Source organism: Paroedura picta, chromosome 4, assembly GCF_049243985.1.
Source record: "Paroedura picta isolate Pp20150507F chromosome 4, Ppicta_v3.0, whole genome shotgun sequence".
NCBI classification, from domain to species: Eukaryota; Metazoa; Chordata; class Lepidosauria; order Squamata; family Gekkonidae; genus Paroedura; species Paroedura picta.
In genome coordinates this window covers 101518593-101590681 of record NC_135372.1, presented here as the reverse complement: position 1 = coordinate 101590681, position 72089 = coordinate 101518593, and the positions used below count along the sequence as shown (strand labels likewise).

The 72089-nt window shown below is 43.9% G+C and overlaps 1 protein-coding gene across 4 annotated transcripts; it reads left to right on the top strand.

The window, feature by feature from the left end:
• The first annotated feature begins 31847 nt into the window (after positions 1–31847).
• On the top strand, positions 31848–71031 carry SLC45A3 (solute carrier family 45 member 3). Of its 4 annotated transcripts, none has more exons than XM_077334747.1 (5): positions 31848–32042; positions 57013–57419; positions 58058–58882; positions 60966–61231; positions 66568–71031. In XM_077334747.1, the coding sequence occupies exons 2-5, from the start codon at positions 57200–57202 to the stop codon at positions 66997–66999; spliced, it is 1743 nt and encodes a 580-aa protein (XP_077190862.1). In that variant the 5' UTR covers positions 31848–32042; positions 57013–57199; the 3' UTR covers positions 67000–71031. The 4 variants fall into 4 exon arrangements, with proteins under 4 accessions (XP_077190862.1, XP_077190864.1, XP_077190865.1 ...); XM_077334749.1 differs by lacking the exon at positions 31848–32042 and adding an exon at positions 32206–32375; XM_077334750.1 differs by lacking the exon at positions 31848–32042 and adding an exon at positions 51830–51982.
• The last annotated feature ends 1058 nt before the right edge of the window (positions 71032–72089 follow it).

The window sequence follows — 72089 nt, the reverse complement described above, 5'->3', positions numbered from 1 at the left end:
AAAAGGGCCAGTTGGTTATGCATTGTAGATTCTTCACAGGGTGAATTTTATCACTAAGATGTTCATAACCCCTTTATCCTCATGGAGAAGATGAATATATTTAAATATTTAAATGCGTATTTAAACTTTAAATGTGTCTTAAACTTTTCAATCCTCCTGGACTCCGTCTTCTTGGGGTCTGCTGTTCCATTGTAGTTACTTAGCGTGAAATGGATCAATACCCTTTAAACCTACTGGCTGCTGGATTGAAAACTAAATTCTGTGCTCTGTGTATGTCCTTGCTTGCTTCCTGCTGGGGGTAATTTGTTCCTCTGTCTGCATATGATTCCCAGAGCCTTTAACTGGAAGGACACCCAGGACTGTATGGCTTCTCACACCAAGAAGGGAACACTGTTTTGTTTTGTTTTTACTTAAATGCAAAGCTTTATCTAAAAGCCACTTTCAAACAGCTATCTTTATTTCAAATAATCCCCTTGTATTTCAGGTTGAATAACATCATTTGTGTTTACAGTAGATAATATGCCTTTCCCAGCAGTGATTGATTTCTTTTGTCATGCTAGCAAGCTTTTGCCTCAAAGCAGTTTGGACTGGCCTTGGTTGGAGACTTATAGTTACTGAGTTTTTTGGGGTTTTTTTTGTTTTTTAGGGATTCTGCCAGCACTATGTATTGTGTACAACTCATCTCTCTCCCCCCCCCCAATATTTTTGATGAATGAGAACATTGTTGGGTCGTGAGAACTGCTCTGATGAATTTTTGTGGGTTAGTATTGAACGTGTTGGCTTGTCCTTTCTGTTTCTGCAATCCAAGATCCCAAATACTTGGTTGCCTTTGTCCTAGTACTGGGAGAGAACGTCACTTTACAGATGAAAGCAACAAAGCTGCATCTGAAATGAGATGTTTGTTCTATAATGTGGATACTTGTATGGCTATGTACATATGTATCTTATATTCTTGAAGGTAATAATACTTGAAATGCTATAGTATGCATGTGAGCAATAGCCTGAGGTGGGAACAAAGATGTGTTGCTGGAAAAATACTGCAGGAAAAGCCAAGAGAGATGAAAAATCTTTTTTTTTAATGTAGTGAGTTTGATCCTGTATCTGCCAAGAAGCTGGACTCCTAGTGGTTCTTGTGATTTCAATATGGATTTCTTTAAAATATTGGTATATTGAGAAATGAGTACAAATTCTTTGGAAAGCTCAGTCTAAAGTGCAAATGTAATTAATGATTATTTTATGTGGGGTTTTATTCTGTAACCCACTGCAAGATGGCTTGTTGATAGTAGTGGGTAACAAAAAAAAACCAACAGAAAAGCTTGCATGCACATCTTCACAAAATGCCAAATTAGATCCTCCCTGTCGTATGCAAACCTTTACAAAACCCACTCCTTACTGGCAAGATGGCAAGATGCTATTTGTTCTGACATGTATTGAAGTAGTCAGTTTTAGACTTGGGAGGGTTTTTTTTCCAAATTGTTCATCCTGATAGGAATCAGCACTGAAACTTAAGGCAGCCATTTTCTGCTTGATTGGTTTCCTAGGACTGACTTCATATGGACACAGTCCAATTGCCTTAGGTATCTCCACAATATTAACATGCACTTTTTGTTCACTTTATATACAAAAGTACATCTGCTCCAATTTTATCCATCACAAAGAACATAATGTTCAATAGTTCATGCGAGTGTGCCCAGAGTGCTGAGCTCTGCTTTCTAGAGGACTAACATTTCTATAGGATGAACACCAGCACCTTAAGAGTAGGACTGGAATTGATTTGAAAAAAATATATATAATTTTCTTTGGGCAAAACATCCCAGTTCTGTGATGGGAAATAAAAACACTTTAATAGTTAGGCTTAAGTAAATGCATGAACATAACCATGCATAAAAAGGGAATCTTTGTTAGAGAGGATTGCAGCATCATTGTGTTTCCAGGTTAGCACCCTTCGTGAACAATTTCCTGAAGTTCCACAGGTGTAAGACACTGGGTGATCAAAGTCACTGTGGTGGGTGATTGTTGGGATATTGTTTCTGGCTTTACTACACTCTTACACAACAAGTTGCTTCATATCCCGGTGCTTCAGATCCAAAGATAATATATTGATTTATTTTATGAAACACAGCAAAAATTGCTACTAAAAAGTACCGTAGAGGAGCTAGGTCTGCACTTAAGAGGCTTATGAAATTGCATACATGTTGGTGCTCCCTACCTGTTCTCACCATCTGACTTGCTGAACGTTATATCTGACTCACGCTGTTTTACATCTGGCAATTAGTTTTCTGTTCAAGGTTTAAGATGCGTTCTTACATAATGAATCAACTCCAAGCTAACCAAGGACTGAGTAAATGCTCTGGCACATGATAGCACCCTGGGGGTAGGTTATAGTATTTGCTTGGCAATCCACGCAGATCTACTGACGGTATATAAAATGCAAACCTAAAGTATGGCTCACAGCACCAACCTGACAACTGAGTATTTTCACCTGGGACCAAGTGTCAGGTGCATCAGGAGCAGTCAAGGAAAAAGATGTCTAATGAGCACTTGCTGTTATAGCACCTTGTGGTCTGTCACTTACTGAAGGGGGCCAGCCCATTATTCCCAGGCAAAACCCTGAGTGACCAGCTGTGCCTTCCCCTCATCAGGTGCTCTCTTCATATAAAGCCATACACCACTCCTTAAGGAGCAAGATCTTGACCTTCCTCTTACCTCATTGCTGCCTCTGCTACAAGCCAAGCAGATGGGAGATGACAGCCCAGAATCAAGTTAGTGGAGGTGGATAGGAAAAACTTATAAGAGGAGGCAGAGGCTATGTCCCTGTGAAAAGAGGCTGTCCTGTGATCCATACTAAGGTCTGAGTGGAATTTTGGAAAATCATGACAAATGTTGCATCAGGGAAACACTTACAGGAGTAATCTTATTTCTGAAAAATGTAATGTCAACTCTGAATATCACCCTGTAGACAAAATAGCTCATACATGTGACCAAGACCTCCCCCGTCGCAGCTCTTAGAGGCCTTTACCAGCTGCTTGACTTATTCCATTATACTGAAGCATTCTTTTATCTACAAATTCCCATCCTGTCCAAGAGACACAAGGGTGGTCATAATGACATCCATGGGGGGGGGGGGCAACTTTTAAAAGTTGTTCATTGCCAAACATTAAGAAATGGCCTTGAATTCCATGTGTAATTAAAGGAAGGAAAAATTGGAAACAATTCTAGTAGGTTCTGATATAACGGTATAGCCAACCAATTGCCCATGGAAAGTGCTTGCAGATTGTGATTCCCTCTTTGCTCTCTTTCCTCCAATAGTCCTTTTTGGCATCTGGAAAGTTGATGTCTAGAGTTGCAAGACCCACATGGGCAGGATAGCATAGCCTGAGCAGGAAGGCAGAAAGAATTCCTCTTGTGAGACTGGGTAATGATTTCAGGGTAATCTATAGAAAGTAAGGACTGATATTGCAATTCCCGATGAAAATATGTCTAGGATGAGAATGCATGTTAGTACTGTTAGAAGATTCAGGCACAATCCTGTGTCTTGTAAAGTTCTCTGAGCCCCCTCCATGGTATTTTCCAGTCACTTCTTGTACACATTAGTAATGCAAGCAGGGGAATGAAAGGTTGGGAGTGGCTTGGCTAATCTTGGCTAACCTTAATAGCCCCTGCATAGTGCAGGATCAGCCCGTTCTTACTCATGTTCTAAGACCTAAATCAGAGAATACAGACATACTATTTTGGTTTTGTTCAGTTTGTGGCTATCCAGCTTCCAGCTGTGATCAGTGAGATTTAAAGTTCAGAGTTGGCCTAGCCCATAGGACTCCAGGGCAGCTGCTGAGCTCCAGGCAAGGCAGGGCCCTGATTGCTCATGGCCCCAGTGGAGGGGGATAGAGCACAGAGAGCAGTCTCCTGACACCACACATGCACCCAAATCACCATCAGCTGACAAAGGCCATCCTTTGCTTGTACTTGAGGTAGTCCTAGTATAGGAGGCCAACAGGAGGTGAGCTAGGGTGGGGATTCTGAGGTCCCATCCCGGATTTTTGCCCTGGGCCTCAGAGTCACTAAGACCACCCCTCCTAAGATCCAAATGACTTTAAGAAGGCCTTGGAGACTGGCTAGCCTGATGTTGTCAGGCCTTGGAGGCTTTGGCTACAATTAGTCCTCGGATGGAAGACAATCAAGGAAGTCTGGGATTGCTGTGGAGAGGAAGGTAAAGGCAAGCCTCCTCCAATCATCTCTTGCCTTGGAAACCCCATGTTCCTGTTGTCATGGTGAGTAGATTGCAGCTTGACAGCACACAGTTATTGGATGAGTACTTCTGCAGGTGAAACTCATCTTTAGTGGCTCTCCCTACTAAAAACAGCCCTGGAGACTCCCAGGAACAGGTTTTCAGGTCATTTCAGACTGCCAACGTGAAAGTCCTCGCCCCTGCAGAAGAACTGTGCAGTGTTGGATCACACCCTTTTATAGTTAGTGAATTTGGATTTGGATTATAGACCCGTTATGGGTTATTGCATTATTTAAATTTAACTGTTTAATTGGTTGTGATATGGGTTTGTGGGAGGGGTTTTTTTTACAATTAATTGTTCAGTGGTCTGAAGGTACATTTTCATTTGAAAGCAAATAATAAATGGCTCCATAAAACAAACCAGCTTTAAATGGAAAATCAATCTTTTTTTCTGAAATAACCCAGCAATGAGTCTGTGAACAGTCCATCTATCTATGTCAGATTTGAAATAGTGCTGGACAGCTTCATTTTTGGCTCATTCTGTTCCTGTTGTAGCCCATGTATATTGCTTACTTCTTAAGCCATTGATGATTGTGGTGTGACAGGGCCAGTGCCATCCCTGAGCAGAGTTATGCCCTTCCAAGCCCACTGACCTCAATGGGCTTTGACAAATGTAACTCTACTTAGGATGGCACTGTGGGATTTCAGCAGGTTGATGGAATCTTCATGGGTTTGTCAAGTGATGGGTGTGATTCTGCCCCAGGCAGTCTTCTCTGTTCTCTGATAAACTAGAGATATGCACTCAGAAGGTGTGACTTCTGTGATAAGGCAAGAGTATTTTCAGCCTGTTTAGATATGTTAACAATGTCATTAAATGCTGCAGTATACGTTTCAGCATGCTGTGACAGGGATTAATTTGAATGAAGATTCAGCCTTGGAAATCCATTTTGGCTGCCACTATTTAACTCTGGGATATATGAATTAAGAGGAGAGCTGCTGAGATTCCCTCTCCAGGGAGTAACCAACTAGATTCTGTACAGCTGGGATTGAGGTCCTTGATTCCTGGATCCAGAGGTATGATGCTTTGGTGCTTAATTGATTAGAACACTTCTGAATAGCTTTGCATAAATATTTCACAGTGGTATACATAAAATCATTAATACCTAAAATGAATTTTCATAACCAGAACAAAACAAAACAAAAGAACAAGCACCTAAAACCAGCAATTCAAGGAGCTACCTCAGCAGCAGAAATCTTGATGTCTAATTTATTCAGATATGTTATTTTTACATACATGCAGGAGACTCATATATTGTCATGCTGACTGAAGTATATATATAAATTTATATATTTAATTTATAATATTAAATTTATAAATCATCAATAACTAACAAAGCCCCCCTTCCTCCGGCCATCCTCCACCTGGCCCCCAGGACTGATAATATATGCTAGCAGAGGGGTGAAAGGAGGAAAAGAGAGAAGAGTAAACCAGAATGAGATTAGCCTATTTTATTTTTCACATAGCCCTAAGAACTCCTCTGTCTTTGGAAAGTGTTAAATCTTATTAATGTCACAGCTGGAATTACTAATGAAGTTCTGGATTTGTCATTTAGGGTGCATCTAACTGAAAAGGAAGAGACAGGCAAGTTTTATTAAGTCAGCGTAACAGTGAGTTTTGCAGTAGGAAGTTAGCTAATGCTAGATCAATATTTTCTTAGCATTTGTCAAAGACAGCTGTCTTGACACGCTATAAAGCTCTTAAACATCCCCCAGCACCTGGCTCCCACCCACACCGTTCCAGCAGTGATGCAAGTAATGATTGTATGAGCTCCTAAAGTTAATTTTGCCACATAGTCTGGTTTGGGCTTCACACTGCCCACTGTGAAATAGGGCAGAGGTGTAATTTCCTCACAGGGAAAGTGCAGGCAATTATCTGAAATATTGCCTGAAAATCTTTTTCAGGATTGTCAAATCACATGGTATGCACAGTTACTATAGAACTACTATGCCCCAAGCCTGTGTTTGCTTCTTAACTCTACTGTGTGCTTCTGTGGATGGGGGATTATGTGCATGAGAAAATAAGTCAGGGATATGTGTTCACATCTCCAGCCAGTTTCTTCCATGAAAATGTCCTTATCTGGTTTCTGAATCCTCCCATCACTGGGCTCCAATCATATCAATGCAACTAATTATCAATGTGGCCTCATCTGAGGACACTTAAATCCGAAGACTGGAGTCAAGAACAGACAGGACAGATTTTTCTATAGACTCGAGAAAAGTCCCAGGTTTGCAGAAAAATTGGATACCTAGGAAAAAATACATTAGGTTTAAAAAAAACCCACCAACATAATAAATACAGTGCTTGTACCTTTAAGAAAGATGATCTCAGTGGCCACTGTGGGAATTGCAAGTCAATCACAACAATATTGCCAGTCTTCAAATCTTGGTTTCTGTCAGTAAAAAGGCAGGGGGGAGGAGCAGGATCATTTCCAGGGCTATTTTGACCTCCTAGTACATCCTTGCTGCCTGCATCTGGAGGGAGGATTTATTAGGGCTAGGCCCAACAACAACCACTGGGCAATTTGATTCCATATAATTTGTGCTACTTACCTAGAGTGAATTGTGCCTATGACTTCATGACACACAATTTGCCTGGGCCCAACAGCAGCTTCCATGCAACTTGACCAGGCCCATTACTGGCTGCCACATGACTCATCTGAGCACCTTGCAGCTTAGCTAGTCTAGGGTTGCCAGCCTCCAGGTAGGATCAGACAATTCCCTGTAATTAGAACTGATCTCCAGACAACAGAGCTCAGTTCCCCTGGAGAAAATGGCTGCTTTGGAGGGTGGACTCTATGGTCTTATATGTCACTGAGGTCCCTTCCCTCCCCAAACCCCATATTCTCCAGGATGTACCCCCAGATCTCCAGGAATTTACCAACCCTAGGCCAGTCTTTTCTCAGGGTGACGCTGCCAGGAGGAAGAAATGAGGGAAAGGTAAAAGCTGACTAGAGAGCCTAGGATCTGAGAGATCCAGGTTACAACCTCATTCTGCCATGGTAACTTGTCAGGTGATCTTGAGCCAGTCATTCTCTCAGCCTAATCTTCCTCACAAGTTTTTATGAGGATAAAATAGAGAAAAGGAGAATGATGTAAACTAATTTGAGTCCCTATTGGGGACAAAGGTGGGGAATAAATGAAGTAAATATACAGCAAATAAAGCTGAAGACATGGGGAGGGTAGTTGTTTGGTGAATGGGAAGGTTAAAAGGAAGCAGGAAAAGGGGAAGAGGCATGGGGGCTACCAGGAAGAGAAAGAGATGAAAATAGCATGGAGAAGGGGATACAGGGAGGAATGAAGTTATTCACAATTCCTTGTCCATATCTAATCCTCAACATGACTCCATCTATGGATACTTAATTCAAAGATTGCGGCTCTTTCTAGGACTGGTAAGGTCTCTGAGGGTTGACTCACCAAGGCCAGAACTGGCAGCAGCCACTGGACAACTAATGGTCATCTGACTTGCATGCCTCATCCAAGCCCAGCTACTCGCTGCTGTTCAACAGGAAGTACAGAACCTGTGTGGTGCAGTGAGTACTTACAGTTTCAGACTAGACTCTTGGACAATCCAGGTTCAAATCCCCACTCTGCCATGGAAGCTTGCTGGGTGTCCTTGAGCCAGTCACACACTCTAAACTACCTCACAGGGTTGTTGTAAGGATAACAGAGAAGATGTGAATGATATAAGCTGTTTTGGATCCCCTTTGTAGAGAAAGGGGGGATAGAAATTAAGGATATAGCTGAAGATAGGGGAGTAGATAAAAGGTAAATTGTTCAATGAGTTGAAAGAAGAGAATAAATCAAAGATGAAGACGGGGGCTTCTAGTAGGAGAGAAAGAGGAAATAGTATGAGAAGGGAGATACAGGAGAAAGTGAGATGCCCCCTCACGTCCTTGCAGGTTCCCCATAGCATAACTGGTCTCAGCCTAAGCTGGCAGCCTACACCATTCAACTCATCCAGAGTTTTCCCTGGGATAGTATGGGAGAGAGTGGGAAGGAAGGAAAGCTGAAGGCAAAAGAGATGATAATAGTAGGTTGGCTAGAACCTGGGAAAGAGAGAAGGAAACATGAGTAAAGAGAGAGGTTGTGGGGCTTTCAGAGAAGGAAGAGAAGAAATAGTGGCAGAAGGAAAATTCTCCCCCCACAAGTCCTTGCAAGTCTTTGTATTCCTCCAAGACTAAATATAACCCTAATTTGAGGGAAAATCAAAGAGGGGCATTTACAGCACATTTCCAGCACAAAGCTGGCTGGTATGTTAAGGACTGCATTCCTTCTGCCATCATTTCTCACTTGAAAATGTCCCCTTGGCCTGCATTCCTTTTTTCTTAGCAAGCAGTAATTTAAGTCCCTTCATTTGTTGATGTCATATATAATTTGTCCTTTGTATGATAAAGAAAGTGGCTCAACACTGATAGTTGTATGAGGGAGGAAGGGATCTGTGCTGCATCCATGGTTTGTTACTCTTGAGAGCCAACATGGTTGTAGTGGTTAACAGTGGCGGACTATAAACTGGAGAACGGGGTTTGATTCCCCACTCCTCCATGTGCAGCCAGCTGGGTGACCATAGGCCAGTCCCAGTTCTCTTAGCCCCACCAACCTCACAAGATGCCTTTGTGCCTCTTTCTGTACCTGATCAGGATTGCCAGTTCTGGAGATTTGGAGGTGGAGCCCTGGGCAGGGGAGGATTTGGTGAGGAGAGAGACCTCAACAAGGTATAGTGGTGCTTTTTCTGGAGGTAGGAAGAAAAGGTTAAAAGATGGTACCTCTGTACTCTAAACTCATGTAGTTTGCATATATCAATATAAACATTTTAATCATTTCTCCCTGGTGATATTATTCTAGTACTCTAAACTGTAGTCACTCCTAGTCTTGCTTGGGATCTCAGGTAATTGCTATTGGGTCACTAAGTAATAACTGTTGGGTGGAGGGAGGGGTGTTGAACCTTTACCAGTCGTCTTTGCATTCTTAATCACTAAACCTGAGAGCAATGTTAGTGATGACCAGTGTTAACTCAGAGGCCTCTGCTTCTTGTGAAACTCGACAGTTTCTCTTTGGCCTCAGAAAGAAACGCTTGATTCCTTTTCAGTTAAGGCTTGAGTCAAATGTTGATAAAGAGCTGTGCCAATCTGCTTTCCCTTCTGCAGTCACTTCCTGCTTATGTGGTGGAACCATTTCAGAATAAACATGCTGGGAACTATTTGCACTATAGTCAACAAACAGTCCTGTGGTGTTTACCTAAAGCAAACATCTTATCTTTGCCTCAGAGCCATTGGTAACCAAGGTAATGGAATAGGTGGGTCCACGTCACAATACAGATCCAATCACCTGGTCTATCCATAAGATTTTGTTTGTGAGATGTTGGCAATTTTGTTTGAGTTGCTTCATCTTGTGCTTCTGGCCCCAGAATAGTGTAACTGTTGCCCCCAGGGGCAATTGTTATATCATGGCTTCTTAACAGGATGTGATGTATTTATTTGCTAAATGGCTAGATTTATGTTCCACTTTTCAGACAACTGTCCCTCACTTAATTCACATCACCAGGAAGCTCTGTCCTCAGGCTTACACACTTTCCCTTTTGCCTGAGGGGGAAAGCAGATTACAAAAAGATTTATAAATCAGGACAAGATAAAATATGTGAGAAAAGAAATTATCTGCCTCCCTGGTCTTTAACCTTCCCTCTTTCTCTGCTGCTCCTTCGAACTTGTTGTTGTTGTTACTTCTTTTTGAAGATTTCAGATTTTTCTCCAAACTTGAAGCTTCTTGCTTGCATGGATGTTGTACAGCTATCCTGTGGTCCTTAGTACTCTGGCTGGTGACAAGAGCTAGAGGAGCTTTCTCCTTGTTTTCAGAAGTTTGAGGCAACTAGCAGGTTGAGTGGAGTGGTATGGATTGAAGAGACAAATTTCCTGTGGCTGTGCATTCTCTAGCTCAGTGGTTCTCAACCTGGGGGTCGGGATCCCTTTGTGGGTTGAACGACCCTTTCATAGGGGTCATGGCAGGGCAAGGAGCTTTGCGGGGGAGGGGGGGCGCTGCCACTGTTGCCACTCCTCCTGAAGGCGCCTGCCCATTTATATACATCTTATATACAATCATGAAGAATGGATCTTCACGCCATTGATCAGTTTCGGTTTAATTTCTGTGGAAGAACACCTGCATAATTTTATGGCTGGGGTCACCACAACATGAGGAACTGTATTAAAGGGCTGCAGCATTAGGAAGGTTGAGAACCACGGCTCTAGCTAATGGCTGGAACTAGGTTGGTCTTGATGGTGGCAAAGAAATGCTGCTCCCCTGCCAACATTGCACCAGTCAGATAGCATTTATCTCACTTTTTAAGGTAGTTTAACATCAGTCCAATAGAACCTTAGGCACCAACAAGATTTTCAGATTATAAGCTTTTAAGAGTTAAAGCTTGCTTCATCAAATACAAAATGAGTATTGATATTTGATGACTCCAGAGTTCCCAAATTCACAGGGATTAGTTGTGATATTTTTGTGCTGTTTTCTGCTCTCTCTTAGATCTGCTCTGTCTTGGACTCTGGTTATGGATAAGATCAGACTATGGGTGAATTGGTCCATTTTGCAGGTAGCTTTGGCTTGGTTTTCCTGAGCAATGTTTACAGGATTTTAGTTGTGAAGGCCGCCACTTGTAGTCTTGATCCTTGCCTGTCCTGGCTGGTAAAATCTTGCTAGGAAGCAGTGAAAGCTGATATGTTTCATTAACATCCCATTGGTACATGTTATTTTTCCTTCACAGGAGCATTAAGGGAGGCAGCCATCCATCATCTATTAATAAAGAAACCTTTTTTGGATAAAAGATGTGGCTATACCTGTCCCAAATCTCCCCTTTCTAGGTAAGATGATTGAAAGAGTGTCAATAGAGTAATTCCAGAGTTTTATGGATGACTCATCTGCCCTTGACCAATTTTTAATCAGGTACAGACCTGGTGTATGATCTCCATTTGTACATGAATAAAGTGTGTGTTACTTTCTATTGACAGCTCTTGCTAAACTGACCTCCAAATACTATTAAATTGTTTGAAGCTGGGAGTAGGGATTAGAGGGAACCTTTGGAAAGACTTAATTTTTTAAAAACTATGTCTAGAAGGTTGCCTTTGAGGACTCCAAATTCTCAGGAAGGGGTTTGTTCTGCTGAGTTCCACAAAGGTCTGTCTTATTCTCAACGATTTTAAATCTGTGTAAAATCTTTAGGGGAGTTCCTCTGTAGTTTGGGGGTTGGGCATCCTCAACATACTGATGATGACAGCCAACTCAGCATCTCTGTCTAAGTCACAAGAGGTTGTATGAAGTACAAACATTGCAGTACAAACAAATTATTATGTTTTGTAACCAACTGGGTCTGGATTCCTCATATCTGAATCACTGTCTCTGTAGGGACCTATTTTTTAAAGTGATGTGGGGGCCCAATTTGGCTCAGGACTACAGGGCTCCTGCCCTCCCCCGTACCATTTTTCTAGGCAAAAACAGCCTGGGGAAAGAGCTTTTGCCCCATTTTTTGAACTGTCAGCCAGCTGCAGTGAAATGGAACCCAGACAAGCCAGAGGTGATGCTGATCAGGAAGGCTGAGCAAGAAGGACCCAGAGGGAGCTGTGCTTCCCACATCTGACAAAGTACAGCTGTCTCTGACTCAGTTAGGAGTCTGGGAATGCACTGCAGGTTAAGCCCAAAGAGAGAGACAATGCCATTTTAGCATAGCTGCAGCACAGACCTCATCCCCAATACATTAGACTGGATTGGTGATCTGTGTTGAGCCAGGACTCAGGTAAAAGGACGGTGGCAGGCAAGAATTTTGGCCTGAGTCTCTCTGCTACAGCCAGGCTCACAGGTCTTCCTGTTCCTATCTGTAGAGAGTCCCCCACCCCCATTCTTCCTGAGCATTCAGAAGGATAGGCTCTCGTGCCTCCAAATACCAGAATATGTTTAAAGCTGGAGGGAGGCTTTAATTTAGTCAACGTTACCCTCTCTGGTGGTCCTGCATGTAGTAGCTGCTGTTTTTGCCACACTCTCAGCCTCTTAGCTGTTCGCTTGTGGGGGAGACAAGAAGCACTCTGCTGAGTAATCCACAGGCTCTGCTCTGCGTGTGTGTCTTCCCCCTCAGAGCCTCCCCATTTGTCCCCTGCTGTGCACAGCTGCTATAGGGAGGGGGCAGAACTGTCCAAGACAAAACCCTCTGTGAAATAGGATTGGCCCCAAGCCCAGGCTGGTGTAAAGGAGCTAGAGGCCACCATGACCTCCTCTCTACAGTCCCATGAGGACTCCCAGAAAACATAGCAGGAGGATGGATAGGCACGGAGCTGTAAATCTTCAGGGAAAGATATCTGTCTTTGCTGCCTTGCCCTTTTCTCATAGCTACCGTAATATGCAACTGGTTTGCCAGTGGGAAAACTATTTGTTTTTTTTTCTCCTTTCTAAACTTTGAGAGAGACTGAATGGACAGTTATGTTTTTGGAATCTTTGCTTCCCTCAGCCATTTTTGTCCTTTGCTTTCTGAAAGCAGCACAGGGCAGCATAAAAGTTCTCCCCTTCTCCACTACTTCACAACAAACCGGTAAAGTAACTTAGGCCAAGAAAGGGTAACTGTATTCAAGGTCACCTCGTGAAATCTGTGGCTGAGTGGGGACTTAAACCCAGATCCCGCCTACTTTTAGCACAACACTCAGTGATACCCACTCTGCAGTTTGCAGAGAGCAGGGGTAGTCAAACTGCGGCCCTCCAGATGTCCATGGACTACAATTCCCATGAGCCCCTGCCAGTGAACATTGGCAGGGGCTCATGGGAATTGTAGTCCATGGGCATCTGGAAGGCCGCAGTTTGACTACCCCTGGCAGAGAGCCACACCTGCAATTACCATCAGCCCAAACAGTCATATTTATTTCCACCCCTGTGGTGAGAATTGAACCTACAGGGTCACAATGGACTTGTTCCTCTGGCGGCTCTTATAGAATTATAGAATCATAGAGTTGGAAGGGGCCATACAGGCCATCTAGTCCAACCCCCTGCTCAATGCAGGATCAGCCGTAAGCATCCTAAAGCATCCAAGAAAAGTGTGTATCCAACCTTTGCTTGAAGACTGCCAGTGAGGGGGAGCTCACCACCTCCTTAGGCAGCCTATTCCACTGCTGAACTACTCTGACTGTGAAAAATGTGTTCCTGATATCTAGCCTATATCGTTGTACTTGAAGTTTAAACCCATTACTGCATGTCCTCTCCTCTGCAGCCAACAGAAACAGCATCCTGCCCTCCTCCAAGTGACAACCTTTCAAATACTTAGAGGGCTATCATGTCCCCTCTCAACCTCCTTTTCTCCAGGCTGAACATTCCCAAGTCCCTCAACCTATCTTCATAGGGCTTGGTCCCTTGGCCCCAGATCACCAGTCTTCTCTGTCACCAGTCTTATGTCACCAGTCTTCTCTGCCCCGTGTTTCAGGAGCCATGTGGGGGGGGGGAGTGCTCAGAAGAGCGACAGGTGGCCCCATGCTCCTGTCTGTCACTGCTCTTACTGCTGTCACTGGTTACTTCTCGTGGTTTCAACAAGTTAAGGATTTACAGAAATTCACTCAGAAGTTAGATACCACAAAATATCCTGGCTGAAGAGGGCTGCCCACTCCAAGGAGAGCAGGGCTTGGGGAGAGAAAGGACCACAGCAGGGCGTAATGCCTCCAACGTGGCCATTTGCTCCCGGGAAACTGATCTCTGTTTCAGAAGATCAGCTTCAGTTCCAGAAGATCTCTGGGCCCCAGTAACTAGTGTTGCAGATGTTAAAAGGGGAGAATAAAAAGCACCTCTGCTTTGAGTCTTTTCTCTGGAAGGTCATGGGCCTGTGGGTGAAAGTGGCGACAGGGATACTTAGCTGCACAGAAATCAATGAACATCAGCTACAGTTTTCTGCATGTTTTTAAAAAAAAATACATGTCATCACTTTGCACTCTGTAAAATACGCAGGAGAAATGATGAGGCCTCCCCTGTTTATTTTTAAATGAGATATGGTGATCTTATACTTGTATAGCCTTTGTATCTGGCTGGGTATTAAGATTCTTTGTACTTGAGCATCAGTAACCCCATTAAATATGTAGTGTTAGAAGCTGTCTTAAGAAGAGACCTAATTGGGCAATTCCCATGCTTTACTGATTTTTCTTATCAGTTGGGTGCTCTGTTGCTTTCTAGTCAAAACATTCTTTTATTGATACTGGGATGCCTCCTTGCATACAAGTTGTCTGTTCCTGGCAAGAGAACTTTGCATTCTTGGCCATCTCCTTGAACTTTGAACCTTGAATCTCCTTGAGCCTTTTGTTTTACTTAGTTGGTGGAAAATTCAGAAATATCCCAGCAGTAGAAACTTCTCTGCATATACTCTTTTGTATACAGCCAGAACATTTTCTCTTTAGTCCAGCTTCTGATCTCTGCTGGTTAAAAATCCAGCGGTAGAAAGATTGTGAAATCTTAACATTCTGGAAGAGTGCAGAATAGTTATTGAAGGTGAAGAATGTAGAGCAGGCTTTTTCAACCAGAGTTTCATGAAACCCTGGGATTTCTTGATGACCCTGGAAAGGTTTCCCAAATGGGTGGAATTTAATTAATATTTAATGTATTTTTTTGAATTTATTAAATATTTATCAGGTGATATGATGATATATGGTCATGTCAACCAACCCACACTTACTAAAATGGCCAATGAGGGGCTCCAGGTGGGTATGTATGTTTCCCAACCATATTCTGCATGATCATGCTATGCCACTTCTGGGGTTTCTCGAAGCCTAAGGAATGTTTCAGGGGTTTCTCAATGGTAAAAATGTTGAGAAAGGCTGGTGTAGAGCAAAGGACATTTTAGACAAAAGTAAGGTCTCTGGATGGAAGCTCTTGAAATCTTTGGCTGGAGAATACATTTGTTAAACCCTCTATCAGAAGAGAATTAATTTGTGGCTTGAACTTGGGTCTGGACAGGTTTGTCTCTTGTACCATATTATGTTGATCATTGTGATGGGCTTACTTAGTGATTCATCCACATTACTAACCAGAGCTGACTTTGCTTAGCTTCTGACATCTGATGAGGTCAGACAAGCCTAGGCCATCCAGGTCTGTTTAGAAGTGCATCCAGGCCAAATCTGATATGAAGGCTGAAGGTTAATTGCGGATCCTGCCAGTGAAATGAGAAGAAGAAGAGTTGGTTCTTATATGTCGCTTTTCCCTACTCAAAGGAGTCTCAAAGTGGCTTACAGTCGCCTTTCCTTTCCCCACAACAGACACCCTGTGGGGTGGGTGAGGCTGAGAGAGCCCTGATATCACTGCTCAATCAGAACAGCTTTATCAGTGCCATGGCGAGCCCAAGGTCACCCAGCTGGCTGCATGTGGGGGAGTGCAGAATTGAACCCAGCATTCCAGATTAGAAGTCCACACTCCTAACCACTGCACCAAACTGGCAAGAGAAAGATGGCATTCCAAGACACATACACAACTGCTTAAATGCATATACATGCAGCAAACCCTATTTGTTCATTCATGGTCTGTGAAGTGAATCTGCTGCTTTTTGCATCCATGTATAAACAGTGTAATATCTGATGCTGGTTTCCTGGCATCATTACCAACTTGGAACAGGCATTAGCCAGTTAACCAGACAATTTCTAGCATCCTTTAGGAAATTAGCAAGTATGAACAAATCATCATCAGAATAGAATAGACCTAGAAAGAAACACTGTCAGCCCCAGAGCTGGAATGCCATATCTATAAATACCTTATTTATAAATGCAAAATGCAAAGACAAGACAGAAGACTTGAAATGTATTATTAAAAAGCAAACTATTCCAGTATACCTGGCAAGGTTTCTATCATTCATTGCCAGCTTCTACCTTTTAAATTTGTTTTGTACACTGCACACACACAAAAGCTCAGTAAGAGCATGTGAGTTAAAAACCAAGAACTCTTGCCACTGTACTCAAAGAGTTCATGTGGCGACTTCATTGCACAAGGCTGGAGGAAACCAGTTTGCTGATTAAGAGGAGGAAGAAACCACAGCCTGGGCTTCCCCAGCCATTTAGGCATTACACGGTTTATATTCACAGTTTATTCTAACAATCTTATCAACTCCAGTTTTTCATTCATAAGCTGAGAGCCACAAATTGCTGCCTTATATATGGGAAGCCACAAATTAGCTCCACTTTAGACCTCCCACATTGTACAAACAAAGCATAGCACACTGTTAAAATATGCTCTCTTTGTTCCAGGCTGGTGTGCTTTTCATACAATTAATTTACAGTTCTTATCCCACTTAAATCATAGAATCATAGAATAACAGAGTTGGAAGGGATCTGCTGGGTCATGTAGTCCAACCCCCTGCACTTTGCAGAACACTCACAACCCTATTGTTCATCCAGTGTAACCTGCCATCCCCTGGAACCTTTACAGAATCAGCCTCTCTGTCAGATGGCTATCCAGCCTCTGTTTAAACATTTCCAAAGATGGAGAACCCACCACCTCCTGAAGAAGCCTGTTCCACTGAGAAACCACTCTAACTGTCAGGAACTTCTTCCTGATGTTTAGACGGAATTTCTTTAGAATTACTTTCATCCCATTGGTTCTGGTCTGTCCCTCCAGAGCAAGAGAGGACAACTCTGCTCCATCCTCCATATGGCAGTCTTTTAAATACTTGAAGATGATTATCAGATCTCCTCTTAGTTGTCTCCTCTCAAGGCTAAACAGACCAAGCTTTCCTCATACGTCTTACCATCTTTGTTGCCCTCCTCTGGACATGTTCTAGTTTGTCAACATCCCTCTTCAAATGGGGTGCCCCAAACTGAGCACAGTACTCTGAGTGAGGCCGAACCAGAGCAGAGTAAAGCGGTACCATCACCTCCCATGATCTGGACACGATACTCTGTTTGATACAGCCCAAAATCCCATTTGCCTTTTTAGCCACTGAGTCACACTGCTGACTCATGTTCAATGTATGGTCTATTAAGACTCATAGATTAGCGGTCCCCAACTTTTTTAAGGTTGAGGACCGCCTCCGGGGATGATGAAGAGCCAGTGGCCCAGGCACTGTGCATGCGTGTTAGCGCCCCCTGGTGGTGAAAACGTGAATGCGCGGGGGCTCCGCACATGTGCACTTGTGCCCGCCGGCATGCCGGCAGCCATGCCTGAATCTTCCCCCCCCCCCTCTGCTCTCACAGCAGAAAACGAGCCGGGCCGTGAGTGAAGCAGCTGCTTTGGTGGCCACTTCTCTCGTGGCCTGGTGAGCTTCTCTCTGCGGGGGGGGGGGGAGAGGCAGGCGTGGCGGCCCGTCACGGAGGTCTTCGCGGCTCACTAGAGGGGTGCGGACCGGGGGGTTGACGACCCCCATCCTAGATCCTTTTCGCACATACTACTGCCAAGACAAGTCTCCCTCATCCTATATTGGTGTATATGGTTTTTCCTACCTAAATGCAGAACTTTACATTTGTCCCTACTGAATTTCATTTTATTCAGTTTAGCCCACTTCTTGAGCCTATCAAGATCTGATTCTGTCTTCTGTTGTGTTTGCTACCCCTCCCAGTTTAGTATCATTGGCAAATTTAATAAGTACCCCCTCTATTCCCTTATCCAAATCATTTATAAATATGTTGAACCACACAGGACCCAGGACAGATCCCTGGGGTACTCCACTGGTCACTCTTCTGAAAGAGGATGCTGAACCATTAACAAGTACCCTTAGTACTTAGTTGTTGGAGTTAGTTCTTTGTGTGTGTGTGTGGGGGGGGTGGTTATAGAAAGATACCCCTTTCCCGAAATAGTATGCAATGATGCTCCATTGTAAAAACTGTAAATCATGCCACTGAATCTGTGAATTCAAAGGAAGCCAGGACCACTGGGAGATCAATCAGCTCTTTATTGTGATCTCAGCATGGTGTTACAAGAGGCAAAACTGAACTGAGAAACCCTTGAAAAACTCCCAACTTATATACAGTAGCAAATAATGGATCTTCCTGCCAGTGTGCGCTATTGGCCAGTTTTAGTTTATATTGAATTGATCCTGCAGATGGTATCTAGCCGCACGTTGGCCAGTTACATTGCCTACTTCGATCCTGCCTCAGATCACAACCTTGGTCCTTGGCAGAACCACAAACACAACACATGCCAGCACCAGAGAAGCACAGATGTTATTATGCAGAAAATCAGGGCTTTTGAATTTGCCACTCAGATCATCAGTTTCAGTCTACCTTTTCTCCTTTTTGGGGTGAGACACACCTGCATTTAAATTAGGAGCCTTGTTGACATTGGTTCCCCATGCTGCTGATCACTGGGGAAAATACAGATTATTATGCCTAGAGCATTTATATCACAGCCTATACTCTCCCTGACCACTGGTGAAACCTGATTTACCTGTCTAATCAGATACTTTTAACAAGGACAAATTCTTAAATAAAAATAAACAGTACAGTATGAGAATAGAAATGCTTCTTCCTTACTGATGTGAAAGAACTGTTCACTTGCAAGAAACATGCAGAGAAGTGTTCTCCATTTTGAAAGATCAAGTATGACCTCTAGCTCATTAGATACAGAATCAGGGCACCACCACTTGCATTCTTAAAAACCATCTGGATAAATCTCTGCTTGGAATGTTTTTGGGAACTAATTCATGCTGCCTGCCTAAATGCAGATGATAGATTACTTTTCAAACTCCCCTACACACACACACACACACACTTACAATTTAAAACTCTGGTTTTCATCTGTGTTTTTAATCCATCCACTGAGTAAAACAAGATCAGGCAGTATATGGTGGACACTGTTTCCTGCAGCACCAAATAAGGGGCTGTACATTATGCAAAATGTGTGGTAGTTCTCTGTTTCCTACTAATAAAAAGGTAGAGGGATACCCTGGGGCTGAAAACTAAAGTCTTGATCTCTTGTGAGGCGAATAAGTCCCACAGGCAGCTTGTCATTCTTCAAAAAAGTACTGGGCACCTTTCCAAAATCAATAAGGTGCTAGACAGGGGAACAGGTTTATTTGGTTGATTGACAAAGACCTGGTAATCTCATAAGCATTATGCAACAATCTCATTTCCATTCAAAAGCAATTCTTTGTTTGAGGCAGGAGTTGTAGGAGATGTAGTTCTGAGACAACTGAGGCTGGTGTCTGATCTTTTTCCCAAAGGGCCATTCTTTTTAGTACTCTTGAACATAACTCCTTCCTGGATTATGGCCATCTTTGTTACATGCTGGTGCCAAGTTGCTGAATCTTGTGGGAGAATGGTGTTTGGCCATTCTCAAGGGAACTTTCCTCTCTGTCATGCTTGTTGGCAGTCCTTATCTTCAAAGCCTGCGTTGTGTCTTCCACCCACTGGATGCCAGGTGCAAGATGGCCTGGTTCACCTCAGTGTTTGGGATAGCTTGATTAATGACTATTTGACCAGTAGTCAGCATTTAGGGTATGCCTTGTTTTAGCTATGAACATGGTCTTGGAGTCTGCCAAGCTTCACTGCATATTTGTGCACTTGAAGTCCAGGTAATGGAAGCTTAGCCTGCAGCTTGATGCTTTATGAAAAAGCTAATTGTAAGCAAACCCTGATCATGCATATTGGGGTTTTTTTGTTTGCTTGTTTTTTGGATTTCTGAAAACCTGGAACATCTGGCTGAAGTGCAATCTGCTGAGTTCTAGGCAATTGGTGTTCAGTATTTTGTGAAAAGCTATTGGAAGTTTAACATACTCCTTCACATGACCGCTGCCACTTGATTAGTCCTAGGTGAGATTAAAAACACACCTCCTGTTTTTCTGTCTCTATTTTCTGGAGCTGCATGCTAAGTCTGGGCAGATCTTTAAAAAAAAAAGTGTGCACTGACCAAGAAGTAATACAAATGGTGCCCATACACTCATTAATTGGTCATACATCCCATGATAGAAACTGATGCCTCCAAAATGAAAATCCTACTGTAACAAAAATCTTGCTGCCTATCTTGAGGTTATATTTCTCAACCGAATTGTAAACTGCAGCTATATTAGTCATCTGTGATCTTGTTTATGTATTAGTAACATTGGAATAAAGGAACCTTTGATTCTTGGTAGAGCTTGTTGACTTCAGCATCTGAATCACTCTTATAATAGTGCGTTTTTAAAAGAAAATGCAATTATCCACTGTCTTCACTCCAAGCATTCCCAGTCTCACCTTGCCCAATCCACTTCCACAATGATGCTCATGTGTTGCTAAAGCTCTTCCCCCATAAAGTCTTTTGCTTCTCCATTGCTGTCATGGAGGCTGGGTCTACTCATGCAGCAGAATGAGGTTTTAGAATAGCATGTCCTCCTATCTCAAAGGTTCAAACCCTTGTTGACCCTGTGGACTAGTCAATCCAACGGAATGATTGGTTGTCACCTGCCTTGAGCCAACTGGGAAGGGGGAGGGCTATAAAAATAAAATAATTATTATTAAACACTCAGGGAGCATAATAGAATGTGGGATTGAGGGGCCCCTAAGAGCCATATGTGGCAAATGAGGGACTGGGGGAGTTGAGTGTTACTGGAAAGGGAAATACATTGTCTATATGCCAGAGCTAGAAGTTTTTGAGCCAAGATGGGGGAGCTGAAGTGTTTGGTGTTCAAAATCCATGAGATACAGTCATTTCTGGGTATAAGCTCTATAGGCAGGAGAGAAAGGGAGGGGTTGTTGTTGGTGTAGCCTTGTACAGCTAGGATGGCCCTGTCCACTTCCCACTCTCTGAGGCGAGATTTTCCCTATGTTTTTCTTTCCTTTTACTGTCTGAGCTGCCTTAGTAATGCGTTTTCTTCTTTGCCGAAGAGTTCTGGCTATCCCGCCCTGCCACAGTATGATATTTTGACTGTTGGCTCAGCCCAGGAACCAGAGGGAAGGAACAGGAATCCAATTTAACTGAAACAACTTAAACAACCCTTTTTTTAACATAGAGGGGAAAGGTCATGTAAAATAAAGGGTTGAAATTTCTGTGGTAAAACCAGTATACGTACAGACTTTAGTTATGTTTCAGGCTAATAAAGAAATCACTGGGTGGCCAGTGCAGAAATCAAATAGATTACATAACTGGAAGAAGAAGATGGAGAAGCACTTTTCTTTCTGCAAACGCAAAACTAGGAGCTGATTGCAGGACATAACATGATTTTTTAGTATCAGAATAAAGCTGGAAAAAAACAACCAAATATTTATGTGGTGCCAAAATACACTTTAAACAACTTTTTTGACGAGTTAAAAGACCGTGTAAAGAACAGATTTGCATTACTAAGTTCAAGTGAATAGGAACCAGAAAAACCCTGGGTTGAAACCAGAGATATTATCAAGGAAGAATGTGTAAAGGCTATTCTAGTAGCCAAAAGTAATGAAAAGCCTCGATTAAATTCTTTCAAATGCTCAAGACAGATGAGAAGCAAAAGTGAAAGGTGACAGAAATGGATCAGAAGTCTAAATACAGTGTTTATATAATAATTTACTATTATAATAAGACTATGCTTATTCTTTCTGTGGTTTCAGACTTCTAACATCCTAATATATTGTCCCATTTTGTTAACTGTACTGATTTACTGTATGTAATCAACTTTGAATCCCTGTGAGAAAGGCAGACTATAAATAAGATCAAAATAATAAATAATAAACCTGTGAAAAGCAATAAAAATAACAAAAATGGAAGAATAAGGTATCAATTCTATAAGATCCAAGAAATCAAAAGGAAATTTAAAGCACGGTTAGGCTAAGGTGACCATTAGTGCCACTTTTCGGGGAACTCTCCCACCTTTAGCAAAATAATCCCGCGTACCGTCAGGTACTTAGAAAGTCCCGCACCCAGCTGCAAATTGAGCACTTGGCGCGGCTCTGCCCAGCCTGGCCACCCGGCCTTCGCCAAACATGTTTTTTCCTTTGGGTTGTAAACTATGCTCTCTACCCAGCAAAGTGTATCTTTCTCATGCTGTGCCAGTCTTTGGGATGCCATCTACCCTGTCCATCACCATAACTGTCACATTATCGCTGCCATCTGCCCCTCATCTCACAAAGCACTTTTTAAGCAACAACAGTAATCTACAAAAAAAAAATCACTTGAGTGAGAACTATGCTAAAGAATAAAATAATACTATACGTTTTTTAATGTTTTAAATTTGTTAAATGTACTTAATTGTTAATTGTCCTTTTGCCTCTGCTGACTATAAACATAAAGCAATATTGTGTATGTGTAGGGATGGGCACAGATCAGAAAAATGTGGTTCAATTTGTGGTTTGTGGCAAAGATCTCCACAAACTCCTACAGGCAATGGACTATCTCCCTGTTTATGCTAGAGACACCAAACTCACTGGACATCTCTGGCTGACTCACCTCTACTGCCCTCCAAGTTTGGCAAAGATTGGATTTACAAGGTTCAAGTTACAGCCCCACACAGACTTTCTGGGGAAATGAATGCCATTCAGGAGGTTCAGGAGTGTATGGAACAGCTGTCATTTCCCCAGAAGAACTTCCCTGGGGGCACCTTTCAGGGTTGGGGAGGGGCTGTAACTCAGACTCTGTAAATCTAATCCTCGCCAAACTTTGAGAGCAGGTAGAGAAGAGTCAGCTAGAGATCCTTGGTGAGATTGGTATCTGTAGCTTGCACAGGATCAATTCTACACACTCTTAAACCTGTGCCTGTAAAAAACAAACAAACCCCAGTGTGCCTGTAAAAAACAAACAAACCCCAGTGTGGTCATTTTGAAAAATGCAGCATAAGCTACTTTGGTTCCTCACTGTTGAGAAAGGTGCGGTAAGTAAAAATGAAGTAAAAATAAATAAATAATCTAGAAAAAGGATGTTAAGGGTGCCCTGACGGAAGTGTTAAGAATTAATCACCCCTCTCATCCACTCATCCCTTTTAAATGTTTCCTGTAAATACTAACTCATTCTTCTTTCATTCATGTATCAGGTGGGCGGTCTGCAGTTTTTAATTTTGTAAAGATGTACACGTGTTGAGAGCCTCTTGTGGCACAGGGTGGTAAGGCAGCCAACATGCTGTCTGAAGCTCTAACCACAAGGGTGGGAGTTCGATCCCAGCTGCCGGCTCAAGGTTGACTCAGCCTTCCATCCTTCCGAGGTCCGTAAAATGAGTACCCAGCTTGCTGGGGGGTAAAACGGTAATGACTGGGGAAGGGGATGGCAAACCACCCTGTTTTGAGTCTGACAAGAAAACGCTAGAGGGCATCACCCCAAGGGTCATACATGACTTGGTTCTTGCACAGGGGATACCTTTACCTTTACACATGTTGAGTCCTCATGGGACTGGGGTGGTGATGGAGTGGGAGTGCACTGGTGACACCACGAGTATAGCACACTGGCAGCCTAAGACAATCAACACTGGAACAATTCCCCATTCCAAATTTATTCTGAAACCATGTGTACAATTGCTTTCTTTTGTGCCTTTTGCACATGGCAATCAGACTGTCTCTGTATTCATTTCTGTATTCATTTCCACAATATTATTCCTTGAAATACATTGTATTGTTTATTGAAAATGTGTTTATTGTACTGTTTTTATTGGATTGTTTTTATATTTTGTAACAATTGGCTTTGAGCCTCAGCAAAAAAGGTGGACTATAAATAAGGTAAAGAAAGAAAGAAATACAGGGTAAATTGAAAAGGACATACAGCATCCTTCTTGCTATTAGCCTACTGTATGATCAAACAAAGAGCCCCTTGTGGCGCAGAGTGGTAAGGCAGCCGTCTGAAAGCTTTGCCCATGAGGCTGGGAGTTCGATCCCAGCAGCCGGCTCAAGGTTGACTCAGCCTTCCATCCTTCCGAGGTTGATAAAATGAGTACCCAGCTTGCTGGGGGGTAAGCGGTAATGACTGGGGAAGGCACTGGCAAACCACCCCGTATTGAGTCTGCCATGAAAACGCTGGAGGGCGTCACCCCAAGGGTCAGACATGACTCGGTGCTTGCACAGGGGATACCTTTACCTTTACCTTTATGATCAAACAAGATTTCCCTCCACCCCAGCTTTTTCTGCCCTTGTGGACAATGTTTGTGTGGCAAACTAGTACCTATAGCAGTGAGCAGTATTTAGGCGCAAAACTCCTGTGCACTTCAATTAAAATTAGGGCTGACGCCCACACTAAACCTGGGTGTTTCCTAGCATCACAATATTGTAAACTTAGCAATTACCTTTAATACTGAACTTTAAATGGCTAATAATAGACTTTCAAACCTATACTTAGGCACCTCAACCAGCATGCTCAGTCTCCATAGCTCCAGAACAAACACTCAACTATTTCCATTGGCTTGATTGATAGGATCTGAGTTTTTGCTACTGACTGATAAAACAGGACTCAGTTATCAAGACCCCTTGAGTTCTGGAATATCTTCGCATCTGAGTTCTCCTTTTGAGGGGGAGAAAAAAGCACAAGTAGGATACATTTCCTGTTTAGAGAAAAGGGGAAGATAAGCTGGAAAGAACAGGCGCCTCTGCCAAATCTAGACAGCCTGGACAACAAGACTTGGCTGCCAGTGTTTGGAGACTTTTTGACAAAGTTTATATACGCACCATTCTTTAAGCCTTTACAATGAAAAGAGTTGCCATCATTCTAGAAACAAACTGGGCATCTAGGGTGGATAAAAGATAGGATTGTGCATGTCCTCAAGCATCTATATGGAGGTAGCCCAAGTAGCCACTGGCCCATGGGCATATATATGATATAATCATGGCAACTTGTTCTGGCAGGGGTTGGAATCAACTGTTCAGTATCATCTTAATTGACCCCAAATCCATACAAAGCAGCTACCTCTGGACCACACTGTCAAAATGCAGAGCACTGTTCCCAAAGATGCATGCATTTTACTAAAGTATTTCCTAGCCTGTGTAAATTTCTTCCTTTGTGTACAGAATGTAAGTGCAGCAGCATCCATTCAGGCATTATAATTACGTCAGGGCCTGAGGCTGCAAGTAAATTCAGACAACTGGGTTACACTGGAAGGTACCAAGTGCTGTTTCTCAAGTTGCAATCTATCACAAGTGACTCAGGCTTTCACCTACTCTGCTTCTTCTGTAAAATAAGCGTAGAACTCATTCACTCTACCAAGTAATAATAGAAACAGTAAAAAGATGAAGCCTTTCCCTTTCTACACCACTGCTTCATAATATTTGAACTGGATTTTTGAGATGAAAATCCAGTGCCGCTCATTGTCAAAAGAGGACCAGTGGACAATCCAGAGGCGGTAAACCTTGGGATGCCAGTAGTAGAAAGTAACATCAGGGAAGACCTTGACTTCTATGCCCATTTGTTGGCCCTTCGGGACAATTGGTTGGCTGCTGCATGAAACAGGATTCTGGATTAGATGGAACAGTGGTCTGATCCAGCAGGACTCTGTGTATGTTCTTTTGGATTCAGCAAAATCTGCTTCTTGTTGAAACCCTGGTGTGTTTACCTATAGCCTCTTTTATTTCCCAGGAGAAGGAAGATGGCATCAGATAGCAGAAGACGTGGAGTTTCACTGTTTTTCATTCTGACTACTTTCATTTCTTTCGTTCTCCTGCTATCTTCCTGAGAACTATAAGTTCGTCTGTTTACCTATAGCCAACCTGTACAAATTATCTTTGCAGGATGGAAAAGTTTGCTTGTCTCCATTCACCAAAGGCTAAGAGAATTACAGTACAATCCTACGCATAGTTACTCTAGTTTAGACTTAGGTTTGCCCAGTGGGCTTAGACTGGAGTAACTCTACATAGGATTGCACTGTAATCAACATGTTTCTCCCATCCTCAAAATAAAGCTGGTTGGGTAGCAAAATTACTTGGAGTGGTTACACCCATGTAGCATATGGTGTGTATTACTTGGTGTATATTACATGCAATATCCTACATTTATGAGTGTAAATGTTACCATGCAGGAGCTAACAGCTAGCCAGGAGGGCTATCCACCCAAGTTGCCACTTTGTCTTACTGTTTACTGTCACAGTTGGAGGGTCCAGTCACGAAACATCTTATTAGTGGTGATTGAGACTAGTTTACCACAAAGCCTGCCATGATCATGACTTTGATGGGTTTGGTGATGGGTTTGGTGTTTGCAGCTTCTCGACATGTTAAGCTTTAGATAACAGGGTAAATCTGTGAAGGTATCTAATCAGCATGAGACAGCAGACTCGGCAGTTTCCTTCCACTTCCTTGATTTTTCAGGCAATGCAAGTTATCACTGTATGAGTTCTAAGTTCCAACTACTTTCCATGCAGGTTTGCAGGACTGGGAAAGCATAACATTTTGCTGTTTGCTAAACATCTGAAAGTCAAAAGTGAGATATAACATATGACTGAAAATTAGTTACTGGATTTATTTATTCCTAGACTAGATGTAAGAATACTTTGGGTTGGCTGAGTTGGGAAATCTGGCCACAATCCACAGTATAGTGGCAGAAGAGTACATATAGTTGATTTCAATGGGGCTTGCATATATGTAACTATCTATTGGGCTGGGCCCAGGAGACCTAGGACCAATGCCTCGGATGTCTGCCATGTCTGTACAGAAGCATAGCGGCTGATTTCAATGTGCAATATCAATATCACACTCCATGCATATTTTTGCACAGGTGGGAGAAGCTAAAATGACCTCTGGATTCTTTTCAGAATCACCTTGTAACCAATTTAGTGATCAGTTCAAAGCAGCACACAATTAATCATCAATAGCCCTTTAAGTCATGCATTCCACACATTCTGATTTCTCCTCTCTTGCTGACTCTTTAACCTTTGTGAGGATGACCTTGTGTCAAGTCTGTGCTGCAGGTGGATTTGGCTCAGTGAAAAAGATGTGCTTCATCTGGAATGTGGAGCAAAATGAAAGCAGCTAACATTAGCATTTGGGCAGCTTCTTTCCAGTGCAGAATAAATGACGTGTTTCCTGTCTTGAAACCTCTCCATGCAGGTTTTTAGAAATGTAAACAGATGCCAGCTCTTTGCCTTGCAGAGTGATCTGGAAAAGCATGGTGCTTCCACAGGAAACAGCCATAGCATTTTCCACCCTTCAGTTGCCTCCAAGAGCCATGCCAATGGATTTGTTCCCACTGGTTTAAGTGACTCTAAGTGCAGGTGTTCTGTGTGCTTTTTCCCATGCAGCATGAGTTCTAGTCTGCAAGCAATTTGGAAGAAACAGCTGCCCCTCCATGGAAAACAAGGTGGCTCTTGTGCAATGGCTCCAGAATCAAAGGAGAAAAGCAAGAGATGAAATGTAATCATAGTGGATGGAGCAGCAATATTTAACATTCAGGGTGCCTGACTGCATCTAAGGAAGTAGGGGCCTGTGGCTGAAATATAAATTGGCTTAGCTCCATTGAGCTGTGTGCTTGTCTAATTGGAGAACAGATGTTTCCCTCCCCTCCTTCAGCATTTGCGCAAACATCGATTTGGTCACACAGATGTTTGGAGAATGTCCACACTCATGTATGGATGCCACGAACTCATGTACCATGAAAAGCAGAGGGTTCTAAATGGCCCGGTGTGAAATTAATTTCCATGCAATATTGTGAGAGCCGAAACAAACTCCCCATTTAACAAATGCAAACAGTACTTGGGTGTCAGGAGACACAGACCTCAAACCTGTGAGGTCTCTACAGCAGTTGCCCAGCCTACCCAACATCAGGCATGGAGACCAAACCTGAACAGAACCCCCTTCAGGCTGCAAAGAACAGAGGACAGCCAACAAAGCCCCCAGCCAGCACACAAGGCTTCTTTGAGTCCCCAGAAGAGTGCAGGAAGCGGCTGAACTGGCTGCTGCCTTGAAGGTCTCTGGTGTACCCAGTGCTAAGATCCTCAGTCCTGGCAGAACCTGACCAGTGTTAGCGTCACCAGATCTAATGAATTGCATCCTTTATTTTTTGGTACTGCTTTCCCAAGGCAGAAGTTAGGATGGCAGTTCTAGGCACATTTACTCATAAGTAAGTGCTATTGAAACTAGTGGGGGGCATCCTTCTGAGGAAAGACACATTGGCTCTCCCAGCTGCAAAGGATTTTTTTCATTCCTCTTTGCACTGATGCCACAGGTATCAAATATACAGGAAAAATCTGGTCAGCATTTGCTGGTATAACTCTTACGCAGTGCCATTTGTTGGTGCTTTCTGCCCTTTAAAGGTTGTTTCCCTGCCCCCTGAACCTTTAAGAAACAATCCCTGTGCATGAGGATCATTTTACGAAGGGACTACTTGAAGAATTGCTCCATGACACCTCTGGTCTTCTCATAAGGAACGGGGGGGGGGGCAGTGAGCCCATTCCCCATTTGCTCAAACAGGCGATCCTTTCTTGGGGCAAATCTGGATCACATAGAATACTCTACCCGGTACAAAATTGTGTAAGCAACTTGTCTCATTAATACTAAGGTCTTTAAAAACAGGCGTTGAATATTAATATTCCAGTATGGAGAATATCATGTAGGCAGCAAAGATCTGTTGAACATCTCACCTCATATGTGTTCTGTTCCTTCTGATAAGGAACAGATCAATCTGTGAACGATGTTACAGTTGGAAAGTAAAAAATAATTTTCCGGAGCCTGCTGTTGATAAGTAGCTTATGATAGTTAAAAAGAAAATGGTCATGTTAAAAGTGATAACAGCAGTGGCACAGAATAAACCCCCAAACAGATTAAAGTCATGGGAGACACCCAATGGGAGACAGGCAATATAGAATTAAATAATAAGAAGAATTAGAGAACAATATTTTGCAACAATAGATAAGAATATAAGAGAAACCAACGACCCATCCAGTCGAAGACTCTGTGTCACACGGTGGCTCAAACCCAGGTGCCATCAGGAGGTCCACCTGCAGGACCAGCACTTCAGAAGCCCTCCACTGTTGTCCCCCTCCCAAGCACCAAGAATCCAGAGCATCACTGCCCCAGACATCACTGCCCTCTCTACACCTGGTGGTGAATAGCCATTCATAGAACTCTGCTGATGGACCTCTGATCAGTCTTGCTGTGACACCTCTACAATTTTCCTTTAAAATGTTTCAATATTCTGTATATGATTTTGTACATTTGAATTTGTTAATAACATTCTGATGTGACCAACATCATTTTTCCATTACTTATCACAGTTTTAGGAGATAGCCTATGTTGCAATAAAAATAACTAGGAGACTTATGGCACCTAAAAGTTAACAATTTAAAAATTCTGACACAAACTTTTGGGGTTTATAGTCCCATCCGATGCATGTTTATTTATTATTTGTACTGAGTTTATACAATGTATATCACATGAGGAAAAAAGGAGAGTCTTTGAGAAAGTACATGTTGCTGAATTAAATTATGAAATTTCAAGTAATTAATATGGGTTCTTTTAATTCTTTTTCTGACGTCTGAGCAGTCAGGCTTCATATGTCTGAGATCACTTTATTGGTAATCTAGTCTCTGTCACTGCATTTTGGAAACACTGGCCCCCAGAAGCAGTACGTAACTACTTAAATTAGTTTTAAATTCAGTTTCTTGCTCTAGATATTAAGCAACAACGATGGCAATGTTGGGAGAAAGAGTTAGGATGGAATTAAATGCTTGTGGAACAACTCTTTCTTATCTTTCTTTTCTATCACCTGACCATCCAAAAAGACAGATTTTAGGGACAAGCAAAGAATAAATAGTGAATCACTGTTCCAATGCTGGATGCATTTGGAACTGACACTTTAATAAAGAGTTAAAGTGAACTAGCTCCAACTAAGGTGTAGGCATTTATATCCTGCCCTACTTTCATCTTTGGGCTTAAAAGAACCAAAAACTATTCTTAAAAAATAACAAAAAGAATGATTATAAACAAAAGAAAAACAAGAAAAAAACCATCCAATTCAGATAAAACATCACTATCTCCTTTGAAAGTTAAAACAAAAATTAAAGAAGGCTTTACAACATCTATAGAAACTTGTGAAAGATGTTGCTTTACTTCACTTGATGGTTCTGAGCTATAGTCCTGTGTAAGAAATTCCAAGTATAAGGGACTGCAAAAGAGAAAACAGTGAGCATATATGCCACAGTAGTGTGAGTCCAAAGATTCTGTGAGCTGTTAGGTGGTTAACAGCCCAGTCTTTTCCATATTTACTCAGAACACGATCTCATCATGAGGAATGGGATTTCTTCCAAAGGATTGCAGCCTTAGGCTCTTCCCTTAACAAGGTTCCTGTAGAAACACCCACCCCACCCTGAATCGTGTTAAATGTTCAGCCAACTCGTTCAAATGTTTTTGGGTTTGTGCTGATTCCCTTTGCAAAAGCATTCAAGGCCTTCATATAGCTCCATTCTAAAACTAGACAGAATTTTAAAATTTTTTTAAAATAAATTTGAATACATGGTGGAATTGGCTTCTTTAAGAAACATTTATTTGGCACCTTTGTTCCTGAAAAGCTGATGATGTCAAACTTACTTAACCCTGTAGAATACCTTGATTTTGCTGAGCAAAAATAGCTTTTTTGGCTAGGCATCTTGGGGCTTACTTAGACATGTTTATTTGCGGCTTACTTAGACATGTTTATTTGCCCAGTTGCGGCAAATAAGAAACATGTTGAATGAGACATACTTTTTAACATTTTGTAGTGCAAAACAGCTTTAATAGTAATATAGATCAGGGAAGAGACTTGTTCTTGCTCTGCTTTTTGTACAATATAAAATATAATATATAAAATAAATATAATATAAATATAATATAAATAATAATATAAAATAAAATATTGTACAATACAAAAGGGATGGTTTGGCAGTGACCCCATTACCACCAAGATTTCTTACTTGGAAACTGGTACTAATACAGTTCCATGCATTTGTATTTCGCTGTGTACTCTACAACTTGTGTCCATCCTTCTAGGAGAAGCCTAAGGCTGCAATTAGAAGCATGTGTTTAATTTTGTGTGTGTTTATTCAAGAACTTACTCCTATTAATTTTCATGCTGCTTTCTCCTGGGTAATTGTGCTCAGGATTGTCATTTTACATGGACATACTTGTACATGGGGGGGGGGGGTTTACCTTAATGTTCAAAGCCCTCAAACAGAATACTTCCTAAATTTAAACTGCACAGTTTAAGAAAATTTCTTCTAATAAAATTTCTTCTATTAAGCAGGATGTAATAGCAGTCGATTCAGGTTCACAGTGAACAGTTTACACACAGTTTTGGTTAGAGGCAAAGGGACATCTGTTATGTATAGATTGTGCCTTAAATATAGCATGGTACTGTTGTGTCTCTTACATTTCTTTTGGACGTTATATAAGCTGAAATATGCTCATTTATTTAAAGCCTGTTTTATCTTGCACACTTGCAACTTCTTTATCTTGCACACTTGTAAGCAAGTGCTGTAGTGCAGGGGGTTAGCATGTCACCTAAGGAAAGGGCTTACGACCTACTCTTCGTTTTGGGTACCGAGGAGACGTCTGACGCTACTCAGGCTGCACCGTGTTTGAGGTGGGTTTGTTGGGGCGGGGCGAGGTATCCGCACCTTGCTCAGCGCTTTTTCCTCGGAAAAGCCCCGCTACCTGCTTCCACCCCGGGGGGAGGGGCAGCTGGCCACACCTGGGGGCTGGGCCGCGCCTCCTTTCTGGCTGCTCCCCTCCGTCTTCTCGGGAGCAACAGAGCTTCGGAGCGGCCAGCGTCACTCCTCCCCGCACCTCCAGCGGCGCATGCGCTTTGGCGCTGGGCGATTTAAAAAGCGGCGGAGCAAGAGGCGTCTGCCCGGCCACCAACTCTCTCGCCCGCGGGGACTGCGAGGAAGCGCCTCTGGCCGAGGAAGGAGCGCGCGAGAGACCTGCGGCTGCGACGCCTCCTTCCCCAGGTATCCTGCGGGGGCGCGGCGGGCCGGCGGTCACCCTCGCACCGGCTGCTTGAGGGCTGCGCCGCTTCTAGCCCTGCAGCAGAGGTGCCGCTCCGGTGAGGTGGACGCGGGCGGAGGTGCTTGCCGGCACGAGCCCCGCCTCCGCCGCAGCTCCCATGTGGTCCGCTGGGAAGGGATGGGGACGGGCCCCCGCGCCCCCTCTTTCGGGGACGGGCTGGGCTTGGCGGGGGGCGCCCCGAAGTGCCTGGCCGGAGCAGCATCCCCTGTCAGAGGTCTCCTCGCTCTCTCTCGCTCGGAAGCTGCCCGCTGCCTCTTCGCCGCCGGCCGGGGGAGGTAAAGCGCCGGGACTTCGTCGGGGGAGCTCGCGGCAAGCGGCTCCGCGGGGCGTCCTCGCCTGGCGGCCGAGAGGCGGAGTGGGTGGGGGCGCCCGGGGGCGGGTCGCGGCAGCCGGCGGCTGGGTGGCTGCCTGGCTGCCTGGACGGCGGGCGGCTGAATCGGCGCCGGCCGACGGGTGGGCGAAAGAAGTGGCCGGGAGGGGCAAGAGGCGTGCCCGCGCTCAGCAGCCGCCCGTCGAGCGAAAGCTCCGGCGTTCATTCGGGTCCGGCTGAAACTTATGAATGGCTCTCGGAGCTGGACGTGTTGGCTCGTCCATCTGACACTAGCGAGATGGGTCTGTGACTCTGGCGGAAGGACCCCCGCTTGCTCCCGTTCCTCTTTAGCAGAGGATCTCTCTCCCCCCAAATGATGCACTTCAGGGAGTTTCGGCTCTTACAGTGTCTGGCCACCTCCAGGTGGGCCGCAGAACAGCTCCCTCTCGGAGACTGAAGCAGAGTTGGGTCTTAATATAGTGTGTTAGGACATCTGTCCAGGTAGCCAGCGTGCCAGGCAATGTGTATTTGGAGAACTGGAGACTCACCGAGTGGCTGATGAGAGAAATGACTGGATAAAGGGAAATTCAGTGAGCATCCTGCCACAAAAAGCATGCTTTGTGGCAGCAGAGTCATGTGTCCCTCTCTAGCTAGGGGCTCATCAGTCGTTCTCTAAATACGAAATCTCAGTGAGGGTTTCATAAAGTCCATAAGCAACTTGGGACACATCAGTCAACTTGCAGTCACTTGCTTGACACTCGTCAATACTACCAGCATTCTGGCCTTCTGTACAGACAACTGTTGATCACGGACACCAAGAACATCTTGATTGTCTCTGCCTTCATGAAGAAAACAAACTATTCCAAATTCCCATATGGGCAGAGCAGAAATCCATCCAATAAAGCAATTGCATTAATGCCACCCCCCCCCCCCAATAGTAGGCAGCCTTTAAAATATGAAATGCATGGCTTCTGGAAGCACTAAGCCCCTAAGATAAGGAAGTGTTTCAGTTTGGTTTATCTGTAACAAGGAGCACTTCCTTAAGCCAAGCATGTATCTGAGAGGCTTAGTGTGATGATAATGGAAGGTATAAATATTTAAGAAAGGAGCAAACTGAAGTCTTTCAAATATGTCCAGCTGTGCAGTCAGTGTGCTGATGTTGTATTTGAGCTCCCTAATAAAATTCCTTTCTCTACCGTTCTTTTGCACATACTGGGTTTAAATTCTTGGAAACCTCAACAACTTGAGTGATGACTCTGCTTCCTTCATTCCTAAAACATTCCAAAATATAAACATACGCCAGTGGCTACAATAAAAGGAAGTTTAGGGATGCCACATCAGCATCCTTTTTTGAGGGACTTGGTGCAATTCTCCAGTACTACCCAGATGACTTTTGTTTAGATTCCATGATAATACACAGAGAGTAGTTCCTCCTGGAGCAGGACCCAACAGGGTCGGAAGGGTTCTCTGAAGAAACCTGGAGCACTCTGCCTGTCAACATGGCCATATTTTGTGTCTAGTGGTGCTATACAGACCAACTGAGAATCATAGAGCTGGAAGGGGCCATACAGGCCAGCTAGTCCAACCCCCTACTCAATGCAAGATCAGCCTAAAGCATCCAGGATAAGTATCTGCCCAGCTGCTGCTTGAAGAACACCAGTGAGGGGGAACACACTACCTCCTTAGGCAGATGATTCCACTGCTGAACCACTCTGACTTTGAATTCCCCTCACAATATCTAGCCACTATCTTTCTACAAGTAGTTTAAAGCCATTACAGCAGGTCACTAGTAACTGGGCTCCACACCAAGACAATTCAGATGTCTTGATTCCATGACTACGTAGAGGTTAGAAATGGATAGTGTCATGGAGGAATGGAGAAGTCCCCATGCTGCCTCTGGAGACAGCAAAAACACTGGTGAAGAGCCTGCCTCCAATCATGCCAACATGACTAGTGCAGCTGAGGATTCTGGGTAAGCCTACAGGCCATCATTACTCTCACCAGTGTATATAAACCCCAGACATGACTGGGCAGGTATGCTAAGCCAGTGCTGGTTTACAGTGCTTTTTTTCCTGTGGTTTTTCTTGTATATATGGTTGTTTTGATAACTGGACCATTGAGGATCCCATGATCAGGGTATCCAACCTTTTTGAGTCTGTGAGCACCTGGGGAATCTAGAGAGTGTAAAATGAGCACCACCCTGAAGTGGCTTCTGCAGGAGATGGTGTCAAACCCTCCCTCCTTGCTTTGCAGAAGCATGGAAAGACTTTTAATTTGAATGAGGGCAGCCAATCATAAGCCCTGCCTTACAATGGCCCTGCCCACTTTTTGAAGTGCTCAGCTGGTGGGAACCACATTGGTGAACGCTACTTTATGGCATTTTTTTTGATTGGTTGCCCAGTTGACTATATTGCTAGAAGAAGAGTCTCCAGCCTTGTTGAGGTTGTAGGAACTTCTGGAATTCTGGAAATAAGCAGTGGATACCACCAAGAAATGAGTGACACAAAGGGCCTGGTCAACTGCAACATGGCTGCTGTAGACAGGGGGGAAATTACAAAATGTTGCAAGGTTCCACATTAACCATGGCTACCTTCCCCCCCCTATCTAATATGACAAGAAGCATATTCATCAGAACCTTGAAAACATTCACTATCACTTAATAGAATCTGCCTAAAGCATAAATGGGCAATTTGTATTTTAATTGAACAAATGGGGTGGTCACAATGCTGCTTGCAGCAGCTTAAAATAGTTTATCTTATGGGTAACCCTGTTCCCATTTATGTATCATAGATAGATGCCATTTCCCTTGAACTGGTAACTCCTGCATCCATCCCAGTGCCCTTCATGCATGCTGCCCTGTTTCCTAGACATCAGTTGCATCAGTCTGCAAGGCTATAATTCTTGCACTAGGGATGCTATCCTCCAGGTGGGTCCTGAAGATCTCCTGTTACGACAGTAGCATGCCAAACTACAGAGATCAGTTCCCCTGGAGAAAATGACAAGTTTGAAAGGTGGACTCCATAGTATCACACCGCTGCTGAGTTCCTCCCCTGCCCCCAAATCTCTTAAGAATTTCCCAAACCAGCATTGGCAACCCTGGTGTGGTGTAGTTGCAAGGTGCCATTGTGCTGCAGTGGTTTATGCCAATAAAGGTACTCTGAATCTGCTGCAGTGGTTCAGAGCTTTGCTCAGAGCTTTCTTAGCCCCATAGACCTCACAAGATGCCTGTTGTTAGGAGGAGAAGGGAAGGTGATTGTAAGCCACTTTGAGAAAACTTTGCATGATGAAAACCTTCCGTTTTCTTGCATCAAGAATAAAATAATGAATGTTGTACAGCTAAGTCATTTGTGCAGTTGACTTTCATTATAATACTTGGAGATTCCTGGTTCCTGCAGAAAGCTTTTATTTGGCATCCTAGACCCCCTAATTATAAGTGTTTATACAAGGCTGGCTTCTCATGGCGTCCTGATGTGTTTTGACACGTGAGGCTTTACTTGGTCTACAGTATGCCTAAAACTTTAGCTAGGATATATATTTGATTTGTTTGTGATCAAAACCTTCACAAGACACTAACAGCATCCAAGAGGCTGTTTCAGAGTTCTAGCAGAAGCCCTCACTTGTCTGGTTTATGCGTTACCAAAATCACTATATTTGTAAACAAACAGAAGCTCATTCTCTTTTCTGCTCTGGTACACGGACTATATTCAGGTTCACAATCCAGCTGATCCAATGCCTGGCTTCTGACCAGTATTATTAGCTAAAGACAAAACCCAGGAACTACTTTGCAAGATGAAGAGGATTAGAAGGCTTGTTTTGCCTTTCTGGATGGTATCTTCTTTAAATGCCAGTAAGATCTGCAGTTACAGAATTCAGTATTTTTCAGACAGCTGCTGTTCATTGTAGTTGAACCAAGTTTGTGATCTGAGCCAAAGGTTAGTTTGACCTTAGAGGTAAGCTTGAAGAATTTCCCCGTACTTGTGAAAGTTTGTTTTAAAACATTACTCTCTGTAGTGCCCCACCTTAACTGTGATTCATTCCGGATTGCTCTGTGTAGCATTTTTGAGGACAAATTTACCCACAAGGTTTCTTCCTTCTTCCTTGCTGGACTGGTATAATGCCTGGGTTTAGATCTTATAGAGCAAAGTAAATATTCATTTGTGCCAGGCCTTTTTGCCAGGGTATTAATGTCACTTACAACTATTTCTAAGCTGATCCAAACATAGAATAGGATATGCCCTGTAAGGCTGTAGTGCAGGCAGCAAAGAAAGGAGCAAGTGTGCCTTATTGGTGGGAAAATCCCTGACCTTTGGGAGAATATGTATTTAAGGAAGTGGAAAAATTGCTTTGCAGCTCCTGGCATTTAAAATGGAATCAGGAAAAACTAAGTAGGCTTACCCGTTAGTGGCTAACAAGCTCTGTACAGATTACAGTGAGTGGGGCATGCTTTCATTATGAGCTGCAGCATTTCCAGTTGGGACTGGGAGGGATGTCTAAATTTCAGGGCTGTGAAGTCTTGACCAACTTGAACTAGAGGCCAGGCTGCTATGTAACTACCCAATAAATCTTTCTATTTTCTCTTCTAGGAGGTCCTTCAAACTTGTGGCACCCTTATTATTTTTTTCTATCCAAATACAAGTCAGTTCCTGTTTAAAGTCTGAAAATATTTATTTTAACATTTTGCCAGTTGGAATATGAGAGGATGCAGGCCCTGGGAAAACTTTTAAAAAACTGAATAGAGGAACACAGCTCAAGTAGCATTTTTTTGTTTGGGTTTGGGAAATGGAGAGGAGAATGGAATAAATTCTGAGGCAGGCAGGTGCCAAATCTGCAGACAGTACAAAATAATCTCCTAAAAGCCCATGTTGTGGCTTTCATCTCCTCATAAAAGATACCCCTCTATGTGTCTGTTCATAGAGTTCCACATTTTGGGAGTATAACACTGACCTTCACTAGCAGCAGAACCTTTCCAGTTGTCACCCCAATGTTGTAGAAAGCCCTCACAAGGAGCTAGTTAATTTGACCTCATGATTTGCTTCTATTCAGTTTGTTCATCCGTGCCTTTTAAAACATGCTTTTACTTTTAGAAACTGACTTCTTGATTGAATTTGCTATGGTTGATAGGTTTTTACTTTATGCACAAATGAGGCAATAGAAAAGTAGTATAAATGGAGTATAAAAGTAGTATAAAATGCTGGAAAGCAATAATTCTCCAGGAAAAAAATCTAGATTGAGAAACTGGTTCTTTGAGACAGAGCATTGACTTTCCATCTCTGGCGGGGGCCGGGGAATCTGTTTCAGCTATTTACAGTCAGAATAACTTGATCTGAGTCTGAATAAACTATGGGGTGAACAGAACTATGAATAAACTATGGGATGACCAGACTTTCATGAATGACAATAGTTCTGAATGGAGAACTGTGCCGATTTCCCTAGTATGATCTAGGGATTTTAAAAGTTGCTTTTAATCTGTGTTACACAAGATTGTTTCTCCCCATTCTGGAATGTTTTAAAAATCACTGTAACAAATCTTGAGTTCTCTTTAGAAGAAGAAGGGTTGATTCTTATATGCCACATTTCTCTACCCGAAGGAGTCTCAAAGCGGCTTACTGTTGCCTTCCCTTTCCTCTCCCCACAACAGACACCCTGTGGGGTGGGTGAGGCTGAGAGAGCCCTGATATCACTGTTTGGTCAGAACAGCTTTATCAGTGCTGTGGTGAGCCCAAGGTCACCCAGCTGGCTGCATGTGGGGGAGTGCAGAATTGAACCTGGCTCACCAGATTAGAAGTCCACACTCCTAACCATGACACCAAACTGGAGAAAGGTGGGCTAAGAAGAGTCTTTTAAAGTCCCAGATATATTGAGCTTTTAGTGAAGGTACCCCCATCTTCCATTCTTTCACAAGGACTGAAGTCCAACCTGAGAATCTCTGCAATGGAAGATGAATGTGTAGAGGGCATTGTTGCAAGCTCAGCAGAACCAGAGCAATGTACAGTGCCCATCAAATCCAGTGCCATTGTGGCAGTGCCAAGTGATGTCAATCACAGAATCACAATCCAAGCAAGGGGGAAGGGGTTGGAAGCCCAGCATAACTAGTGCAGTGTAATAATACCCAGCCAACCCTCTTCTGTTCATAATATTAACAAAGGTTTGTTACTATACTACTCTTAAACACATTCTGTCACAGAATGGGATAGGGATGAGAAGGTCTTGAGACCAAGAAGTGAAAATAAAGTGTGTTGTGTGAGGTGGAGTGTGGAAAAATTAGGTGAAGGGAGGCAGCCACGAATGAAAAACATGTAGAAAAGAGGGAGAAATTAAAAGAGGTGAAGACTTTACAACTTGCTGCAACAACCTAATTACTGCTTTGCAAGAGCCGGCTAAGCTGGGTGCATGAAAAGGAAGAGAGAAATGATAGATCATTGAAGAAAATTGCCAAAAGGCTAGCAGTTACTGTAGCAGTTATCAGTATGCTGGCTTGGTTGATCGATCTGTTAAGCAGGTTTACTTCAGCCTTGTAGAAAGAGAAGTCAAGCTGATTCTAGAGTGCTTTTTGCTATGCTCAGCTTCACTGTACTCCTGGTGGCTGCAGTCAGAACTGTGTTTTTTAAAAAAGGAAAGTCTGGCTGGACACAGCATGATGCTGTCAAGGGCCTTTCTCGAGCTGCAGCCAGGGTGGAGTGTACCCCCTTTCCCAGCTTTGTAATGCCACTGATGAAGAGTGCCTCAAAGCTGCACTGAGTTTCTCTACATGGAATGTTAAGGTTCTGAAAAGTTCACTAGCGCTTCTGTATCTGAAATGTCATCAAAATACATGAGGCTTGTCTCTTCTGCTCTTGCACTGTGGCAAAATTATCTGTATCACTAACTGGTTACTGCATACCATCGAACTTGTGTTTCTTGAGTTCTGACACTTTTTCCTTCCAAAAAATTGTAAAAGTTTGAGTTAAAAATCTTGAATTCCAAATAACAACCTGGTTGAAGGTCAGCAACCACTTACTACATTTGGCATGCCAAGAACTGGATGCAGCAGTGCCCCTGAGTCTGAGTTCTACTTATGTGCAGTGTCTGGGAGCCTGAAAAAAAAGATGGACTGCCTTTCTCTGGCAGCAGTGTTCTTTGCAGTTTTATTGATGCTAGTTGTTGAGTCTTGCCCAGGATAGCTTCAGAATTTATTTCCTAAGTGGTGTTATTTGTGTGTGTGATAGCTCAGCAGTCCATTTTCTGGCAATTAAATGCTGGCTCGCCCACAAAGATGCCAACATATTGCCTCGGGGAGGCCTTGCCAGCTAATTGTGCAATGGGAGTTAGCTGGGTGTTCAGTTTTGCAGGGTGGATGGGTGATGGCTGCACCTGGTATGCAAACAGCACACAGGACTTGAGTTGCAGATCAAGATGACTAAGAGGGCGGAGCTCCTTTCTTCTCTATCAAATGTACGTGATAGAAGCAATGTGTTCTATGGGCTTCGTGCATGGTAGTTATTAAGGCTGCAGAAAGCCCAGCAAGACTGGACAAAGCAACATGGATTAACTGTGTGCCCTGAAGGGCTGATCGGGATGCAGCAGGTCCCTTTCCCCATCTTTTGAAATTCTATGAACCATGTTAATATTCCTTCCATTCAAAAGCAATTTATCACTGTCCTTGCCCCATCCCACTCTATTGACATCACTTTACTAAAGAGGATGGGCTAGTGTTTTCTTCCTGAGTCTCAACATTCTTCTGTTTATCAGGTTCCCATAAGAGTTCGTCTCATAAGCCACTATAAGGCTACTTTGTGCATGAACACCTGTCAGATGATTTCTTGGTGCTTCATCATTGATTATTGAAAACTTTGTTAGAATATGCAAGATCTGCAGGGTGTATCTTTGAGCAGAATGTAGTGTCCGGCAGGGGGTGACAGAGAAGATGTGTATTTAGCATACTTAGATCAGGAGCCTCTTGATGATTTTCAAATTATTTCCAGTGATTTGATTGCCTCAACAGGAGACTTTTTTTTAGCATACTTTCTCCCAGCTTGTTTCCAGAGCAGCAGCTGAACAGAAAAACAGCTGCAGACAAACGCTAGATAGATTCTTAGGAACTTCTCTTCCCTCCTCCCAATAAAACTTTTAAAGCAGTCTGGTGCTTTACCATCTTGCATATTTAAACTCTGCTAACAAACTGTTTTGACTTATTTGACACATCTATTCCAAATTTCTCTGCAATAAGGACTAATATTTCTATTGGTTGTATTGATTTATACTGTTTAGTCCACTTTGAGTTTCATCACGAAAAGCAGACTATGTGTGTGTATACGCACACTGCCGATAACATTATTCTCAACAATTTTGTGAGATTAGGCTAGAAGGAAATGGTTGGTCCTTCCCCAGTGAGTTTCTATGGCAGAGTTGCAGCTTGAATTCTGTTTGAACTGGGTAGGAGTTTGAACCCAGATCTGCCTAATTCTATGAACTTAGGCAGATTATGAGTGGGTTGGCAGGAAGGGATGTGCCAGTGTTTGTGTCTTGTGGCTTTTCCTTGCATACCCAAGGAATTGCTGATTGCCACTGTGGGATGGTAGGTGAATTCTCTCCAGGCCAGGCTGAATTATGGAGATTTTTGCTAGGGGAAATCACTTCAGCATGAAATTGGGGTCACTGTGGGTGGGCAGGTAGTTTTAAGTTCTGCATTGTGCAAGGGGTTGGACTAGATTACTCAGGAGATCCCTTCCAACTCTGTGATCTCTAAGGTCACACAGTGACATGCCATGGCAGAACAAGAATTCAAACCTGACAAGTCTAACCAATTTAATGTGTTGACACTCTGCAACTCTTTTCCATGTTGCTTTCTTTCTCATGGCTTCATACTTATTAAAAACCCAGTTGTGGCTCTTCCATGCAATAAGAAGTTCTCAACCTTCCTAATGCTGTGACCCTTTAATACAGTTCCTCACGTTATGGTGACCCCCAACCATAAAATTATGCAAGGGTACTTTCACAGAAATTAAACCCAAACTGACCAATGATGTGGAGATCCATTGTTCATAATTGTATATAAACTGGGGTTTCTCAGTTCAATTCAGTTCTGCCTCTTGTTGCACCATGCAGAACGAGCTGCGGGTGCTGAACTGCTGCCTGCGTGCCTACATGGGGCGGGGGGCAGGCACTGGAGGAGGAGAATGGGTATCTGGCGCAGGAGCTAGTGGAGCAGCGGGGGGCAGGAGCGGTAGCCCGTGGAGGAGGAGGTGGTGGCCGAGCAGAGCTGGGCCCGTGGGGAGGCGGTGCTGGAGAGGGATGTGCTGCACAGAGAGCGGGCATGCCTGGAGAGGCTGGGCGCACAGCTGCAGGAGCTGCGCCGCCGTCTGGAGCCTGAGGCCGCTGAGCTACATCAAGACCTGGAGAGCCTGGCAGGAGACTGTTTGCACTGCTAGCGCTGCTGGAGCAGCTGGTGGCTGAGCGCAGGCGCCTGCAGGAAGAGTGGCAACAGCGGCAGAGCCCCGGTCAACCTGCTCATGCTGCTGTGACCCCTGTGAAAGGGTTGTTCGACCCCCCAGGTTGAGAACGACTGCTCTAAGGTCAATAAAGTATAGACCAGGGGTGGCCAAACTGTGGGTTTCCAGTATGCTAGCAGAGGCTTATGGTAATTGTAGTCTATGGACCTCTGGAGAGCTACATTTTATGCCACCCCTGGCATAGACCCAACTTTTTTGGTGTTCTTTTTAAAATAATACTTTGTGAAATAATAATACTTAATATTTTAAAAATAATACTTTCCTCCTGTTCCTTTTGATGTGATCTAATTGGAAGTGGTAGGTATATACAATACTGTTTCCACTGCATACTCAATCTTTAATGCCCTCTACTAGCCTGCGATCAGTGTTTATGGATACAATCTTGGCATACACACTCAAGAGTAAACCCCACTGGACTCTGTGGAATTTGCACATAATGCCTTCACTGGTCACTTCTAATGTGATGATATTAATTTCCTGCCACAAAATTCCAGGTGGAATGGGAAAATTTTATTCATATTAAGTTATGTACACTAAATCTTACTGGGTACTGACGAAACATGGACAATGCAGCTTAAAGGATAGCTTCATGTAGCGGGGATAGCATGAATTTCAGTGAAAAGCATTTGATCGGTCTACTTTTTAAATTACTTTGCAGGCAGGTGCATCATAAAGGCTGCCAGAAAGAGGTTGTAAAGGTGATAATCAGTTACCCAGTTACTTTCCCCTGCTTTGCCTGGGTTTGCGATGAACTTTGATTTGTTAAACATAGTGAGAGGTAAGCAAACATTTGACGAAACTAAATTTCAGAGGGGCAGTGGAAAAAACAGAAGTGCCTTTCATTGAGCATAGTCAGCCTGAAAAACATTCTTCCTGATTCCCATCCTGTCCGCGTGGCACAACAGTGTGTGTGAGAGAATGCATGACTGCAAGAAGATCTCATGTTCATAACCTATTTGCTCTTGTCAAGATAACAAAGTGGAAATACACATAGGAGGATGAATACAGACAAGGAAAAAGCATGGCTCAATATATGCTGCAGGTTTCAGAAGAATTTGTATATTCTAACTAGAGGTCAATATTAAGCAAGAAGAAAAATTCTTGTCTTCAGAATTTTTAATAATCATGATCAAAACAACCAAAGACTAGTATCCTAGGTAATATCTGTTGTTAGGCTTCCTCAGTTGTGCAATAATAATTGCACGCATCCAAAAAATTCAAGCAGAGCTCAAGGTCTCTATGAAGCAGAATAAAGGTCACTGTTTGCTCTTCTCAGCCATGCTTTGCGCTAATGCAGGAACTTTTGTGTTGGAAGGCAAGCAAGATCAGCTGACACAAAGGCCTCTTCTGCTGTCACATGCAATTCCTCTCTGAGTTCCTCAAGGACCCCCCTCATCATAGGCTCTGATCATTTGGCAGGTGTGAAATTGGTGAGCACAGTAATGGGGGTGAGCACAGTAATTAACACAGTAATGGGGCTGAGTTGGTAACTTTTTTTGAAATTCATACAGAATAGAGAAAATAAATTCCTTGCTAAAAGTCCTTCCTGTGGTAGGTCCACATAACTGATCTTCCAGAAGATGGTGGCTAGCTAGTCTTGGTTTCATAACTGATGTCTGGGAGGTTGGAGACCATGGATATAAAACCAGCAACTTTGCCTAGACTTGCAAACCTGTTTCCAGTCCAATTACTAAGTAGTGAACTGCCATGCAAACCTCTGCAAAGTTATTCCAGTCTAAAATCACTGGTTTCAGTGGGATTAGTCTGAGAGACTCTGCATAAGAGTGCATGGGTAGGGCCTGTGAGATACCAATGCTTTTCAGTTCCGTCCCGCCGCCCCTCCCCCCCCCGCCCCCATTAAGCAGTAGTATACTGTGGGGTGGCATTCCATTGGGTGTGAATTCAAGATCTATAGTTTGGCTTTGGGTAGCATTGAATTGTGATGGCAGTGATGGCATTTAGCTTCTTTGTGGGTATAGGAAGCATAGCAGCCTCCTCAATCCTATACAATCAGCCATTCAGCTGAAGAGAGAAATCTTGATCCTTGGGCAGTTAACCTGCCTTCTTCCTGTTCCTTTTGATGTGATCTAATTGGAAGTGAACAAGTACACAGCTCAGGTTTTTCCTTCTTCCTCAAAGGTTTTCTGTTTCCAAGCCATGCCCTCTTTTTCCCCTCCCTGCCCAGACAGCAAAGAAGGAACCTGCCAGCAAAGGTCAAAGTGTGCCTGGAGAGAGATGTTGGCTTTAAACTTCTCTGGCAGGGATATAAATAGCCGGAATTGTAGACTACAAAACTGCCATCGGGAAGAAAAAAAAAGAGGATCCGCTACCATGTGATTACAAAAGGCCCCATTAGTGTTGTGTGTGTGTGTGTCTGGGATTCAGAGTGCATCCTCCATGGCAGAGCACAAGGTCATGCTCTTAACTTCAATCAGAAAAGGGCCATAAAACTCCAAGTCCTCTGTCATAATCTCTTCAAAGCTGCTTTTGGACAATATTTTAATGGAGTGGTTCTTCTCCCCATCTTGCTCTTCTAGCATTGAGGCATCTCTCTTTGTTGGCATCCAAACCCAATTTCATTACATTCTCCCCCCCCCCCCCACACACACACACAAAAACACACAGTTAATGCTAGTACTGAACTGATCAAAGGACTGGTTGTGGTTTTCCCAGTGATGATGTTCTGTCTAGGCGTCATTTTCAAAGGCCCAAGCAATACCCTGCCTGACTGGTAGCATTCATATAGGCAACTGGCCCTTCTGTACAGTGGGAAGAAGCAAATTCAGTTTTTGGTACTTTCCAGTTGAGTGTCCTGAACATTCAAAGACTGGCTTACCTCCTAGAAAACCAAAGAAAACTGAGCAATAAATGAGCATAATTACCTTCAGCATGCAGTATTTGACGTGGATAAATTCACGTCCTGATCTGCTGATCCTGCTAATTGTACATAACCTCTGCATCTCTGCTGAAACATATTTCCACTCACCCCCACAGCTTATTTCTATAGACGTCAATAACCCTAATACTGTGAGTTAAGGTGAAGGAGGCAAGTTCAGTAGCCAGTAATGCTGGCATTTTCTGCGATTTTCTGTAGACTTCCCATTCAAGCATCAAGACTTCACTAAGTAGAAGACACATTATGTTTTATATTTGTTAATTATTCTTGCTTCTGAAATCTAACAAGAGAGAGGCTTTTCCTTTGCTGAAATCTCACCTGGCTTTGTAGCCAGGCACCTTGGCCCAAACTGCAGCAATTTCTCTGCAGCCTTTTTTCATTTTATGTCTGTCTCTGAGGCTTATGCACTGTGTGCAGACAACAAAAGGGAAAACATCAGTGATTGCCTTTGACAGCGTGACCAAGCTGGGTCCTAAGTGGGGAAAGAGTCTGTGATGCTGCTGTCTTCAGTCTGACCTTCCTAGAACATGTTGCATTTTTCAGATTCTTGACACCATGGAGTGATGTTAAGCTGACTAAGTATCCATCTCTGTCTAGAGATGGGGACGGGTAGGAGGCAGAGCCTCAAAATGCTTCAAATCATGTGCCCTTCAGTTTCTGAATGTGTCCAGTTGTGAAATGTGGCAGCAAAGCACTTTAGCTATGACCCTGAGGGCTGAAAATTGTTCCCTCTCACTTTGTAGCAAATGAGGTGCTGGGAGGAGGGAGCAAACAGCCAGGTAGGAGCCAAGGACCCACATTCTTCTGAACTATGAAAAAGGATTGATAAAAGACCTCAAAAGCTTTCTAAGCTTGAGTCTAAAAACTCACGTGAATGGCAAGGAAATGCTCCTTTTAAAATTCTGCATGGTGGGTGGATCATATGGCTGGTAGTAATAGATTGTGTGGGACTGTGTTGCTGATGGGGTTCTTGAAGGTTGAAACATGTAAGTGGAGAACCCCATCCAAATATTTTAGGGCTAATGTGTGATGTGGTTGATGCCCCACCCATAGTTGTGCCGCATAGTTGGCACTGCAGACCTAATATTTGCTTTGTGAACAAAAAGAGGGGACATATAGTTTTCTTAGTAAAGCAGTGATATGAGGAAGAGAAAATTTTATGGCTCGGTGGTTTTTACTGATAAACGTGGGATAGTTGGGAATAAGCACTCTTGTTCATTTGCGGGCAGGGCGAGAATTCAGGGTCAGAATGGATACATTTAAAGAGGTCTATTGTGGTAGGTAGGGGCCTAGAGCCAATGTTGAATTAAAATGGGGGTACGGGGGGGGGTGGCTGTACAGTAGCTTCCATCTGTAGAGCAGATAAGGTGGGATAGCTGTTTCTTGTATCAGATGTGCAATTGACCAGATGATTTGCCAAGGTATTGCCAAAGGAAGGTGATCCCCCCCTTCTGCAATATGATAGAATAGTTTGAAAGACTTTGAGCATGCAATTGAGTCCAGATTTTTTTAAGGAGAGTGGAAACTCTCTTAACTTTAAAGTGAGCATTTTGACAGGATCACTATTTCACTATTTAAGTGAAATCAGCCAACAGTGCTTGCCTGATTGTACATAACCCCCGCATCTCTGAGTTTATCTATTTAAAAAGCATCTATGCTGCCTTTCCACCCAAATAAGATCCACAAGGTGGCAGACTTTTCTATGCAGCTTTCCTATGTGTGCTGTAGGGTTGCACTGTACAAAATGATTCACAAAGTTACCTGGATAAATCGTTAAGGCCTGTAGTCCATTCTGCTGTGTATAACTTGCTGTAAGTAGCTTGCCATAAGACTCCACTATGTAATTTTGTTAATACTTATGCTGTTGCTTCAAGGTTGTTTTTAGAGTTCTGCTTGGCTCTGTGGCTCTATCTTACTGTGTTATTCATTGACTTGTCCAGTTATATTGGCCCTCGCTGTGTAATCCACCTTGAGTTCAGTGGTGGACTTGAGAGGTGGGCTATAAATAATGTACATGAATGCATATATATGTAATATTAATTCAATTAAAATATATGGACATACAGATATAGCACAACCAGGGAGGGTTGCCAATAAGAAGGGGATATGCAAATCAAAGTAAAAATGTCTTCACCCACTTGCAGAATAAGATGATAGAGGGAGGCAGAAAAATTGCCTGGAATTTTTTTGGGGGGGAGACTTTCTAAAGTTTTGGCACCATGACTGAGAAGGGCCTTACTTGGGTTACCATCCATCCAGATTCAGATGGTGGGATCATCAGAAGCATGGCCTGCCAAGAGGAACATAGTGGACAAGTGAGTTTATTTGGGAGAGGTATGCTGGCTCCAAACCATATAGGGATTTTTCACCTTGAGATCTGGAAATGTTGGTGCACTTTGAAAGTTGCTGAATTTTTTTTTTAAATGTAACAAACTATATTTGCTTCCCTAATCCCAAAAGAATTATCTTCTCTGACTGTGTGAGAATTTTATAAATGAAACTTTGCAAAACACATGGGACTCTGGGGCCTGCTGGCTGTTCATACGTAATTTTAAAAGCTGTATGTGTTGAGGCATATGCTCTGATGAGCAGTGTTTGAACTATGTGTGTGTGTATGTCGGTGAAATTAAGAGGATCTTAAAACATTAGTGTTAATACTAGAGGGGCATCTCCAAAGCTGGCCTGGGGGGGTATTTACCTCCTTGAAATATGAGCATTTCCCGATGGTCAGATGCAACCAAGCTAGGGCTGGCTCATAAATCGGGATCAGTCCTTCAGAGAGATTCAAAGGCCCTGAACTTGGCAGAACTAGAAGGGGCATAAATGCCTTGGGCATTGCTCTGTAATACAAAACCCAGTTTCTCAAACTGTAGGCTCCTTCCGTAGACAGAGAAGGGGTGGGGAGGGGGACCATGCATTGTTAGCTCCTTTTCAGTGCTGTTGTTTCAGTTACGGGATACAGAAAAGAACGGAGGGAGGGGTGCTGGGCCACCTGTTGGATTTTGACACATAGGGGAGCCTACTGCCCTTTTGAACAGTTTCTGTCTGTCCTCTTTCTTCTTGCCTGCCTCTCCCCCACCCTTTCCCCCTTCAATCTCTCAGTATTCAGTTTACAACCATTCCATTGTGGTTCTTGGGCTGGAAGCAGCTGGGGGGGGGGAGTGTTTCAGGCTCAAGTGTAATTTCAGCTTCTTCAAAAGCCTTGAGAGGCTTTCTTTCCCCCTCCGAAGAGGACAGCAATGCCAACAAGGGGATAATTTGATGGATTACTCTGCAGGTCTGAGAGGCTGTTGGCTAATCCCTTTTGTGCGCCTGCTGGACAAGACGCTCAGCAGAAGCCTCCAGCCTCAGGCGGAGAAAAGGCTGCTCAGCAGGGTGGGTTTTTACACACTGACATATAAATACAATCGCCCTGGTCATGTGGTGGGGAGATTTAATCCCTGTCCACTGCTGTGGCCTAGAGGTTAAAGAGGGGGGGCACTTGTTTGGGGCTGCTTTATGTTTTACCCACTTGACTGGATTTACATTTTTATTCTCCTGCTAATAATAAACCTGGAGATGAGGGGTGGTGGTGGAGGCGGGCAGGAGAGTGGAAGAACATGAGAGAAACCAGATGCTGGAGCTATCAGTACATAGGTCAAGGCTGAGCCGAGGTCTGTCTTTAACGCTACTCTGTCTGGAAACTCTGCTTGCGCATCTTCGGCAGCGCAGCTGAAATTGGCAGTGATGGCTGTGCCGTGCCGCAGAGCATGGGTGGCAGTGCACAAGCAAATATGGCTTGGAATCCACCCGCCCGCCCTGTGCCACTGTGCCTGGAAGAAGCTGGCTGTTCACCGAGGGGTCTGTGCCACTTGGATCACACCCTCCCCCCAAGAGGCACAGGCTGCCGGGACATGGTTCTTTCCTTTGTTTTCTTCCCTTGCAAGGCTGTTGTGAGGCTCAGGGCTGGAGTCTGCAACAGTCACTGATCCAAAGCCACCCAAGTGAGTTTCATGGCGGAGTGGGAAGTTTGAGCCTGAGACTCTGCAGCCCAAATGGGATGCCCTACACACATCATACCTCATTGCTGTCATTCAGGACTAAGGCTGTCTTGCAGCATGTGTCAGATGTTGATTTTTTTTTTAACCCAACTGCAAACTGTCACAAACGGTTGAATGGCTGGGGGGAGGGGGGTGGGGGAGGGAATGCTTTCACTACAGTCCTCTTTACACATATCATCTGTGTAGTTTTTTAATGCAAAAGAGAGTTTATTTGATCACATTTGAATCCCCCTCCCACAAAAAGGAAGAGAAAATGGGCACCTCGATTTATCTGTGCAGGTTCAGCTGAGAGATGAAAAATTGCCCCGAGACCACCTGGTAAGCTTTGTAAGAGAAAAGGTATTTGAACCCAGGCCTTCAGCAAACATTCTCAACCCAGCACTCCACAGTGACTCTCCAGCTCCCACATTTCCTTCACTGGCATAAACATGACCGATATCAGGCTGCTTGAAGATTTTCAGGAAACAAATTGTACACAACAGTGCCTGACGTGTACTTTTCCCCCTTGCTGTAACATAAAACTTAATTTTGCCTCTGCTGGAGGACTTTGCTTGGGCATCATCACATTACATTATGTGATGCAGCGGTAAAAAAGGCGAATGCCATTTTGGGCTGTATCAACAGAGGCATCACATCAAAATCACAAGATGTCATAGTCCCACTGTATACGGCACTGGTCAGACCACACCTGGAGTACTGTGTGCAGTTCTGGAGGCCTCACTTCAAGAAGGACATGGATAAAATTGATAGGGTACAGAGGAGAGCGACGAGGATGATCTGGGGCCAAGAGACCTATGAAGATAGGTTGAGGGACTTGGGAAGGTTCAGCCTGGAGAAAAGGAGGTTGAGAGGGGACATGATAGTCCTCCTTAAGTATTTGAAAGGTTGTCATTTGGAGGAGGGCAGGATGCTGTTCCCATTGGCTGCAGAGGAAAGGACATGCAGTAATGGGTTTAAACTACAACGATATAGGCTAGATATCAGGAAAAACTTTTTCACAGTCAGAGTAATTCAGCAGTGGAATAGGCTGCCTAAGGAGATGATGAGCTCCCCCTCACTGGCAGTCTTCAAGCAAAGGTTGGATACACACTTTTCTTGGATGCTTTAGGATGCTTTGGGCTGATCCTGCGTTGAGCAGGGGGTTGGACTAGATGGTCTGTATGGCCCCTTCCAATTCTATGATTCTATGACTATACTGCTTCAGAATACAGCTAAAGGATTATGAAGGTCCACATTTTGGAATGCTCCCCTATTTTAGAAACGTCTTGCAACCAGGAAACCAGCACAACAAGGAAAGAGAATGGGTACAATATTTTTTCCTGCTGTACTAGAATTCTAATTTGCATGGATAGGTTTTTGTTTTTTTTAAGGGCTATAGAATGGAAGACTCCAAGCATGCTTCCACCATCTGCAGTTTCAACGGATACAGTCCAAAATACCATACTAGGGCTTTACCACCTCATTCTCTTGTGTGTGTGAACTAGGCATTTACACTTGATGTTTATTTAGTATACTGTGCTGGGCTGAGCCCCTGCCCAGAATGCTTATAATGCATGGGTAACCATTTTAACCAAGTAAAAAGCTACCATGGTACTAAAGTAAGTATTTCATAGCCTGATTCATTGCATCGCCCTATCAGGTAGAAAGGAAGAGGCAGCTTGATGTAGTGGTTAAGACTGGAAGCTTCTAATCTGGAGAATCAGGTTTGATTCCCCACTCCTCCTCCACATAAAGCCATCTTGATGACCTTGGACTCATCACAGTTCTTTCAGAGCTCTCTCAGCCTCTCTCAGGGAAGGGGATTGTAAACTGCTTTGAGACTCCTTTGGATAGTGAAACAGCTCTTTTTGTGGCATTTTAAAATCCTGAGGTGATCTCTGAGTGTGCACAAAATGTGAAACAGGACTGATTTATTGGCGTATCATGACTGTTGTGTTATTTTCAGTCTGGTGGGCTGCAAATACCCCTCCTGGATAGGGCTTCCTCTGCTATATTAACTGACAAGGCTGTGGGCTTGGTGGATCCGGTCTGCCAGCAAACCTGTTGTGGTTTATAATATAAGCCTATTCTCAACGGAGACTGTTATTTGGAGCCAAACTGGCACCTGCAAAATAGAAGGTGCTTATTGTTCTAAAGACAGATGGGTTTCCCCTTCTTCCTGCCTTGAGCCATACTTCCTCCAGATGACTGTGGAGGAACTTGGAACAGCCTACAGTTTGCTCATTTTAACGTGGCCAGTGTCCCAAGAACAGCTCTCTTCAGGCATTATTATGGCCATGCAAGCTGGGAGCTCACCAGTCACATTTATTGGGAGCATACTGTTCTTGCAATGCACCCAGTACCTGCAGTTGCTGTCTCATGTGAATTGGGCAATGTGTGCATTTTCCATGTGCATACATCTTCAATTGAACAAGTGGAGTTGGTGGACTTCCAGTCTGAATGCACACAACGTTTCACCATGGCTACTGTCCTGTCCTCTGTTGTGCTTATACCCAGTTTATCGGAAACTGCCGCAAGAAGGGCATTTCTGAAAGAACCTTATCTTCATGCTTGCCCCTCAAATACAATTCACTATTGAAGCATGTCATCTAGATACCATTTTAATATAAATTCTTCTAGTCTGGAATCTGATGAAAACATTCACGTGAGTTAGTGTTCATGGCAGGGCAAATTTGTGCCTTTGTTCTTGGGAAGGGCTCCTGTGCCCATAACAACTGTGCGACCAGCAGAATTCAGCATGGAGAACCTTCCTTGTCTATACTGGAAAGAAATTGGCTCAGTATAGTGGCTAAGAGTGGCAGTTTATAATCTGATGAGCCAGGTTTGACTTCTTGCTCCTCCACATGCAGCCAGCAGGGTGACCTGTTAGAGCTGTCCTCACAGAGTAGCTCTGTCAAAGCTCTCTGAGCCCCACCTACCTCACAGGGGGTCTGTTGTGGGGCGAGGAAGGGAAGGTGATTGTAAGCCGCTTTGAGACTTCTTTGGGTAGTGAAAAGCAGAGTATGAAAACCAACTCTTCTTCTACCTGTTATGTTTCTTTTTGCAGTGCTGCCACCACAGAGTGAGAGAGGCTTGTAACAGAAACCTTCTGTTCTGTTTGGTGGAGTAATGTTATTTCAGAAAAATGAAACACTCTAACGAGAACACGGTAAAGAGCACCCTGGTGTTTTAATTTACTTTCTCCATAAAAATACAAAAAATTGTAGGTATTGTCTATTTTTTTTTGCTTTTGGCATAATTTAAAAAAAGAAAAAGCAGCAGGGAGGGCTCCCAAACCAAACAGGATAGGTGTGCTGAGTGTAGGTTAACTTGGGCCCGCCTCCTCCTCCTCCTTGCAAAGGAATACACGCCCTCTTGCAATGACTGGTGCACTCCCTTGTGTCTGGGTCAGGCACACGTTGTTAAAGAAGCTTTGTCTGGGGGATGCATCCACTGTGCCTGGAGTTCTCCTGCTGGCTTCTGACTGATTGCTGCAGAGAATAAGGTGAGTTGGCTCCTGGCACTGGGGATGTGTAGCAACGTTTTCCAAAGTTTTGGCGAGGTTGAAGCAGCCTGATCTCGCTGTCCTGTGAAGTTGTCTGCTGCCTTCCGTTTCCATCCCAGAATAATTCTGCTGATGTCAGGCTGACAAATGTTCTTTCTTGACAAGGACTGCAAATATTTTGGGAGAAATGTCATTTCTCTTGAAAACTGTGGTTGCTCTCTGACTCACTGTCGATGGGAACGGAGCAGCGAGAAATCCACTTGGGGATATGTTTTGTAAACTGCAGAAGTGAAGAGGATTTGTGTGGACCTGAGTTCTTTCAACCTGCCCTCTGGCCATTGCACATACTATGGCAGGTTCTCTCCAAAGTCTTCTGAATCTGCTAAGGTAGTCGTGGTGAGATACTATCTAAGACAGTTCTCTCCAGAGTAGTCTCTGCGTCTCCCAAAATCTAAACGCTGTGTGAGTTCATCTGGGGTGGTACTTATGGAGGGGCTGAAGTACTCTACCTTGAATTTCATGGTTTTGGGGAAGGTATATAATATCCCAAAGAGAGGTTCACATTGGTGAGTTTTAAAACTGCTTGTCTGGTTCTTCTGTCATCTTCTTAGCTGATTCCTTGTGAGCTCATCTGCCCACAGTCAAATTGCATTTTTTTTAAAAAAAGATTACCTAGATCCTAATTTGAATTAATCTGTGCAGACAATCACTTCTCTCCCTTGTGGAAGAATGGCAACTCTAAATCCCCTGTGTTCTGCAGAAATGGATAAGACAAATAAATACAACTAGTATTACATCAACTTCCTGGCCGAATCATGTAATTTAGCGATCCCCAACCTGTGGGCCGGGGACCACATGTGGTCCTTCGACTAATTGGAGGTGGACCCCGAAGGACGCCTTTTCCTCCCCTCCCGGCCCTTTACATCCCCCCCAGCCCTTTACAACACACTTCATTGTTGTGGCATGTCTGTATCTTATTTTGAAGGGAAGTTTAAACATTACCATAACAATCAGAGAGCATTAAGGCAGTGGTTGAGAGTAGAGGAATAAACTACCCCCCCCCACTGGGCCTAAGTAAAAGGCGCTGAGTGGTCCCCAGCATTGAGTGGTCCCCGGTGATAAAAAGGTTGGGGACCACTGATGTAATTGATTCGCATATTATTCACAATAACATTGTGTTCATCATCAGCTGCAGTTTTATGTTGATGAGTTTATGATGCTGAGTGAGTTGCCCCCGTGCTTTGTAAGTTGCCCCCTTTTATGGGGTATATTTCATCCTAGTGGGGCTTTGTTTAGAAGAGAAGGGGAGCTGATTTTTTTTTTTTTTTTGTGGCTGAAGGAGTCTCAAAGCAGCTTAAAATTACCTCCCCTTCCTCTCCCCACAACTGACACCCTGTGAGGTAAGTGGGGTTGAGAGTGCTTTATGAGAACTGCTTCTAACAGCACTGTGACTAGTCCAAGGTCACTCAGCTGGCTGCATGTGGAGGAGTGGGGGAATCAAAGTTGGTTCTCCAGATTAGAGTCTGCTGCTCTTAACCCTACACCAAACTAGTGTATCTGTTACTCTTAGTGAAGTGCTTAATGTTTAAAGTGCCACAAAACTCTTGTGTGTTTACTCATTCAGATTAATATGGCTAACCCACTGGAATTTAAAATGCTCCATGACCTGCCCCCCCCACCTCCACCCCCACCCCCGCATTTCTGTGAAACTAGTAATCTTACAGCAGTGTTCCACCCAGTCATCCTGGATACAGTATAAATATATGCTTTTTAGTATGTGGGGAGTGGCAAGGACTTGTATTGCTGCTCTTGTGCGTCCTAGACATAGGAGGAAGTGTTCCATCTGAGGACTCTTAGTCAATCCTTACCAGAGCTGCTTCCATGTTTATCAAATGAGAATTGTTAGATGTGAGAAATGTATCCTGGACACCTGCCTTTGTGGCTGGAGAATTGCTCCCCTTCTGCTTTGTTTGGTGCTGCCTATGCTTGCCCACCCCTCCCCTTCTTCCATGATTTAGTCAATTACAGTAAAGTTCACAAATTCTAGGGAAGGCCGTTGACTGGGTGGAAGCCTGTGGAGTCTATTTGTAAGTGGTGAAGCTTCTTCAGCTTGACCCCTGTCACTCAAGGGTCATGCATCAACTTTTGTGGCTATGGTCTGCTCTGTTCCTAAGTATGTCAAAAGTAAAATCATTCTGATGCTTGGTGGAATGTCTGCAGCTATGAAGATGGGTGATAGGCAAATGAGTTGCTTGGGGAGGGAAGGACATGAGGCATGACAATGTCTGCCTGTATCAGTCGTATGCAGAGTGATGAGGAAGGTCCCATGAATTTTTCAACTCTGGCAAAGAAGAGGCTCCTCCTGTATGGCCAAAACTGCATCACTTGGGAGAGGTTGCTTCACCTAGAGAAGGCACAAAAGGCCACGGAGGTTTGAGTCCAGAGTTCATGAGAAATGGCCTCTCCAGGATTTTCCTCTGAATGTTCTCAGGATGTTAGAGAGGTGTGGACCAAATGAGTTATCTGGACAGCCAGAACATCAATCAGTAGCTTGTCTGAGGTTCTTGGAAAACATGGATTTTTTATAGCAATGATTCTGTCATCACCATCTTGGATGAGACAGGAAATAATCTTGATATGATAATATATAGAAACCATCTGCAAGGACAATTCCTTGTTAATGGGAGTTGCCAGCTCTGTTGAGTGAATGTTGTACAAGTGTGAATAATGCTTTAAAACTGCAGCATATTTTCCCCAGAATGATTTCAATTAGTTGTTTCAAAAATAAGTAAAATCAATGTCTACGTTGCTGCTTGCTTTGCTTTTTAAAGAAACAGTGCTGTGCTGTGATTTGGTTAACAGCGGATTAGGGGATTTTGAAAATCTATGGACATACCTCATTGGGAAGTTCTGTTGCACAACTATGTACCTTAAAGGGGAGTACACTGTTCAGGAAATGTCGCTTAGGTAACACAAATCAATATGTTTGCTTAACTAACAAAGGGATAGCAACATGGGCAAGGTGGGCACTTATAGCAGTTTCTGTGTTTGAGGTGTGCTTGTTTCAAGATTCCTGTCTCCCTTTATACAGCCCAGAGAGCCCAATAAGGAAGCTGAAGATCAAACCACAATTTTTGGTGCTTGCTCTTTAGTCATGGAATTTGTTATATGGCACATTAAGAGAAACATCTATGACCACTGACTATGTCAGAATTAGACAACATTCTCGGAATGCAACCATTGATGTAACACAGAAAAATGAATTTGATTGCCTGTCCAAACCAAGTTCTAGACATCCAAATTTCCTAGTATGTACGAACTAGCATGGACACCGGGGAATGGTAGAGAACAGGAAGGCCTGGAGGATCATTGTCCATGGGGTCGCGATGGGTCGGACACGACTTCGCACCTGACAACAACAACAACAACAACGAACTAGCATCGCTTTCTAGATCGCTACAAAGACTTTTAGTCCTAACCGCAGTAGACTTTGAAATAGGAGAAAACAGCTCCATCTTTCTGTAATGGTAAAAGAGCTGGCTGGACAACAATGTCCCAGTTTGGAGGGGAAAGGTGGCTTTTGAGAAAGTTGCAAAGCCAAGTGGATTTTGGTCTGGAGAGATGTCTTTTCGTGAAGAGGTCTGAATGACCTGATTGACACTTTATTAGATTCCATATTAAGATTGAGTGCGTTGCATTCTACAAATTGTGGGCCCCTTAGGTCATGCCCTTAGAGCTGCAGCAAAGAAAAAGACAGTCGCTTAAAGATAAACCGATTGTTAAAGTAATGAATTATGACAGAATAGACTTAGTAATAGAGAGGACATGGTCTTGGAAACAACTGTGCCACCTACTGGATACTGTTGTGCATCTTAACCTACGGCCGAGCTCCTGTGTTAGAAGCCCAAAATGAGTTGGTTTAACATATGCTTGACAATTTTGAAATGTATTCATTTTGAATACATTTTTGAATACATTTTGGAACGTATTCTTTTTTTTTAAGGCCCCTTTCTACTCAAAGCGTGAACTCAACAATGCCCTCCTTATTTGCTCATTTTCCTTTTATAATACTTGTGATAGAGCAATATTTTAGTAATGAAGGGCATGTTTGAAAGCAAGCAATTAACTTGGTGACAGGAATTTAGGCATTAAATTAATCTATCCAGCGAGTTTATTGCTGCAGGCATGTATCATTGGATACTGTACTACCATTGCATGATAGTAACACTTTACCTCCTGGGTTGTGCTTTTCACATAGGGAAAAACAGGGTAATTCATCGGTGTAGTGGAGTGCAATATCCAACTATGTATGGTGGTAACCTTGCTGTCATAGCATCTAATCAAGGTCTCCTGGAAAATTTAGTTCTGTGACGCTGCTAGAACTAGAGATCTCTAGCAGAATATTCTTGTGATCTACAGCTCCAATGATTTTTGGGAGAAACCATGGCAACTAAACCTGTTTCAAAGCCAAATAAACACATGTGTTGATGTGAGTAGCAAGAGATACTACTGGTAGAAAAAATGAAATATTGAATCAAATTCAGTATGATCTCGAGTGAACTTTGGATGGTGGGAAAGGTTTGTACTGGGGAGTTGACTTTCTGCTTTTGTTACAGTTTAAATGTGTAGACTTGAGAAAATTTGCTATTGATATGCCTATGTGTGTTGGGTTTAACTTTTTTTTTCATATATAGAATGTGAAGCACAAGAAAGAATCCGGAATGTTCCTCTTGCTATTCTGAGCCCAGACTCTGTATCAGATTGACCAGCATAACAGCAGCGGCCCAGTACTGGTTGGAAAATGGCCATCAAGCACTTCCCATCGAGCCTCAGAAGAAAACACAGAGCTGTGATATCTCATTGTGGATCACCTCGAGGAGAATGTTGTTGACTTGGCATAGTTTTCTGATGCTGAGGTGCAAAGGCCACACGGCTCAGAGAGCGTGGATCAGCATGCTGTTTCAGAACCGTAAAGCCCAACTACTGTTGGTTAATTCACTGACTTTCGGCTTGGAAGTGTGTCTAGCTGCAGGTGTCACCTATGTGCCACCACTCCTATTGGAAGTTGGAGTGGAGGAAAAGTTCATGACCATGGTCCTCGGTAGGTGGCTTCCATGTTTTTGTGTGAATGTGTTTGTGTATGTAATGTCTATTCTCCATGTCAGGTCAGGTGTGACAGAGTAAACTCTAGCTAGTGCTTTGATTGATATGTTTTGAAGTACTCAGTATTCCCTTTATACATATTAGCAATGTGTCCCACATTATGGTGTGGATGTGTGTGAGAGAAGTGTGTACTGCCTAAGTTGCAGACACTCCTGTGAAAGTGCCATAGGATGTCTATATCTCCTGCAAAGTGGCGTTTTATCTGTAATAATTTAAAATCTTTGTAAATTATTAGAGGCAGCATTGAACCACTGTGACCCTTGTAAAAATATAGTTTTCCCACAAATATGTGCTTGAGGCACTTTGATGTAAAATAAAATTGCTCATAATCAGTCAATAAAAGTCTCTAAAACAATTAGCTGAAACCTAAAGTGGATTAAGAGCCATATAATGCAATATTTAGAAACTGTTAATTCTTCCTTAGTGAAGTGCTTGATTTTATCTTTGAAGCCTGTGATTTGATGGTTTGCTACTGGAGTCTGAGTATACTTGGTTGTGTTTCTGAAGAGACAGTCACTGTCTTTGTCAAATCCCTCCATGTCAAATAATATATTTCCCCCCCCTCCTCAATTCTAGGGATTGGGCCTGTCCTAGGTCTTCTGTTCGTGTCTCTCATTGGCTCTGCTAGCGACCACTGGCGCAGTAGATATGGTCGCCGCCGTCCTTTCATCTGGATCCTGTGCCTGGGAGTGTTGCTGAGTCTTCTAATCATCCCTCATGCTCATCACCTGGCTAGGCTTATTACTTTGAACACCCGCTCCCTGGAGATAGCCTTCCTGATCATGGGCATTGGCCTGCTTGACTTCTGTGGCCAAGTCTGCTTCACTCCCCTGGAGGCTCTTCTCTCTGATCTCTTCAAGGAGCCAGACAATTGTCGACAGGCATTCTCCATGTATTCCTTCATGATCAGCCTAGGTGGTTGCATTGGATACCTGCTGCCGGCAATCAACTGGGACAGTAGCTTCCTGGCTCCTTACTTGGGAGGACAAGAAGAATGCCTCTTTAGCCTCCTCACTCTCATCTTTCTCAGCTGTGTCTTGGCCACTGCCTTTGTGACTGAGGAGGTGGTAGCCCAGGCTGAAGTGCTGGGAAGTCCTGCTATGAAGGATTCTTCCAGACTCCCTTCCCTGAGCTGCTGCTCTTGCTGGATTCCAAAGAGCTTTCTGAGGGTCCGGCATTTGGTCCAGGCACTTAGGAATCTGTGTGCCTTGGCTCCACGCCTGCAAGGACTGTGCTGCCATATCCCCAAGGTGATCCGGCAGCTTTTTGTGGCTGAGCTGTGCAGCTGGATGGCCCTCATGACATTCATGCTGTTCTATACAGACTTTGTTGGGGAAGGGCTGTACCAAGGAGTACCCAGAGCTGAGCCAGGCACAGAAGCCAGACGAAACTACGATGAAGGTAAACTGATGGGAGGGAAGGAAGCTGGTGCTTATGCCTCTGCAACTGATGTCTGCATCCAAATGCTTTAGCTAGCAATAATAGTAAATGATGCAAGCAAAGTGGACTTGCAGAAAGTTATCTTTCATGTTTTGATGCAGATTCTTGGTTTTTTTCCTGACCTTGGAATTCTTTCCAAAACGGGAAGGAAGTGGAGGGAAGGAAGAATGGGTGGTGGCAGGAGGCCAGTTAGAATCTGTGTGGTCCTGTGATGGTGTTGGCTAGGAAAGACAAGCTTTTTAAAAAAAATCTGGGATATGCTTGTACCTAGTTGCTTCACACTGTACTAGTAAGGAATAATGTTTATGCATTCAAATAAAGGATCCCCCCACAAAAGGGTAATTTTTATGCATACTAAGGGCATTTATTAGTGTAGAAAAGGAAATGTGACAACATGTGGGATGTTAGCCAAATGCAACTTGTTAGATGCCTACATGTAGCCCACTTTCTCTAGTCAGAACCCTGAGGTTCTTGAGAAGGGACAATAAGGGAACGTAGCTTATCATTCAAGTTTACAGAAAATATAATCTGCATCTTGTAAAGTATGACCAAGCCAATAGTCCATCACTACTTCTAACCCTGTGTATTACTGAGTTTCTAGGATCTCAGGGTGGGGGGATTTCCTACCCCAAGACTGTTGAGGGCATCTAGTTGTAATCATATTAAACGAAGCATGCCAGTTCTCATGGGGTGACCCTTTCTACTGGATAAATTGTCCATTCTGAGAACAGCTTCACACATTACCTTGCCCCATTTCTTTTCAACCATGTTGCAATGTATAAATTACTACCATTGTGTGCTTGATCCAACACATGCACATGCTTGGAAGATGTGAGGGCTGCATTTCATATGCAAGGTTGCAGAGGAACTAAAAGTACATTTCCTTTCTTAGAATTGTTTCAGTATTTCTTAAACATTCGGTGCCTTGGATTCAGTAACAGATCAGGAATGAAGATTACCTGTCTGGTTTATGAGCAGCAACCTTCTCAAGAATTGCACAGGTGGCTTTGTTACTGCAAGATCCTCCTGGTACATGTCCAGTGGTTGGAATGTGCCATTCCTGTTATTGTTGCTGGGCTTTTGAAGATAGAATCAAGATAGGATCTTTCCTTTCATAGCTTAAGAAGGTGGTAGGATTTCTGGAATGGTTCCAGCAAAAGCTCTTTGGTCTTTTGCCTGTTTTTTTTTGTTCCAGTATAATTCATGTTGAGGTTGGTGTGACCTCGACTGAATATAATTAAAAGTAAACATCTGCAGCCTGTGGTGCCTACAAGTCCTGCCTGCATTGGAGGCTCCAGTGAGTACCAACAATGGTATCCAGTGATTGCCATGATATGGAACCGTGGCTTGTATGTCAATCTTTTTAGAGATGTTTGGAGGGAGAGTCCAGCCCTATGTGGATGTCTTGGAGAATTATATGGGTGAGAAACTAGTACAGGGGTGGCCAAACTGTGGCTCTCCAGATGGCCATGGACTTCAGGGGCTCATGGTAATTGTAGTCTGTGGACATCTGGAGAGCCACAGTTGGCCACACCTGCTCCAGTGATTAGCAGCAGTATGAATGGCATTTCTATAGAATTCACAGCCAAGATTTTTGACCTCCAGACCCTACAAGTTAGGGTTGTTTACAAGTTAATTGTTTGGCTACAGTCAGCTTCATGAGTAAACATTTTGATTCACCATGTACATGTTTAAAACTGAGGGATACTTTAATCTGTTCTGCAGAGAGGAGTCAGAGATGAAGCCGTCTATGTTGTATACTTAAATCTGTGAAACCTTCAAGCAACCCACTTAATACTCATTCATACTTTTAACCTGAATATCTTTATATAATGTATATATTAATTATTAAAAAATGGGTAGTTGCATTGCTGGGATGATAAAGAGGTTTTCCTAGTTGACTGCTTCCTTAATGGAGGCAGTTATGAGTCAGCAATCTTAAAACTGATCCTGTGGCCGAACACCTGAGATAACCTGACTGTCTTGGGTAGTCTTCTTACTGCTTCCTCTCCCTCTTACCCAATGTACCTGTATCTCCTCTCAGGTATTCGGATGGGCAGCTTGGGCCTCTTCCTCCAGTGTGTCATCTCCATCTTCTTCTCAACCATCATGGACCGGATGGTGAAGCAGTTTGGGACACGGATGGTCTACCTCGCCAGTGTGGCCTTTTTCCCACTGACTGCCTTCATCATGTGTTTTTCGCAGAGCATCGTCATTGTCACCGTGTCTGCTGCTCTGACGGGCTTCCCCTTCTCAGTGCTGCAGATCCTGCCATACACACTAGCATCACTTTATCATCATGAAAAGCAGGTGGGGGAGTAAGAAGTCTGTGTGTGTGTGTGTGTGTGTGTGTGTGTGTCTAACACGTGAAGAAGGGATGTGGGTGGGGGAAACAGGCCAGATTGTTTAACAGAGATTTGTGCCTTGCTCAGAGAGTTTAAAATGTGAACATTTTTTTAAAGCTTATACCAGCAATAGAAGCTTTTACAGAACCTGCCTTATACCAAGTAGCATTGGTCTCTCAATGGCCTTAATGTGCCTTTGGGCAGAGGGCAACTTAGAAATATAATTGCAGAGAAAGACTCACAGTATGGGAAACCAGAGCATTGAAGATATTGTTTGGTTAATAATATGGGACTGGGCTGAGGGCTGCTTTCTGCACCCTTTCCCCCACTTGTATTTGTAAAATAAGGAAGCAACCTGGAACGGCTGAAGGTGTAGAATCCTCTTGGGACTCTTTATAAGCCCCACTTGGGGCTTCCCTCTGCCTGATAAAGTTGCTGGAGGAAGTGCAATCAGAGAGCACGCCAAGGGGCGGAACTAACTGCCCCCTTCTCTAGGGCAGTGGCCACAATCTAGGCCAGGGGTAGTCAAACTGCGGCCCTCCAGATGTCCATGGACTACAATTCCCATGAGCCCCCTGCCAGCATTCGCTGGCAGGGAGCTCATGGGAATTGTAGTCCATGGACATCTGGAGGGCCGCAGTTTGACTACCCCTGATCTAGGCCATCCTCTTCCCACGCTTGCCTTTTAGGGCCAAAGTGCATATCTTTAGCTCTAGCCATGGAGCCCCACCATAAGGCTGGCTTGATGCCCAAGCAACACAGTGTTTGTGTGTGTGGGGGGGGGGAGGCAAATGGTTGTCAGAGGCACTCACACTCACATCCTGTTCCTGCTGCCTAGTTGCAAGGCACCTTGGACCTAGCCTAAGTGGCACATGCGGGGTGGCAAACTGCCTTCAGGCAACCCTAACAGATAGTTAGCCTCACAGCAAACTCACAGGCAGCTTTCCACCTGCTGTGTTGAAATTGCGTACAAATGTTCCCACTGGGGAGAAAATAGACATGATTCAACAAGGATGATTAATCTGTCACTGCCATTTATGGCCTTTCCCCTTTCCTCTTACTCTAGTTCTGCTATTACTAAATATGCAGCTCTTTGTATCTCCCTCTCCAGTGTTTTACTGTTTTGAAGCCCCTTCACCCCCTTCTGCCTCTTGTCAGTCCTTTTGTGTCCGCTTCTTGTGTTTTGATATGTTCACTTCTCCTCTCTTCTGAACTGAATCAACAAACAATCCCTCCATAACTGCTGCCAATCCAGTTTTGTGAGAGCCTGCAAGACTAACCCTGTCTGAAGCTTCACACTCACAAGCCGCGTAAGTCAGTTGCATTTCACGCATGCCCTTGAATCGTGCTGTGATATGAGCATCTGAGCATGAGGACTTTCACCCTTTGGCAAAGTTCCTTGAGTGTTTGGAGTTGAACAGGGAACAGGAAAAAAGGCTACACTTCTGAGAGTCGCAGTGCATGAATTACAGGTACCATGAACGACGGATGGGGTCAGTATTCCTCCAGCCTTTCCATGAAATGAGTCTTCTGAATTGACTTGGAAATTTTTAAACAGAGGCTGGATAGCCATCTGACGGAGAGGCTGATTCTGTGAAGGCTTAAGGGGCTGGCAGGTTGCAGTGGATGAGCAATAGGGCTGTGAATGTCCTCCATAGTACAGGGGGTTGGACTAGATGACCCATGAGGTCCCTATGATTCTATGACTTCGATCTATTGGTTTCTTTCCAGAAAGCCTCTTCCTGCATTTTAAATGCATCTAGTAGTGGGAGATTTTCTTTTTGCAGGGGGCAAGGTTCATCCTTGTAAATACAATATCCTTTCTTGTAAACACAATAGAATACAGTCACAATAGAATACAACACAATTATTCTAAGTATTCCCCGCTTTTCCATTAATCACTTCTTGAAACTGGCTTAAGTAACTCATTTTTGCATGTTACAAAGTCACGTGGGCTACTGTGTTCCCAGAGTCCATGGCAAAAATGGGACTCAAACACTGACCTATCCCTGACTCTCGACTGTTGAAATATATACATGCTAAAGATGTTGACAAGATGGCAAAAATCCATCACCTAAGGAAATATGTATAAGTTTGTACTAGAAATAGACTATATTGAATCCATTTGGTCTTCAGCCTTGTTAAGTGAAGCTTTCAGCTTATACCTGGAGTGCTCTGGAAACAAGGCAACATACATTTGGCAGAGCTTCATTTCTCTTGTAGACCTTTGAGGGACAAAGTAGATAACTGTCGAAGTAGCCATGTTTGTGCACTTTATGAGCCTGTACCACCCACTCAAAGTTGTAGGAGTCTAGTTTTCATTTACAAGGGGGAGCTGAGCTCCTTGTACCATATTCCTCATTTACAACTCCTTTGTCTGCAGCCTGAGGGAGAGAGAAATACAGGATATAGCTGGAGGAGGGAAACTAAGATGGAAGAGGAGAGAGGCTGTGTTTCCCCATCATAAGTTGTTTGGGCTGAAAGATGATCGAGCCAGTACTTTAGATCCTGGGTGATGCTCCCCTTCTTTTTCTCTCAGTGGTGCTTCCACTGGTGCAAGGACTTCTGTTGGTTTAAGGGAGATGCCTACCTCCTTAATGCATCCCTTTTGGCCATACAATGTTTTATTCACCTAGGTTCCACAACTTCCAGCAAAGGCTGTTTGGAGGCCTGCTGGGAGGAAGGTAGACAATGGGAAAGAACTGCCCTGTGAGTACTGTTGCACTTGAGCTTCATGGGAGCCAAGGCAGGTGGGTCAATTTGGAGCAGAGCACCTGCATGTTACAAACTCTTTTCAAATGAAGTGTTTGTTGGCTTCTGATGTCACAGAATGATAGAATCATAGAATCATAGAGTTGGAAGGGGCCATACAGGCCATCTAGTCCAACCCCCTGCTCAACGCAGGATCAGCCCAAAGCATCCTAAAGCATCCAAGAAAACTGTGTATCCAAAAGTGTGTCAGGCCCTTTAGCTACTGAGAACCAGTCTCAGTGCAGCAGTTGAGATTGTCTTTGGCTCTCCCACATTTTTCTTTTTAGTTCAAAGCTATTGGGGCTGCTGATTTGATTGGAGAAGCATGTTTGAAGTTCTATTGAGATCCATAAGAGGAAGAAAATACAGCATGGTGCCTTTATTACCCCCTAGCATTCCCCCTAACATAGCTTTAGATGTGGGGGATAGAGTGTTATGCAGTTTGAATGTGAGGCCAGGTCCTGATATCAATAGCATGCAGCATTTGTATAGCATTTTAGACTGTTCAGCATGGTTCACATAATTCCTTTATGAGCCCCAAAGCAACCAGGTCAGATAGGTTGGATTTCTGTATTGTAGATGGGATGAGAGAGTCAGAGTTTCCCATGGATCTCATGGGTCTGTAACTGTGTAGAGCAGTGGTCCCCAACCCCTGGTCCAGAGGCCGGGACCAGTCAGTGGATCAGTCGGTACCGGGCTGCGGCTCCTCCTCGTCCTCCTCCCCGGCTTCTGCCTTGGGGGCTGCCCTGCCACTCTGTCACTGGCTCACCTTTAGTGCTCTCCAGTGGTTGCCATGGCTGGGGCTCCTCCTCGGTGTGGCATTGTGCAGCTGTTGCTGGAAGTGCGCCCCAGCGGACAGCGGGAAGTCAGGGGCTCAGGCGGCGGCAACGTCCCTCGGCAAAAGACTGCCCCCCCCCGGCCTCGTTTCTATGAAGTGGTAGCTTGAAAGAGTGCTGCTGTGAACCCATCTTATGAAACTGGACCGGTGGCTTAGGCCGGTGCTCCCCAATCACAGGGAGGGAGGTGCGGGTACCGGCATGCCAGCAAGCGCACCTCCTTACCCCCCCCCCTGCGAGTGCCCTGCTGCAGGGGGAGAGACGTGGCCGCAGGCGAGCTGGCAGGTGTTTGCGGGGGCTGGCATGCCGGCGCCCGTGCTTCTGCCCCCACAGTGCGCTTACATGGGGGGAGGAAAGCGCGCCTGCTGGTTTGCAGGCATATCAATCTTGGCCATATCACTCCCCCCCCAGTCCCCAGGCCTCCCTCCCCCCCCCCCCGGGTATTTCCTGAAAAAGGTTGGGGACCGCTGGCTATCTAAATAGTATTGCTATCTGAAGGTGCCAAACTGGGAGTTCTTCATAAAAATAGCAGGAGACATTTGTGGGAAGAACTTAAATTTCATCAGTCATAGACCTTGATAGAGTCATGGTTCCAAGCTCTTGTGGCTTTGGAATATCAAACATGAGACCACAGTTACAGCTACCTGAGGAAGGATTAGCTGCCCCCCCCCCTCGGACTGCATTAACTATCTGCAGACATGAAGAGAGAAGAATGGGCAGTCAAGTCAAAACCAACTCACAGAAACCTCAGCCATGGCAGTTCACGGCATGATTTGGGCAGAAGTGGTTTGCCATTGTCACCCTCCATGTATTGGTTACAGGCTTCCTTGGGGGTCTCCTGTCCAAGTGATTCTGGCTGACCCTGTTTACCTTCCAGACTCCAGTGCGCTTGGGCCAAACTGGGCTATTCCATTCTATTTTCAGTGCCAGAATTTCTGCTTTCCAATGTTTTCCCCCTATGATGCTAGCTGACTCTATCCATCACCTTCAGCTGTGAACCTTACAATTCTTTTTGTGAAAATGGCAAATTCAAAAATTTGCATAATGCATTCAACTTCTATAATATCATCCTGCTTGCAAAACTTGGCATCATTGTTTGTGGAAATGGGAATTTGTGTGTGTGTGTATTTGGGGGTGGGGAGAAGACTGCACAATGAGAACATCAATTGTGTTTAATCCCCCCAAATTGTTTCAGCTTGGCAGAGCATGGGAACTATAGGAGGCAGGTACTAGTTGGTAAAACTGACTAAGGCCATGGACAACTCCATATGGCAGCGGCCCCCAACCTTTTTCAGGTTGAGGACCGCCTCCGGGGGTGGGGGAGAGAGGGCGGCCTGGGTGCCACGCATTAGTGACAGCTCCGTGCATGCGCGGAGCTGCCGCGCATACATGTTTTCACCTACCAGCGGGTGCACGGCAGCTCCGCACAAACAGGAAAAGCCGTGTCCGTTCACAGCAAAAGTCCAACTTTATTTATTTACACACACACACACAAAGCATTGCTCTGCACAGGCACCACAATAGAAGGCCTGTCTTGGGCAAAAACTAACTCTGGCTTCTTGATCCTTACTGACTTGACACTGAAGCCACGTCCATATCTGTTGGGTGAAGCGGCTCCATTGTCTAACTTGTGTCTTGGTCTTTCTTGTGCCGTTTTTAATGGCTTCAGTGTTCTGGTGCAGGTATCTCACCCTTTTGTTTTAACCCCTTTCAGATCTTTTTGCCGAAGTACAAAAGTAAAGAAGAAGATACAGCTCAACTGGATAAGAAGGTTGGCTTGCTCAAATGCCACCTTTCTGCCCCAAAACTGACCTACCAGAATGGACATGGTGGGAGCCTCTTCTCTCCTCCTTTGGCTGGCTCTGCTCTTTGTGTCAGCTCACCTTGCGAGGTCTCACTCAGGACGATGGTGGGGGAATCAGACACCCCAGCTGCAAGCCGAGGCATCTGCTCAGACCTGGCCATCTTGGACAGTGCCTTCCTCCTCTCTCAGGTCATCCCATCCCTCCTTCTGGGGTCGGTGGTTCAGTTCACACAGTCTGTCACTGCTTATATGGCATCTGCTGCTGGCTTTGGTCTAGTGGCCATTTACTTTGCAACCAAAGTTGTCTTTGACAAGAGTGATATGGCCAAGTATTCAGTATAGGAAGGGTGGGGAGAAAGAGACTGTGAAGAAAATTGTGCACATTGTAATGGGTAATGTAGAACAGTCAACAAGGCACATACTGCCTTCTTTCTCTCTTCCTGGCTGTGTTACAGTGAGACCCATGTAAAAACACTGAAGGAAAAGAGAATGCTGGGCTGATCTCAGGGTATCCAATGAAAGAGAGCTTGGTACTGTGTCCTCTGTTTCTCCATGATGCCTTCATCACAGTGCCTCTGCTCAAAAGCTCACCAAAGGGACTTGCAGGAAAAGGCCAGCTTTTCAGCAATAGACACTTCCAGCTTTAGCTTTGTCCAGCTCTGTGGGAGGGAAGTGACCCTCTGCAGAAGAGGATGGGTTAGAGCTGTTATCCTCCCTCCTTATTGGCATCACCGTCTTAATGGTGGTCATCATGTTGGGTCTAAATTGCCCCTTACATATCATACCTTGTGAACTGGAAAAACACAGGGGCAGGAGGCTGAGTTGCTGCACTTGTGCTTTTGGAAGGGGTAAAGCAATGGCCTGCCCACACCTCTCTCCATTCCAAGACATACTGCAGGACAAGAGCATGGTGGGATAGGAATAAACTGGGCAGAGCTTTGCAGGGGAGGGGCCTGTTTAGGAGAGGATGCTGTGGTTGAGCTGTCAGGATGGAAATTGAAAAGCTTGGTCTTGATCTGATACTCTTTCTCCAAAACTGCCCTAAACAGAGCTTGCAGTTAGTCCAAACAGAGAGGCTTATGTAAGTACAAGCTGTAGAACATGCCTCTCTGGAGACTTGGCTTTAAGTGACTAACTGGCACAAACAAATGACAGAACCTTCCACTGTATGGTACTGAAAAGAATCCTTAGTATACCAGCAGGGTACAAATACTTGCATGCATACCTCCTCTCCTGCCAATGAAGGGATGTGGCCAGTTTGTCTGCACCAAACAGATTGACAGGGAAGAGAAAAAACAACGCTTGTATTTTTGTATATGACCAGGGCAGGCTCCAAGCTGTGTTTTCCTATGCATGATCCAGTATTTCTGCCACCCAGATAGACCAGAGGCACTCTCCCTGCCAGGCAAATGTGGCAAAGCTCTTTTAAAAATCTTCTTTTTGCTGTGAAGCAGTTTTTAATGAGCCATATTGTAGCTATCAGTTATTCACTCGGCACCATGCCGAGAGCTGTTTCTAAGGCAGAGCATAGTCTTTGCATGCCCAATACAGGATTGTAGGCCTGGAAGGACGCACCAGCAAACTGAGTCTAGCTCTCTATCTCCATGGCAAGAATCCTTTATTTGACTCCACAAATTATATTGCTATCTAACCATCATAATAAATTTCTTCATGCTTTGTGCCTTCAGGCCGTAATCTGGATGACTCTTTAGAGGAAAAGGAGCGATAAGAATATTCAGTCCAGTTCTCTTTGGCAGCATAAAACCAACCGTGCTCTGAAATCTTGACAGATTGTCTTGGTGCCGTATTGACAGTAAATCACAGGCAACAAGCATGAAAGTCAAGAGGGAATTGTACCATAGGGGAAATACTCTTATTCAGAGGTAAGCAAGAGGAGCATGCTTGAGAAGAAAACCCCAAGACTCCTTTTAAAGTCTTATCAATCTTTTGGAGACCGTGTAGGATGATTGTTAAGGCCTGCAATAGAAGACATGGCCCCATAGGCCTTCTCAATAGATGATTTTGTTGGTTTCTGGCCACAGATTTTTAACCCTAGCACAATCCACAGCCTCTCACTGTGTCCGCTGTTGAGGTTTTAGAGGGAGAAGAAACCCAGTTTCTGATATGGATTCTTCATTCCTAGAAACTACAGTTAAAGCCTTGGGCTGAAATATCCATGTTGATCTTTCTAGTTCTGGGATAATCTAGGTCTGCTTGTTCAAGAATCAGAAGAAAGTGATAGCATTGGAGTGAAATGAATATTTGGGTGCCACTTTCTAAAATCTGCTTATTGTAGTCTCTCACAAATGATTTCCATGGGATTCTACACTCATGTTGCTTCTCTTGGAAGTGCTGCCTTTAACAGGCCTAGACATCAACCAAGGTGTAAATGGGACATCTCCACAAATCTCTTTCCCATGATTGCATATAAATCTAGCATGCAAGTCGCCAGCAAGCCTAAGGCACTCCACCACCAAAGCCCCAGCCTCATGCTGTGTGATGGTTCTGATCAATTCCTGTAAGAGGTAGAAAACCCCGTGTGTGAAACAAGCAGAGCTAGTTTCTGGCAGCAGCTAGGTGTGATGTCATGGGTGGTAGCTATATTTTATTTTTGGAGGGAGCAATGGCAATTGAATGCCTGGAACGCTAACCTGCTCCTTCTTAAAAACATCTCCCAGTTCTGTGTGGCATTTGGCTTGGCTCCATGCGTTCTCCTGTGCAGCTTTGGAAACGTTCTCCTGTTACTTAGAAACACAACCACCTTGATTGGGTTGGGGAGATTTGCAGGTAGTGATATATTTTTATATAAAAGATGTTCTTGCCAACTTTGGTCTCCTGCAGCTGGGGAGACATGTTAAAAGGTGCACAGTACGGTAAATCTAGTCATTCCTATCTTACTTGCTTCTTGTAAAGACTTCCTTTCATAAAAGGGAAAGGCCTGTTTTTTTTCTTAGGCCAGGGTTTCCTGAAGCTTCTGTAACTTGGGTAGGCCAAGTTACTCTTCTACATCCAATAATTCTAGGTCAAATATCTACTTCAGTGTGTTGGGAATATGTGCATGTATCCCATGGTTGCATATAAAAATATGTGGATCAAGGTCACTCCCTATATATTCTTGCTTTACACAAGGCATTCCAAGGGGGAATCAGTGGAGCACCTTTCTCCCTCTTGCAGTGGATCACTCCTAGCACTTGTGCCTTGCCTAGCCCACAATTTGTGTGTGACCCTTGAAGGGGATCCTGAGAGGTTACTTGAGAACCCGTGGCTGGTTCTCTAAGGAAGAGTCCATGCTATGATGTAACAGAAATGCCAGTCAATCTAAGGTCACAGATATGTGCAAGATTAACTCTCTGTGGCTACCCCATCCCTTCATTCTGAACGGATATGCTATCTGGCAACTGAGGACAGCAGCAGTGTTTGAAAACCCATGAATACCAGAGTAGATCAAGCTTCACTTTTTGGGTGGGGGGCAATTATACATTACAGGTGGGATATAAATATACAAATATACAGGTTAGCAAGTATAAAAGGTGAGATGCTGATAACACTGGAAGAAACTGTGAAGCTTGGATGCTAAGTTGATGCATAGCTGCTGAGCAGAATGTGACCAGCTCATGAACCAAAAGTGTAACATGCAGCCTATCCTGTCAGGCTGCAGCTGCAGAGACCATCCTTAAAAGCATTCTGGGCACAGGGAGCGACTCGGGGGGGGGGGATTGCTATATGTAACTTTGGAAATGTTCAGCCAGTCCTAGGTGTAGGCCTCACGTGCCTGCTTCGTGTGAGCAATGGAACTGCCCGGGTTGTGCAGATGGGAAAGAATTTGCTGAAGTTTAAAGCTTTATTTTAAAAAAAATCTAAATTGAAGCAGGAAAAAATGTCATTTTACGTGCTCTTTGTGGCTGTGCTCACTATTGGAGTGCCAGGTGTTCAGCAGTATCCACAAGTACTCATTACCCAGCATGCAGCCTGCTTGCCCCAATGTTTTGTTTTTTTCCCCTTGTGCCACAGACAAGGTAGTGAAGAAGGTATAATGGATGGACGGAGTCCAATTAGCTCAGTTCCAAGGGCTGCCGTGTCACAGGCTCTCTTCACTTTTAATACAAGTTTTGTTAGCTGGCAGCTTTCATCCTTCCCCACTCTTCTCTTCTCGCGCAGCTTTATTTAAAGGGAACTTGTTGAACTTTCAGCCAGAGATTGGATGGTGCCTTTACTTCTCTGCAAGATATTTTGAACCAGTTGTTCTAAAGAGATTTCTCTGCTGTTTTTATTCCTTAAAACACTGTCTAAAATTGTGTTTTTATTTATTTAGGGGAGTAAATATTTTGTAAATTTCTATTGTGCAAGGAATATTAAAGTCAAGAATGAAAAACATTGAAACCTTTCTCATTCTCTCCCCCCTTTAATGATGTAGTGGGCTTGGAGTTGGGTGTGAAGTGTGAAGATAACCATTTGAAGTATGTGTGCAGCACTAGGGGGGGGGGAAATGGATAATGCACAAAGGCAACTATCCAGTTTGGAGTACTATGTAGGTAGGAATATACATGAAAGCTGGTTTCCTCTTAAGTGCACTGTGATTTGGTCCATCAATCTTTTCCCACTTCTGAAAGGAGTTGTTTGCTTTTAAAAAGGATTCAAGGGGGCATTATCCAAGAAGCAATACTAACAATTAATCCAGAAGCTAAGCAGGTGTCCTTTCAGAAAAGGGATTATTTGGTAATGCAAAAGGTTGGATCCTGTGACCAAAAGACTTAAGCATATGGCAGATCAATCATCCAGTTATGGCAATATCAGATGCAAAAAAAAAAAAAAAAAAGAATCTCACTTATAACTGACTGGTAAAATGAAAAAAATATATACCATGTTAATCTGTAGGCTGTGGCCCATAGGTCATCTTATGTATTTTGCATTTGAATGGCATGATAATACACAGAGGAAAGTCAAGACTTATTTATTTATTTGATTTATTGTCTGCCATTCCCTTACAGCTCATGGAGGGTTACAATAAAAACCCCATAAAAGCGATCAAAAGAGGAAGGTATAAACATTCATGGCTGCTGTATTATTGGATGCAAGACTAAAGGAGATCTTGAGCACTGATGGTGGAGTTATAAGAGATGTGCCTGAATTTGAACAGCTGATTTTATAAAGAGTATTTACTATGTCAGATATATAAGATTTTACTGCTGCTAGAAACAGAAGATGAACAGAAGTGAATGCAAAACTTTAAAGAACAGATATCCATGCAACAATGGAAATGAGGGGAAAGATCAAATTTACAGGGAAGCCAGAATTTGGGGGTAACCTTTAAACTGCCATGAGAATTCCCAGATTAACATGGCTTCCCTTCTGGAACAGCTGCACACACAGCCCTCTTGGAAATAAGTTTGTTCAAGCCTCTTCCCACCAGTAGGTGGTGCTAAAAGTTCTAG

Bases quoted from the DNA above. Each gene is read 5' to 3' on its own strand.
- SLC45A3 (XM_077334747.1), top strand. From the start codon at position 57,200: ATGTTGTTGACTTGGCATAGTTTTCTGATGCTGAGGTGCAAAGGCCAC. The intron at 58,883-60,965 runs GTAAACTGATGG...ATCTCCTCTCAG, and splicing joins CAGACGAAACTACGATGAAG to GTATTCGGATGGGCAGCTTG. The intron at 61,232-66,567 runs GTGGGGGAGTAA...AACCCCTTTCAG, and splicing joins TTTATCATCATGAAAAGCAG to ATCTTTTTGCCGAAGTACAA.